Source organism: Zeus faber, assembly GCF_960531495.2.
Source record: "Zeus faber genome assembly, chromosome: 13".
NCBI classification, from domain to species: domain Eukaryota; kingdom Metazoa; phylum Chordata; class Actinopteri; order Zeiformes; family Zeidae; genus Zeus; species Zeus faber.
In genome coordinates, this window is record NC_137198.1 from 6,773,634 (window position 1) to 6,845,722 (window position 72,089).

General features: G+C 46.3%; 1 protein-coding gene across 1 annotated transcript; it reads right to left on the reverse strand.

Moving 5' to 3' along the window:
- Nucleotides 1–17,460: 17,460 nt before the first annotated feature.
- Nucleotides 17,461–57,149, reverse strand: plekhh1 (pleckstrin homology domain containing, family H (with MyTH4 domain) member 1). Its single transcript, XM_080012815.1, has 30 exons — nt 56,945–57,149; nt 48,369–48,583; nt 40,764–40,826; nt 39,710–39,859; nt 39,492–39,575; nt 39,252–39,333; nt 38,392–38,565; nt 37,469–38,223; nt 37,063–37,141; nt 35,979–36,070; nt 35,638–35,785; nt 34,835–34,971; nt 34,144–34,254; nt 33,845–33,931; nt 32,585–32,743; nt 31,321–31,401; nt 30,927–31,106; nt 30,122–30,233; nt 29,596–29,708; nt 26,433–26,609; nt 25,346–25,443; nt 24,534–24,711; nt 23,789–23,944; nt 23,589–23,686; nt 23,007–23,148; nt 22,611–22,753; nt 22,029–22,158; nt 21,098–21,181; nt 20,301–20,447; nt 17,461–19,641 (listed from the first exon to the last, which is right to left on the reverse strand). The coding sequence occupies exons 2-30, from the start codon at nt 48,519–48,521 to the stop codon at nt 19,471–19,473; spliced, it is 4,284 nt and encodes a 1,427-aa protein (XP_079868941.1). The 5' UTR covers nt 48,522–48,583; nt 56,945–57,149; the 3' UTR covers nt 17,461–19,470.
- Nucleotides 57,150–72,089: the final 14,940 nt, after the last annotated feature.

A 72,089-nucleotide genomic window follows, 5' to 3' on the forward strand; every position in this document is an offset into this window, starting at 1 on the left:
TAACAAATTAAAATCACTTTGTTTTCTTGACGTCTGCGCCACAGGGTCAGGGGTCAAAACAAACAAACAAAAAAAGTGAACTTCCTAAAGATATAAAGTTTCCTACAACGGGGGGAGTGCGGTCTTGTTGAAAATGTGAATATGAAACATACCCGCGTGTGCAACAAACACGTCGGTGGTCCAGTCCGGGCCAAGCCCATAATAATCTGCAGAGCCCTCACATGCGAAACACACAGGCTGCACATGTAAGACGCAGCATGCTCCCGTTGGCGCGGCCCCCGGCGGGAGCAAACCAGTGGACATGCCACAAAAGTGCGCATGTCGCCCGACACGTCGACGTCCAGCCGTTCTTCTAGTTTTGATGGCGGCCGAGGCGGAAAACCCGCCCCCCCCGCCGCGCGGACCCCCCGGGGCCTCCGGGGGCTCCGTGGTTTCGGTCGACGGTCGGGAAGGGAAGCAGCGGACGTGCCCCGCCGCCGCCGCCGACCTCGCGCCGCGATCCGCATCCCGAAAAACAAGCCTACATGTTGGTGCGGTTGGCGTGGGGGCCCGACGCTTTATTTTGGGACGCTTGGCGTTCGTGCCGCATTCATTCCGATTACACACTAGGCCCGGTCACAGTCAATTGAGAAGTCTTGTGACATTGTGATCTTTGCATTTCGGGAGAGCGGTAATTAGCCGAAGGGAGATAATAAATCTTTTGTTTATGTTTGGTCGGACTATTTTTTTTAAAACCCCCCCCACCCCCCTCCCCTCCTAATGAGGGGTTACGTTAATTACACACCCGGTAACATGCAATTTCTTCATAAGGCAACATCTGAAGAAATTCCCTTCAAATTAAATCCCTGACATCACCGCTATCAAAAATAGACCGTCGCTCGCCGAAGAAAGACAGACCGAGAGAGAGAGAGAGACGGGAAGAGAGAGGGAGGGAGGGAGAGAGAGAGAGAGAGAGAGGGAGGAATCTTCACAGCCTGCAACATGGTCGAGTCGGCCGAACGCTCCGTACCGTGCGGGCAATTAGTGCCGTTTTGCCGAGATGTTGGGGAGGCCGTCGGAGCGCTTGCCGCAAGCCCCTCTCTCCGCCCGGCGCGCCGCGGAGGGGGGAAGCGCCGGGGAACAAAAGACAGATGTGAGACAGATTAAGCGGCGATCCTTCAGCACTATCATGCTTCATTATAACCAAGCCATCCACAACCCCACGGACATCTGTCTGTCAAATACGAAACCCCAATGGAAACGCGCGCCTCCCGAGCCAAGGCTCACGAAGCGCGGGCCACGTGCGCTTGCGTGCGTGCGTGTGTGCGTGCATGCGTGCGTGCGTGCGTGCACACGGAGGGCACAGGGTAGGCTGATTTAGAAGGAACCGCCGGAGCGCCACTCCAAAATCAACATCGCTTCAAACATGAGGTCATCTAAACATCTGTCCTCAACATGTCCGCCGGGGGTTCAATCAAAGCCCCGCTCCGAGGACGATTGTTTCTGGAAATAAATATTAAAGGGCTAATTCGCCTCTGATTGTGGCAGCCAATCCGGGCTCCGGGAGGAAATGCTCATTTGCGACGGCCGTCTCCTCCAATGAGCAGGCCCTGTGAAGTCCCCCCCCACCCCCACCCCCGCTCGCTTCGACGCTATTTATTTGATTTTTCCCGGCCTTTTCTTCCTCTTTCATTTAGGGCTAAGTGGCTTTATTTGTTCTTTGCCGGATCGTTTTTTTTTTTTTTTTTTTGGGGGGGGGGGGCTCACTGTTTAAAACCAATTCAATCAAGGGGGTTAAGGTGTAATTAAAATACGGTTCTGACAGTTGGTGACATAGAGGCTGGAGAGTGTGTGTGTGTGTGTGTGTGTGTGTGTGTGTGTGTGTGTGTGTGTGTGTGTGTGTGTGTGTGCAAAGCATAATCATTCTTGGGACGTCTGTCTTACATTGTCACACTCCATTTACTCGGGGGGAGATCGATTTACATAAAGAATGACGAAAAAAAAACAATTACTCATGGACTGCTTGTTACACTGGACCTTCACTTGAGTGGTATCAATGCTGATTTAAACCTTAAATATTACAAGGTAAATATTTTGCCAACTGATATCTGATATAATTGATATATTGAATGACTAAAAACATGTGCTTCGTAAGCTATACAGAGGAGTTTTATTTCTTTCTTTTTTTTTTTTTTTTTTTTTTTTTTTAAACCAGAACAAATTACTCATACAGAGAGAAACAGAGAGAAACAGAGAGAGGGAATGCATCCAAATACCCTGCGTGCAGGAGAAGTTGCACTACACATAACCATCACATGAGCACGAGTCGCCCCCTTCTGGTTTGAAGCTGTAATGTATTATGACATTGAAGGACTACATTACCCAAGCAACTCAAATAAAAAATGTGCAAAAAAAACGAGACTTAAAAATGAAGCATAAGTGGAAATATATATATATATTTTTTATTATTATTAATTATTATTATTATCGTCATCAGATTGTCTTCAATTAATGTAAAGCACTTTGAGCCGGCATAAATGTATATTTATATTGAAAAAGAGGTATATTACATACTGTACATGATATGTTATAATACATATAAAATATATATTGTCTATATAACCCAAAATCCAAATGGCAGAAGGCCAGGTTACCAGGCCATTTCACACGCTAGCACTAATCAGGTTTCTGTTTCTGAAAAAACACGGTTTCCCGACGCTGTGAAAGTTATTTCCTCGCAGCCGAGCCCTAAAGAGCGCGGTGGGGTGCAGCCAGTGCGCTGACCTCTCCGTATTGGTAAAAATAACTGCAGAGTGTCCAGACAGCCAAGGGGCACTAAACCACGCTCAAATGACTTTACAGAGAGCCACGGCCAGCTTTCCCCCGCTCTAATTCGGAGACGACAGAGGCGGCTCTGACCGGGTCGCACATAAATTAACACCGCTCTCCCCCCATCCTCGTTAACGGGGCATCGGGACGCAAAACACCAAATGACCGCCCCCCCCCCCCGGAGGGGCCGGTCTCTGGGGAAGGCCAAGGTGGGGGACGGGGGACGGTGGGGAGAAACACTGAGGTCATTCTGCTCATAGTTCAGCTTCTGTCCCTGCGCCGCGCCCTCCCGTCCGCCCGCACCCCACACAGTGAGGGCCTCTGGGGGTGGGGAGGCCATGGGGGGCCTTTAAAGAGATGACAGAGTCAGCTGATATGAATCTGTCTATTCATATTTCAGGCCCGGCTGTCAAAATTGCCTGGAGAGCGAGCGTCTTAAACGGAGGTCGAAAGGAGCACGGCGCCACACCACAGGGCTGGAGAGCTCTGAAGGCTCCTCGTACCAACACGGAGTAGAACAGGACGGCTCTGTGCGCTTTAATATCGCAGCGGAATACCAAAAATACTTCAAGATTCAAGCCGGGAATTAATATCTAATGATATTTTAACTACTGATATTCTTTGACACTTTGTTATTGTTTTAAATTGTGTGTCTGGGTTGTGTGAACTGTGAATCGCTGACGTGGGACTCCACGTCAGCGATTACAATTCGATTACAATGTCCTTGAGCAAGACACCTAACCCCTAATTGCTCCTGATGGCTGCGTCCGTCGGTGTTTGAACAATTGTAAGTCGCTTTGGATAAAAGCGTCTGCTAAATGACTAAATGTAAATGTAAATGTTAAACACTTCCGATTCACAACTGCGTGCTTTTTGGCAAATCAACACAAACAAATAATAGGATATCAATACAACAGTTTAACCCTAAAGAAAGAACTATAATAATGTGGCAATACTTTCCATGATCCCTCTCAATTCATTCAAATAATTCTAAAAACCTTTTCTCTTTTATTTATTGTTATTATTTTAACTATTCATCTATTGATGTTACTCGAGTTTGACTAATACTAACCAAAAAAAGGTCTTGAAATAACAGATTTATGAGGCTTTTGTTTGACAGTTGTTCGCTTGGTCAAGCGCCCTTCACCTTGAAAAACAGTTTCAAAAGTTACGAAAAAACACGCAAGTCAACCGATCCCTGTTAACGGTCACATGACGTCTATAATAACGTTGATCTTCTACTCTGAATTTTTCTCAATTTCATGACAATTAGGGCCAATGTGTGGAAGGGCAGGGGCGCCGTGAATCACGTACGACCTGGAATAATTGTTGCACCAACTCCAACAGACCATTTTACTGCCTCGCAACCCAGACTGCACGGGAATGAAGCCACGCACTGGAGTAACTGCGTATTTGGCAAAACTCCAAAAGCCCCCAAAAAAAATGTTTTTCTAAAGATGAAAATAAAATGTGCTACAATATTCGGTAAGAGGAAAAGCACTCTCTGCGAGAAAAACACATTCCGAAATCATTCGAGGTGATCCGCGGCAAGAACCGAAGACTCTGTGGCTGCTCCTCAGGAGTAACCGTGAAAAGTCCATCGTAAGTTACCGGATAACTCGACGCGCATGAATATTTCCCGGTGTGCTGGTGGTCAGTGCCACTGTGCGGCAAAGGTTATCTGGCTGGAAAGGCGCAAAACAGGAACCGTGAAAGGAAGCCGTGGTTTGTTTATGTTTCTCTCATCCTGTGTTTCCTGGTTTACTTTTTCATCAAATTCAGACCAGACCAGGCCGAACCAGCAACTGAACCGAGGCCGGTGGGCGGGGGTGGCAAAAAATAACATGACATCACTTAATATGCAACTAAAAATACATAAATTGCGAACAGACTTCGCAATTAGCAATGATGATGAAAATAATTTATATTATGCTTTATTAATTCCTCCGGGGTAAATTGGGTTTTCTGCATTTGACAGCAGTGCTGTGCCCGGGGACTTTTGCCAGTGCCTCGGTCAAGGGCGCCGACAGGAGTACTAACGCTTATATACATGTTTTGATGGTGGGAGGAAACCGGAGCAGCAGGAGGAAACCCACACAAACACGGGGAGAACATGCAAACTCCACACGGAAAGGACCGGGAATGGCCCGGGACTCCAACCCAGGACCCTCATGCTGTGAGGCAACAGTGTGGACACTGAGCCACCACATCTGCATATACAAGCTTTTTATACGTTTATAGTTAGTGTGTATAGTTTATAAACACCATCTTTTTTTTTTATATTGTGTACACTTAACTGTTAGGTTTATAGTATATTTTCATATATATGGCTATATATATGCATATATTTAATATTTTTTTTCATATTTATATTATATTGATGTTTTTTTTTGCCTACTGTTTAGGCAAGGCAAGTTTATTTATATAGAACATTTCAACCACAAGGCAATTCAGCGTTACATAAAACACCAAAAGCTTTAAGCTTTAACAAGTGCAAAGAAACACATAATAATAATAATAATAATAATAATAATAATAATAATAATAATAATAATAATAATGACAAAGAATGCATTAAGTTTAAAAAATCGAACACATAGAATGCATTAAAGTTACAGTGCAAGAAATGAATATTTATCTATCTATCTATCTATATTTATTGCTAATTACAGTCATCAACTCTACATTAAATACAGATACACTTCAAGCTGCTTTGCATAACCGTGCCAAGTCCTGCCTTGGCCAAAGGTTACTCAACAGGATCAGAATCAGACTATCCTCTGAGTAAATTTACATGTAGAGGGGATTTAACTCACCATACCGGTCTCTTGTACACACAAACATGCCACAACTAAACATGAAATTAAATAATGATAATTAGTATACCATCTCTGAGCAGTACGGACTTTAAGCAGGAAGCAGATACGAGGTCACACACAGATCGTTACTCTATACTCACTGTCTATATGTTGTCTATGAAGACAAAGATGACATGAATACGAAAAGAATGGGGATTGCGCTTCAAAGAACTACGTAACAGAGGACGATGAAATATTACTCATCCATGATCCCCATTGATTCTTTGGGGTTTTTTTATCTGTATACAAGCCTGAAACCTGCTGATTACAAGAACAAAAACAATTTTTTGCAATATGATTCAGTCCAAGATCTCATTTAAGCAACTAAAACACAGCGAACACAACCTTTGTTCACATGTTGTGACACGTAAAGGGAACCAAAGAGCCTTGACTTGATTGTTTGCACTGCACATTCCTAGACATGATTATCTCCGCGTCTGAGACTGGATTCATGCGTGAGATCGATAAAGGTCTTTCACGCTTTTAAAGCATTGATGAAAACCCTGCATTTATTAGAATGTAATGGCCTTTGTAAATCACATAACCCATGAGCCACGCTTGTATGCAGGGTATCTCAGCACTGTTTATCTGTCTCAGCACAAAGAGCTGGGAAGTCACTCGGTTAACTTCTGGTAATTAATAACGACTGCATATGTCCAGTCAAGGCATATTTTCTAGGTAAAGAAATATCATCAATTAGGATACATTTATGATTATGTGACATGGCTATATATAGGGCTGGGCAACCTATGGTCATTATAACAATATGATACCAGAGATTTTTTGGGATTTAGGCTGCATTATCGTAAAGTGATGTAATTTTCTGAACTCCCCAGACTGTTCCAGGTGACCCATTATTCCGAAACCCCAATAATCCGAAAAATGTCCCATCAGACATTGATGCCACCCTAACCCACCACGGTAACCTAACCAAAAACCCTAACCAAACCTAAACTTCACCATCTCTTACATTATACCGACAACTAACCATCTCTACCATTATACCTAAACTTAACCATCTAACATTAAACCTAGATTTAGCCATCTAACGTCATACCTAAACTTAACCATCAAACATTATACCTAAACTTAACCACCTAGCATTATACCTAAACTTAACGAAATCTAACATTATACCAAAAATTAACCATTAAACATTATACCTAAACTTAACCATCTAGAACATTATACCTAAACTAAACCATCTAACATTATACCTAAACTTAACCATCTAGAACATTATACCTAAACTAAACCATCTAACATTATACCTTAACTTAACCATCTAATATTATACCTAGATTTAACCATCTAACATTATACCTAAACTTAACCATCTCTAACATTATACCTAAAATTAACCATCTCAACCATTATACCTAAAATTAACCATCTAACATTATACCTAAACTTAACCATCTAACATTATACCTAAACTTAACCACCTAGCATTATACCTAAACTTAACCAAATCTAACATTATACCTAAAATTAGCCATCTAACATTATACCTAAACTTAACCATTTAACATTATACCTAAACTTAACTATCTAACATTATACCTAAACTTAACCATCTATAACATTATACCTAAACTTAACCATCGAACATTATACCTAAACTTAACCATCTATAACATTATACCTAAACTTAACCATCTAACATGATACCTAAACTTAACCATCTCTAACATGATACCTAAACTTAACCATCTAACATTATACCTAAACTTAACCATCTAACATTATACCTAAACTTAACCATCTAAAACATTATACCTAAACTTAACCATCTAACATTATACCTAAACTAAACCACCTAACATTATACCTAAACTTAACCATCTAACATTATACCTAAACTTAACCATCTAACATTATACCTAAACTTAACCACCTAACATTATACCTAAACTTAACCATCTAACATTATACCTAAACTTAACCATCTAACATTATACCTAAACTTAACCATCTAACATTATACCTAAACTTAACCATCTAACATTATACCTAAACGTAACCATCTAACATTATACCTAAACGTAACCATCTAACATTATACCTAAACTTAACCATCAAACATTTTACCTAAACTTAACCACCTAACATTATACCTAAACTTAACCATCTAACATTATACCTAAACTTAACCATCTAATATTATACCTAAAATTAACCATCTAAAACATTATACCCAAACTTAACCATCTAACATTATACCTAAACTTAACCATCTAACATTATACCTAAACGTAACCATCTAACATTATACCTAAACTTAACCATCTCTAACATTATACCTAAAATTAACCATCGAACATTATACCGAAACTTAACCATCTAACAATATACCTAAACTTAACCATCTAACATTATACCTAAACTTAACCATTTAACATTATACCTAAACTTAACCATTTCTAACATTATACCTAAACTTAACCATCTAACATTATACCTAAACTTAACCATCTAACATTATACCTAAACTTAACCATCTAACATTATACCTAAACTTAACCATTTAACATTATACCTAAACTTAACCATTTCTAACATTATACCTACACTTAACCATCTAAAATTATACCTAAACTTAACCATCTAACATTATACCTAAACTTAACCATCTAACATTATACCTAAACTTAACCATCTCACATTATACCTAAATTTAACCATCTCCAACATTAAACCTAAACTTAACCATCTAACATTATACCAAAAACTTAACCAAGTGTAACCTTACTACTAACCTTAACCAACCACCATGAATCTGCTCAGATACAGGAATCACACAACCCATTCAGAAAATGTAATAAACTTAGCAGCTATTCCTTGTCAGCCACAGCTTGTCCCCAAAAAATTGGGCAGCAAAGGCCCCATCACCATGAGCAACAGAGCGACCAAGATCCTCCAGCTCAGGAAGGAGCTGAAGACCCTGAGGCGACAGTACAAGGAGGTGAGTGAGGAGGAGAGGTATGATGTTAACCATCTCTAACATTATACCCAAACTTAACCATCTAACATTATAACTAAACTTAACCATCTCTAACATTATACCTAAACTTAACCATCTAACATTATAACTAAACTTAACCATCTAACATTATAACTAAACTTAAGCATCTCTAACATTATACCTAAACTTAACCATCTCTAACATTATACCTAAACTTAACCATCTAACATTATACCTAAACTTAACCATCTCTAACATTATACCCAAACTTAACCATCTAACATTATAACTAAACTTAACCATCTAACAATATACCTAAACTTAACCATCTAACATTATACCTAAACTTAACCATCTCTAACATTATACCTAAACTTAACCATCTAACATTATACCTAAACTTAACCATCTCTAACATTATACCCAAACTTAACCATCTAACATTATAACTAAACTTAACCATCTAACAATATACCTAAACTTAACCATCTAACATTATACCTAAACTTAACCATCTAACATTATACCTAAACTTAACCATCTAACATTATACCTAAACTTAACCAAGTGTAACCTTACTACTAACCTTAACCAACCACCATGAATCTGCTCAGATACAGGAATCACACAACCCATTCAGCAAATTTAATAAACTTAGCAGCTATTCTTTGTCAGCCACAGCTTGTCCCAAAAAATTGGGCAGCAAAGGCCCCATCACCATGAGCAACAGAGCGACCAAGATCCTCCAGCTCAGGAAGGAGCTGAAGACCCTGAGGCGACAGTACAAGGAGGTGAGTGAGGAGGAGAGGTATGATGTTAACCATCTCTAACATTATACCCAAACTTAACCATCTAACATTATAACTAAACTTAACCATCTCTAACATTATACCTAAACTTAACCATCTAACATTATAACTAAACTTAACCATCTAACATTATAACTAAACTTAAGCATCTCTAACATTATACCTAAACTTAACCATCTCTAACATTATACCTAAACTTAACCATCTAACATTATACCTAAACTTAACCATCTCTAACATTATACCCAAACTTAACCATCTAACATTATAACTAAACTTAACCATCTAACAATATACCTAAACTTAACCATCTAACATTATACCTAAACTTAACCATCTCTAACATTATACCTAAACTTAACCATCTAACATTATACCTAAACTTAACCATCTCTAACATTATACCCAAACTTAACCATCTAACATTATAACTAAACTTAACCATCTAACAATATACCTAAACTTAACCATCTAACATTATACCTAAACTTAACCAAGTGTAACCTTACTACTAACCTTAACCAACCACCATGAATCTGCTCAGATACAGGAATCACACAACCCATTCAGCAAATTTAATAAACTTAGCAGCTATTCTTTGTCAGCCACAGCTTGTCCCAAAAAATTGGGCAGCAAAGGCCCCATCACCATGAGCAACAGAGCGACCAAGATCCTCCAGCTCAGGAAGGAGCTGAAGACCCTGAGGCGACAGTACAAGGAGGTGAGTGAGGAGGAGAGGTATGATGTTAACCATCTCTAACATTATACCCAAACTTAACCATCTAACATTATAACTAAACTTAACCATCTCTAACATTATACCTAAACTTAAACATCTCTAACATTATACCCAAACTTAACCATCTAACATTATACCCAAACTTAACCATCTAACAATATACCTAAACTTAACCATCTAACATTATAACTAAACTTAACCATCTCTAACATTATACCTAAACTTAACCATCTATAACATTACACCTAAACTTAACCATCTATAACATTACACCTAAACTTAACCATTTAACATTACACCTAAACTTAACCATCTAACATTATAACTAAACTTAACCATCTCTAACATTATACCTAAATTTAACCATCTCCAACATTATACCTAAAATTAACCATCTAACATTATACCTAAACTTAACCATCTCTAACATTAAACCTAAACTTAACCATCTAACATTATAACTAAACTTAACCATCTCTAACATTATACCTAAATTCAACCATCTCCAACATTATACCTAAAATTAACCATCTAACATTATACCTAAACTTAACCATCTCTAACATTATACCTAAACTTAACCATCTCTAACATTATACCTAAACTTAACCATCTAATATTATACCTAAACTTAACCATCTAATATTATACCTAAACTTAACCATCTAACATTATACCTAAACTTAACCAACTGTAACCTTACAACTAACCTTACCCAACCACCATGAATCTGCTAAGATACAGGAATCACACAACCCATTCAGCAAATTTAACAAACTTAGCATCTATTCCTTGTCAGCCACAGCTTGTCCCCAAAAAATTGGCAGTTAATGCTTCTAACACATGAAATCTAGCTGTATTAAATGTTCTGGCAGGAAAACCCTTTTTAATTTTATTATCAAGCACAACCTTGATTTCATGTTTTTAACTTAAAGTTGGTCAGACCAAAATAACAGTGCAGCTGTTCTTATCAATCGACCTCACCCAGCCTCAGTTTGACGAGTGAAGCTAGAGTGAATTCATTCTGTTTAATGATGCCCTCAAAGGAAAGATGATGTCTTATGGAAATTTGGCTTCTTTTGAATAAACGGATCTTCAGTTTAATCCCACCTTGCAGGGCTATGTTCCAAAATATTTACAGGCCACCTAAATACTGTGCAACCTTTGTTGATGACCTGGCTGAACTGATGTCTGTAATCTGTATTGACTTTGACTGTGTACTTATTGTTGTTGATTTTAGCATCCACGCTGACAGCCCCCAGGACAGAGGGACCAAAGAACTGTGTGTCTTGAAAACTATGCGCCGACACAGCATGTGACGGAGCCCGCACACAACGAGGGCCACGCTCTCGACTCAACCATCTCCAAGGGCCTGAACATTTCTCTGGTGCTGGTCTCTCTGATCATTCCTGCTTTTTTGTTGAGAGCACTGTCTCTGTGCACGCAAGTGTTCCAACAGAGGTCGTCACAAAACTGTACGTCACGGAAAACACCGGTGAAATATTTATTCAGGCTTTCTCTTCCACAGCCGCCCTCTCCTGGGTCTCGGTCAATGAGCTTGTATATAATTTCAATTCTAAAATGACAAATGTTATTGCTGCCATTGCACCCACTAAGGTGAAGGTGGTCTCTGGTAAGACATGATCTCCATGGAGAAATGCCACGCTGGTAAGAATAGAAAAAAGGGAGTGTCCAAAAGCTGAACGCAGGTGGCGAAAAACTAATTTCCACGTTCATTATCACATCTATAGAGAGAGAGACGTTGCATTTACCATTTCGAAGTGAGAAATGCAAGGCGCTCCTTCTTCTCTGACATCATTGTCAAAAACAATAAAAATGCACGTAGCTTGTTCGCTACTGTCGACAGGCCAACAAACCCTCCTGTGTCAGAAGCCTCTGAACTTCTATCCCCCAGGGCCTGCGATGAATTTGCCTCCTTCTTCGCCGACGGAACGCAGAAAATTAGACATGCAGTCAGTACCGCCATATTAGGTACAGGACATCTGCTGTCCCTGTGTGCACTAAAAATCAATTTAAATACCATGACGCTGCCCACTGCTCCTGGCTGTGCCCCCGGAGGAAGGACAAGCCAGGATGGGTCAAATGCAGAGGATCCATCTCACCGGCCACCATCAAGCATGTGCATGTGTGTGTGTGTGTGTGTGCAAGCATGTGTTGTAGTGTGGTGTGTTGCGTGACGAATAAACACTGTTTTCGGTTTCTTTTCTATACCTAAATGTAACCATCTATAACCTTATACCTAAACGTAACCATCTAACATTATACCTAAACGTAACCATCTAACATTATACCTAAACTTAACCATCTAACATTATACCTAAATTTAACCATCTAACATTATACCTAAACTTAACCATCTAACATTATACCTAAACTTAACCATCTAACATTATACCTAAACTTAACCATCTAACATTATACCTAAACGTAACCATCTAACATTATACCTAAACTTAACCATCTAACATTATACCTAAACTTAACCATCTAACATTATACCTAAACTTAACCATCTAACATTATACCTAAACTTAACCATCTAACATTATACCTAAACGTAACCATCTAACATTATACCTAAACTTAACCATCTAACATTATACCTAAACGTAACCATCTAACATTATACCTAAACTTAACCATCTAACATTATACCTAAACGTAACCATCTAACATTATACCTAAACGTAACCATCTAACATTATACCTAAACTTAACCATCTAACATTATACCTAAACTTAACCATCTAACATTATACCTAAACTTAACCATCTAACATTATACCTAAACTTAACCATCTAACATTATACCTAAACGTAACCATCTAACATTATACCTAAACGTAACCATCTAACATTATACCTAAACTTAACCATCTAACATTATACCTAAACGTAACCATCTAACATTATACCTAAACTTAACCATCTAACATTATACCTAAACTTAACCATCTAACATTATACCTAAACTTAACCATCTAACATTATACCTAAACTAAACCACCTAACATTATACCTAAACTTAACCATCTAACATTATACCTAAACTTAACCATCTAACATTATACCTAAACTTAACCATCTAACATTATACCTAAACTTAACCATCTAACATTATACCTAAACTTAACCATCTAACATTATACCTAAACTTAACCATCTAACATTATACCTAAACTTAACCCTCTCTAATGAGACATTTTTCAGACTATTTGGGCTTTTGGAATAATGGGCCGTCTCCTTCCAATCCAAGGTCATATTATCCACATTTCTGATGATTGTTTCTTAAATGTTTCTTGTGTGTAGATGTGTTATGGAGGCGCACGGTCGTCCCAAAACACCCCCAGAATATCAAAGTCGAGGTTTTCTCCCTCAAACGCACACTGTGACACCCGGTCCGGTCGATATCGCCGATGCCAAGCCCCCCGTGTTGGCTAGACTGTAACTCCAGGTCCTCGTCCCTCCAGGTCAGCTGGTCACATCCTCACCATCCACTTGTTTTCAGGGGTCACTGCTTTCGTTTTGTCTGCAGAAACCTTTCCGTCCATTTTCCTCCCTCCCTCCCTCCCCCCCTCTCTCTCTCCCTCCCCCCCCAGGCCGGATCCTTTCTTTTGCGGAACGACTCTGCGCTGGAGGCGGAACCAAAAATGGCGGAAATAAAATTGCAACCCGGGAGTGTTTCCCGTCGGACCGGCGTCACCGAGACCATCCGGCGGCGCCCACCTGCAACAAGCCCAATGGCGGTTCCGCCCGTGGCGCCGGACGCGATGTGTCCGGACAGGAAAGACACCTCGGATGTGTTCCGGCGTGAAGACGGAGGGAACTCTACCCACCCGGGACAACAACACCGGGAGGGGTAACTTTGCACCGCGGGCTAACAGCTAGCGGGCCAACAAGCTAGCTGTCAGGATACCGTGCTATTACGCAATCACTCGCTCCAACAGGAACATATGGGACATACATATACAACACAAATGAAAACGAGACTAGAACGAACAAATATCAGACTTTACCCGCGGATCCACCGGCGATGATCTGGTGGGACGCCTCCCGAGCTAAACTCTTTGGCTTGCCGGAGGTCATCTTTGAACTCTGGTCGCGTTACACCTCGGGTTCTCCTGCAAAACAAAGCATTCGCAATGCTTCGTGGGAACAGGCTGTATTCATGCAAAAAAGACAAAAACAAACAAACAAGACGTGCGACGGGTAAATGCTCCTGGAGCCGGTGAGGGAAGGGGTGCCGACCTGTTATGGGGGTTTAAAAAAAACCCAACAACTTTTAGGTCAGTCGGGCTTGGTGCTGAACGGCGTCTTGTCGAGCGGTGCAGCGGTCTCTCTGCTGCCGGAGCCACGCTGCTCACATGTGGCCTGAATTACCTCCGACTGCTGGTTCCCTTTAAAGTCACATTCCTGTCGATTAGGCAACGATGCTGCAGTGCCGGGAAGGAACGAGCTTTTTAAGTATTCAAGTACTTTTTTTATTTTCTTCTTTCATTACTTCAGTGTGTTCAGTGGCTGAGACTTTGAACTTTTACTCCACTACATTTCCAAAGCAAAATATCTCCGCCTTGATTCTTTAACTACATTTCCAAGCAAATCTTTATTCCAATAAACTTCAACTTCCGATATTTATACTTTTGTACTCTACTACTAAATATATATACTTTTATTTATTTACTTTTATTTACTATACCTTTTACTCACCTAATTTCAATATCTGTACTTTTTACTCTACTTCATTTCATTATCTACAACTTTTTTTAACTCCACTCTTAACTATCTATACATTTAACATATCTATACTTTTACTTATACTTTAAATATCTATACTTTTTACTCCACTTCATTTCAATATCTATACTTGTTACTCACCTAATTTCAATATCTATACTTTTTACTCTACATTTCAATAGCTATACATTTTACTCTTCTACATTTCAATATATATACTTTTTACTCTATTTAATTTCGATATCTGTACTTTTTACTCTACTACATTTCAATATCTAAATGTTTTACCCTACTTAATTTCAATATCTATACTTTTTACTCGTCTTAATTTCAATATATATACTTTTTACTCTGCGAAACCGCTTGAATCTTGAAGCTTCATTTCAATATCTATGCTTTTTGCCGTACTACATTTCAATATCTATACTTTTTACTCTACTACCTAAACATTCATGTTACTTCTGGACATATTTATACATATCAAAAGCAAAACAAACCGAGGACTGGCTCTATCAAACTGCTCATCGGTGATTAATCCCTGTAAATAATCGTGACACAATCTATATTCTCAATGTCATATAATTGTAATCAGGACGTACGTGCAGAAAACAAGCTACAGCGGTTACTTTGCGTGTTGTAGCCTCTGCCTTATCAGGACACTGGATTTGGGATACTTTTAATACTCGATGTACATTTAAAAGCAAGTACTTATATGTTTTATACTAAAGTCGAAATGTCAATGTAGTACTTTCTCTTTTGCTGAAGTCGCTTTGCGTAACAGTATTTTTAATTTGACTTCACTAGAAGCAATGAGCACTCCTTCCGGGACACAATGTACCAGAAAAGCCAATCGTGTGTCTTGTCCTCGTTTAAGCCGAGTCAGAAACCACAAGTGTTGATAAACACAATATGGAATAACCAGTCGAGGCACTCGTTATAACACAATATCCATTTTGTTCTTTTGAGTACTGCATTTAAATTAGCTATTGTCTGCAAACGTGATAAGAAGGGTTTCGTTTTTTCACAATGAAGTTGGTTGGCTTTGCAAAAAATAAAAATAAAACATGTACGAGCTGTGACTCCTCTGACTGAGGCCCCTTCTCCAGACCAGGCTGCTCCCTGACCTACAGTCTGTTTGTATTTTACATTTCTCACAGTGAGTTCATCAGCGTCGCCTGTAAATAATATGCCTCGATTGATAAAAGCCAATTGATTGTTTCTAGAAGTTTTATTGGTATCCAAGGGCGCGTCTAATTTAAATATTACTTTGGCTAAATGCCTTTTTCAAACGCTTATAAAATGACGTCACAAACGGTTACTTATCATGGGCAGATTTAAGCTTTGAAAGGCAATTCTTCATGGCACATGAAATAGTACCACAAATTCATACAAACAAGGATGGGGGGGCAAGACGCCTCAACTAACAAGTTATGAATGTTTTCTCACAAATAAAAAAAAACAAAAAAACATATCGGATCAGAGTTGTGATATGTATATATGGTTTACAGTATCCCCCACCTTTACAGTCCCTCTAAAATCACACTTTGAACCTGTCCAATTAATCCTTAAGCAAACATTTTGATCAGTCTGACAATAGTTTCATTATTCAAAAACAAAATCATTTTTCTTCTAATAAATCAACGTTTGTTCAGTTTCATAGTTCTGGGCCATAAACCTCCGTGGAAAAATGTTCCCTTTCCTTTCTTTTTTGGATGAGCAATTAAGGCACCAAGTAAGTCAGCATCCAGCCCTATAATGAGAAGTTCATTTAATAAAAGTGCAGCCTTGGAACAAGAAGCTTTAGACAAGCAATTAAAATTAGGGATTTACAGCTTGCTCTTGGCAGGAAAACACCATTACCACTTCGGCCCGTTTAGATTAAAAAAAAAAAGAAAATGTAACCCCAGAATTCCGCCCCCGACAAAAAACTCTCAGCTGATTGGCTACTGTACCATGCAAACTATTGAAATACCGTGTGGACGGAAGTGATCCACCTCGGCATCGCTCACCGCAGAGGATGTGACCTTGGGAAGGAAGTTGGTGTCATCCAAAGGTCAAGTCAGAAATGTCAATATGACAAAGGAGAGCTGGGAAAATAAGTTATAGATTTTACTGTCAAATAGTTGTTCTTCATATTTTTGGCACAAACTTTGCCCCTTTCCAGTTCACATGTCCAGCTGTTTTCTAAAGATTGACAACGCAGCAGTAAATATTTGACCGGTTTAGGCAATAAAGCAAAGATTCAACTGAAAAGTCTGTCCTCACATGTACTTTTCGGATGTTTTGGCAAACTTTTTACTGTTTTGACTGAAAGCCGTCGCGTCGGGACTGAGCCAAAAAACGAGTAATAAACGTCAACCTTGTGGTTTATGTTCGTAATTCCAAACAATCCACAAATGGAACAGAAAGTGTTATCTTGAGAAGTAGTTTTGAGCTGTAATGTCAACCAAAGTGCAACAATCAGTCACGGAAAGTTGGGATAAAATACAAAACAGTAACTTTAAAACAAAAAGGGAAATCCAGGAGATGATTGTACCATTTATTGTCACACACACATACATACAGTGAACATCCACAAAATAACATCATTCAAAACAAGGATCTAACACAAACTAACAACAATAACATAGTTTGCTCTTAAATTATTCTCCTACATAAGACAAGTTCATGTAAATATCAATCTGAAAATCATGGAAAACCTTTCTTTTGTAAGCAAAAGGCCACAAGAATGCTGCAAACAAAATAAATAACTAAGAGACAGTGGTTTGATCCAAAAACAGTTCAAGTCATTCAAACATTGTGACAGCTCGACCTTTAGTTAGAATTCTTAATATTTTATAAAACTGAGTTCTGTGACCTGATGAACAGAATCCTGCCCTGGTGTAAACTGTTATTTAAAGTACCACAGCAAATTAAAGGAGATTTAAAAAAAATACACCGAGATTTCAGGAGAAATGCTTTGCTAGGCCCTTGGCGTGTACCCCAAGGTATTATTCCGATAGATATTTGTCCACCCGGGATAAGTCAATTATTCATTTAAAAAAAAGTACTTATTCACCTGCAAGTGCATATTACTTACTTATTACCACTCTGGGAGTTCCCTTAGGTTTAAATGCTTTTAATTATTTCCCATTGGGTTGCATGTTGGAAGTTCCAAGATCACAATTGGGAATGACAAACTGTAATTCTCCAAAAGCATGGACACTCGTATATACTTTTGATGAAAAACAACAACAGGAGTTATCAGAAGTGGAAAGGAATGAGTTACAGCTCTATTTGTTACAGTACTTGAACATTTTTTTTTTTTTACCTGTAATAGTATTATTTCCTTGAGTAAAACTAGAATTCAGTATCTGGTTATTTCCACTTTTACTCTGGTTAATTTCTAAGTATTGTTCTCTGCTTTTTTAAATTCTGTTAACTACTACAGAGTAAACATAAGCACCACACCACTCTGTACAGTCAGTAAACTAATTATAAGTAAGTGTGGGGACAAATTGAAAAGATTAATGCATTTCATATTTATAATTCTACGCTTCTAATTTTGGATGATTTTTTGTGAAGTTTATCACTAAGCTTATTTTTTCCAAATACACCGGGTGTTAATTTTTATGTATTTTGCAGAAATACAATGACGTTATCAATTCATCTCCATTTATCCATGTAAGGTACAAATAGGTAATAGCCTACACGTTACCTCAAAAATTATTATTAGTACCTCAAAATGTGATTACTTGAGTAGCTTGTTAGTAAAATATACTAAAATATATTGTTACTCGAGTAATTTCCCTCATCCGTACTTTCATTTGTACTACCATCTCTGATATTTGTTGTGGACTGCATCTATTTGCAACACATTTCTACTTCAGTCCCTCTGCAACGTTGAAGTAACTTTGGAATCTGCCAAATTTAAACCTTGCACTTTTGCTCACTAGATAAAGGGGCAGGTGCCGGAGAGGAATGGGTAGCAAGGTACTGACCTGCGGCGCTGCTAAATCTAAGGATCTGTTTCCGGCAGCGGTAGCTCTGCTTTAGGTAAGGCACAGCATGGAGGCCACAGCTTCTCCTTCCGCTAACGAAAAGCGCCGAGGTTCTGGCGCCCAATTTGGACGAGATCCGCGGCGTGACGAAACCAGCAGCAGCTGCAGCCAGCTACTGCCGCGGTCTGCTGCCAAGTGGAAGTTCAGCGAGTGACAGCCAGTCTTCGGCCCTCTGAAAATAATAACCAAAAGAACGAGGTCCGCTATCTAAATAAGTCAAGAGTTGGAACACTCTTTTGTTGTGGAAATAAATACAGTCCAGCGAGACTTACCCTAACGTTTCCAATTCAAAATCTTCATATGGACAATAAAAAAAGGAAAATACATTTTGTAGAAGAGTTAAAAAAAAAAAAACAACAACCCTGCGCACAACACCTGAACGGGGCAAAACGAGTGGAATATGAACTCCAGCTCCCCTCCCGTCCTGACGTTGAAGCTTCAACAGTTTTCGGCCGCCTGCAACGCCCCCACCCCCCGCAGGGGTTCGGTGTGTGCTTCACAGTAGAGTCGGGCCCTTGGTGGTGTAGTTCATGGAGGGGAAGTGCCGGCTGTCCACATCCCAGTGGCCCTGCGGCTGGTGCGGGGCGGCGGAGGAGGAGGAGGAGGGGGGGAGGCTGGGCGTCCAGTGGTTGATGTAGCTCGCCATGAGCAGCGTCAGCTCCAGGATCTGCAGGACGGAGGCACAATGCACGGTCAGCGCCAGATTGGGGATAATGGCTTTAGCAGCGCCGATGCGATTGTGTTTTATTGGATAGCGGGGAGCTCCGTCCCCGAAGGCCCGCTGGAGCCGGACGACGGGGGAAGAAACGCTACTGATCTGGCTGCCGGGGGGAGAGGCGTCTCAGTCAGGACGTCCTGCAGCGTTTTGACGAGGTCCCTTCTGGGAAGCAGTTTGATACCCGGGGCTTCAAAAGACCTATTTAAGTTTTTTGATTCCAAAGGTTCCAAAAGTTATTAACTCACTTGCACTGCACTGGGTTGATGTCGTGTTTGGACCGTGTGGTTTGTGGCTTTAACGTTATTTGTGTTTTGACTTGTTTTACTACAACCTTGGTGAAGCCAAAGGACGATGAAGTGTCTCTCTAACAAACGGGGTTTTAGTGGGGTTTTCATTAGCAGCGGGTAATGGAGGGTAGACAGTGAAGTGATCAAGATCCTTCATCCTTCGCTCTCTCCCACCAGCGTTAACAAACGACCTCAGTCCCCCTCTCCTAACCCCTCACGACAACGAGCCAATGCCCGGACAGATGACCTCAAAACGGGGAGGGGAATGGAAAAGGAACGGGGCTTCAATCTGGTTAAACATCTGCCCAGTTCTACTCATACTTTGGGTTTGGCCATTGCAAAGAGCAGCTTCTCCACGCTCTTCTTGGCGACTCCCGGCTCCCTCTGCTGGCTCACCACCGCCATGAAGTCGTCACGGCAACCGCCAAAGGTAATCACAGACTGGTAGGGGTACGTGGCCAGCGTGTGCTAAAATTGAACGAAAACAACCAAAGGCTAATAACGAGACGTGCAATAAAAATACATTTCAAAAACAAACGTGCACAGGTTTTATTTCTTAAACTGAAATAGAACATTAAATCCACTTGGAAACATTGTTTTCGATTCTTGCCAATTTCTCGCTGGGGGCGGGGGTGTGGAAGTGTATATAACTAAATGATTTATTGTGAATTTCACTTTGATTTATCCGTCACGACCGCCGAGTGCACATGAGCGAGGCGGAGGCCAAACACTCCGGCCGGCAGAAATTACAGAGCTCGGGCGGACGCTGTTTATACTTTGGAGCGGCAGGATCTGGGATCCCGCAGGGTCCAGGATGTCAAGTCAGGGCCTGGACATTTTTACTTCGCTGTGCAGCTCTGGCATTTCAAACACCGCAGGAGAAAAATCATTCCAGACCAGTCATTCCACATACTTGCGCAGATGTGGCCTGGCGGGCGCCACAACTGTTAAGGACAAAATCCCCCAAAACCTGCACTTAGAACGGCTCAAACCAAAAGACAATAACATAAAAATACATCAGATTACCCCCCCGCCAGCCTCTTGGATCTCTAGAATTTCTGATAAATATCGACTTAATTGACTGTGTTTTTGGGATGTCCGGTGAGGGGTGGCCTCACCATGGCAGCGTCCAGGAGGAACAGCCCGTCCTCGCTGACGGCGAGCCACACGGGGCTCTGCTCCGCGGGGGACGGAGGCACCGGCTGCGGGGAGGACGAGAGAAGATCCGTTTAACTGTTTGAATTCCTTCCATCCGGTGCCGACGTGAGGCAACGTGAGCGTTAAAGGGGATGAAGTAACCTACATTAGCTTAAATTCGGGGTTTGTTTGCATCAAACCCCGAATTTAACAGAGCGCCGCGGTTCTTTTTTTTGAAGAGTAGAAACTGCTGCATGTCACCCTTCCCCGCCGCAGAAATCCTGTTTTTGTTAATCCTTGCTTTTAATTATGGCAAAACAGGCGACAAAGCAAGTTGTAGTGAACTAAATTAGAAAGAACGCGAAACGTCCATGTTTTCATTCAGCAGTTTGTCATACTTTGTTGAGCAATAAAGTAAATTATAAAAAGTTAAACTGCTCATTTTAACTTTTGGGAACTTTGGGAACCGCTGCCCAAAGGGAAGTCATACTCACAGTACATAGATTTAAATATAATACTGATACTGATACAATACTGATAATTAAAGGTGTTAATCTCAGATATAAATCAAACCTTTGGCTGCATTTGCTTCTGGACTGTGAAAGGACCTGCTGAGTCTGTTCACATTAAATGTTTGTTTCTTTTAATAATTTTTTATAATATTATATCACTTTGCTTATGACTTCTGTTTTTTTCCCCCATCTTCATGTTTTTGATTGTGTACATATTGCAAATTTTAATTATTTCATAATACTTTTATTATGAATGATAACAATTTTAGCCTTTCTCTATCTTATGTATTCAATTTTATTAAAATTTTTACTTTACCTCTGTGTGGCACTTTGTAAATTTCCTGTTGCACAGATACATTTCTTATTTTTTATGATTATATTATTCAATCTCATGTCGTACCTTGGCACTAAAGAGCTTGGCTCCAAACAGAGGCCACTTTCGAACCACAGTCAAGTAGATTCTCACACACTCGGACACGCTGCAGCCGCGGAGCATCGCCCACTTGGTGGCCAGGCGCTCTGGAAGATCCCTGGAAGCGGAGGAAGGAGGGGAAAATATTTAAAAATCAAGCGATCAGGTTTGAACCTGTCTGGCCTCACCTGCCCTAATCCTTTCAAATAAAAAAAATGATATGGTGAGTAAAAACATGATTTCCTGTATCAAATATTTTGTTTCAATCCACCAAGTCAATATAATCTTTTTTTTAATAATGAGTGGAGCATTTGCCGGTCAAAGGTTAATTTAAAATTATTGAATATTATTTAACACTTTATATTCAAGAGAAATTCCACACTGGTTTGAGCAGCACTCCACCAACTGCACAATTGCCCATCGGCGTCCGCGCTGCCCACTTTGTGCAGATTCCAACCACTACATGGCGCCGCCGAGCCACACCTACCATCCGCCACGCTGACTTGATCACATGTGTAACTAGAGGTTGACATTATGACCAGGAGTGACGGTGTCGGTGCTTGCCCTCACCGGAGCTGCTCCGCGGAGCAGTCCTGCTTGTAGCGTTTTGGGTAGAAGCGCTCCAGGGCCTGCAGCAGAGGGAGGTGGGATTTGGGCTGAGGCGAGCCGGAGGAGTAGGGGGCCGCCGGGCGCTCCAGGTCCCCGTGCTCCACCTGCAGGGGTTGATGACGGGAGGGGGAGAGAGAAAAAAGCATGCCGCTCATACATCGCCGGAGGATTTGGTCTCCACATCTCATTCTGATAAACGTGAGAAATTCCATTTCAGCCGCCACGCACTGGCGGCCCTTGTGGCAGCGAGAGAAAACCGATTAAAAACAAGGCTTGAGGCGGGTCATGTTTAAACAGAGCTTTCAGGCCCGAGTCCCAAATCTGTTTTGAAGCCGGATTTGAACCGGCGAGACCCACCTGAGCCATGAGCGCCGCCACCTCCAGGGCCAGCTCCTTGTTGACAGGGAAGTGTCCTTGGTGCACCTCGTCGTTCACCTGGTAGGCCAGCAGGAGGCGCTCTCGCTCCGTCTCGCCCTTGGCCTGCGCCCGGAAGCACAACCTGCACACCAGATCGGAGGGGGGGGGGGGGGGCGCGTCAGAGCTTGCGCCGGGCTCATCTCAGCCTCAACTTTATTGTCGCCTACCCTTCCGAGGCTCTCAAACCCAAATGTTTGAGGCAAAACTGCTCCCAGCGACACATATTCCTCCAGAACCTTTTGTTGTTTGAGCGGTCAAAGCTTTGGTTTGTGGGCCCTTTCTCAGGACAAACATCTGTTTTCGCCTCCCACTCAAATTAAAACCTGTCAGACCAAAGCGCTGACCGCACCGTAAAAGTTGCTGAGATGAGTGTTTGTGTGTCTGCGTGTGTGTACGTGTTTATATGTGTGTGTGTGTGTGTGTGTGTGTGTGTGTGTGCGTGTGTGTGCGTGCGTGCGTGCGCTCTAGCCGCTTTTGTTTTGGTAAAAAACCCGCAGGGCGTCGTATGAAGACCAGCTCGACCTGCTCTTGTAGGTGAGGCGCACGATGCGCGTGCCCTCGTATTTCCCAGGAAACAGCTCCTTCAGCGTCTGCTCCCACTTGGAGATGACGTCGCAGATCTAGCGGAAGGAAAGGAACGTGACAGGGTGGGCTGATATTATGGGATGCTGGGGGTCCGCCCGGTGGGCTCCGCTCTGAGGGCGCGGCTCCTTCCTGCTCACCTTGGCAGACGGCTGCAGACAGTGCTCCAGGTCCTTGCCGGAGGGATCGTCGGTGAAGAGGGCGAACCCCGAGATCTGCGGCCGCCGCATCCCCACCCGCTGGTTCAGCGTGCTGAGGAACTCCTCCACCGTGGTGGAGCCGTCGAAGCCCACCACCTGGGGGGGTGGAGGGCGGAGGGATGCAGGGGTTATATGTAGGTACTGTAGGTCCCATGAGAGGGGGAGAGGAAGCAGCTGGGAGTGAACTGCCGCTGTCGGGTTGAGTTTGCACGGTCCCAAAAAACAATTGATTTTGCGGAAGCGTCATCACTATTGATGGTGTTATATGTGTTATATGTGTCATTTGTTAACTTTTAAGTAATTTTTGCATTTTTTTAAGCCCTATTTTTTTTTGTAAGTCACCCCTGACTCACTTATTTATATTTGCATTTAAGTCAATTTAGAGTTTGGCCTTCTGACCCTGTGGCAAATTCTTGATATCACTTATTCCAGGTTTTATGTATTTTTTATTTCATTATAAAGTATTCGATCAAGTTTGTTTAGAATTATTTATTATTATTATTATTATTATTATGTAGGTTTGTTTGTGCCATTGTCCTTGTATATATGTGAGTTATCGGGTGTCAAAACCGTGCCAGAGAAACCAGCAATGTTTCGTTATTTTTCGAGAGAGAGTGTGAGAGAGGGAGAGAGAGGGAGGGAGAGAGAGAGAGAACGAAGGAACCAGAGAGAGAGAGGCCGCTACCTGGTAGGTGTTGTTCATGAAGTGCACTGGGATGCTGAAGGGCAGCGAGTGGTGGTACGGGTTCCTCAGCAGGATGGAGACGATCTCCATGCGAGAGGGTTTGGCTTCCCTCTCCCCGTTCTGCAGCGTGCGCTCCACAGACCTCTGGCAGTACACGGCGTACTTCCCCACCTCGCTCCTGCCACGCGGGGGGGACGGGGGAGACGAGGGAGAAGGGGTGAGACCACGTGCACGACGGCACGTCGCATGTTAAAGGTCACTCGGGCAAATCTCACGTCCTTCCGTGTCAATTTCACGGGAATTGTGAGACATGTTTTCACAACAAATAGAACATTTTCATGACTTGGCTGGAGGCAAATTCACTGTCAACCCCCAACTTGCTGATGAGGATGGTGGAGTGTGCCAGCCCCGACCACGTTGCACACGCAAAGACGGAGACGGAAGCGGACGACCGAGTTTAATTCCACAAGGAGGAACGTTCGTGCAGGCTTTTTGGGGAGGAGCGCGATGTGTTCCATGGAAAACGACCCAAATAACCCACATGAGCTCCAGCCCGAGCGGTCACGCACATATTTTTATAACTATCCATCAGAATTTAAAAGATCCCATCCTACGCAGAACAGGGTATTATTATAATCTACGCTGCTTAAAAATAACAAACAACAAAAAAAAAAAAAAACGTATCTGGGTCACATTGAGGAAAACAAAGGATAGGAGGCACTTTGATCGGCAGGCTGGATGCAGCCGCTGTGTTTTGGGTTTTTGGCAGACGATGCCTGGGAATTTGGGTATTTGGGTTTGCGGCAGCTCACCTGGGGTCGGCGTTGCGCTGCAGGTACTGCCTCAGGTACCAGAGGAAGTGCTGTTGTGGCAGGAACAGCGCCACACACAGGGACAGCAGCTGCCAGCACTGCAGGGGAACAACAGTGGGAACGTGTTGGAACGTCAACCAAAAAGGATCGGCGTTGGACTGACAGGTACGTTAAAGCCTCCCCGCTGCTGAGCCTCCGGCTGTTTACCCGCTGAGTAAACAACCTTAAATGGGGTAAATGAGGATAATAACCATGGAGGGTAAATAATCAATCTACCCTTCGGCGTATGAGGAAAAGCCCCGAATCAGAACGTGTTTACTGCTTGTCACACGGATTAACTTTGGTGACTCGGTCCTTATTTATTATTCATTATTCATTTGCATTATCCTTTCACTGTTTCCATCATTAATCCTTTTACCTCTGCATATGCAACATCAGCGCTTAGTTAGAAGGGAAGACAGACGGAGAAACGTATTGCAATTTTTAAGTATTTTATTTAGGTTCATCCACGAGAGCGTTTCCTTGAGCCCACGAGCTGCTGGATTTAAATTGATTGAAGGAGAGGTGGCTCATCTGATCACTTGTGACCATTCTTCTTGGAAGGTTTAAATTTTTATTCTTGTTCTGTATTGCTATTTGTGACCCACTGTGCAAAAATAAATAAATAAATAATATTATTTATATATATAAATAAGTAAATAAATAAACACACATACACACACACACACACACACACACACACACACACACTTTTAATAGAATTTATGATTTTCTTTATTTCACCTGGTTGTAGTCACTTAAACTTTTTCTGAGTTTCTGAGTTATCGAGTTACCTGCACTGTGGAACAGAGAGTAAGTATAATCCAGCGCTGTAACGTTATGCATCTGACAAATAAAACTTTTAAACTTAAATCCAATGCATGTCTCTCACTTTGCCGTCCCCCTTAATTGCGAAACGCCCGAGTTCCATCTCTCACAGTGTTGCTGCTGAAACACTTCACATTACACCCAGTGACATGCACGCACCCAAACGCCAACCTCCACAACGGGAGACGGTAGAAGGAGTCGTGAAAGGTGAATCCCTGACCTGAGTGAGGGAGTAGTTCTGCAGCGTTCTGCGGTTGGTCTGCTTGATCAGCTGACAGAACATCTCGTTCTGGAGCTCTGGGTGCGTCAGGCAAACCTGCAATGCATTCTGGGCCAGCGAGGTGTGGTAGTCGATGGATGGAGACTCCACCAGGACGTTGATGAACAGCTGACAGGACTGAGGAGGAAGAAGAAGCAGGAGATTAACGTCCAGGTGAAGAGTGAAGACCAGTGATCACTGATCTTACTAGAGAAATATACAGTATATATCATTATTATTATTATTATATTATAATATATATATTTAATCCAATAAGATAAGGAAAAAATCCCAAACAAATAAATAAATAGATTGCGGTTTTTTTTTCCATTTTCCCTTTTATTTTGCTTGAAATTATGATGAATTTGAATATTTTTGGGGGGGATTTTTACTTTCAAGCAGATGTAGTAGCTGCTTCGTGGCACGGTGGCGCAGTGCATTGCACTGCTGCCTCACAGCAAGAAGGTCCTGGGTTCGATTCCCGCCTGGGGCGCTGTTGGCACCATGCTCCGGCGGGTTATCTTCCAAAACAGGAGCCTTTCTGTGTGGAGTTTGCATGTTCTCCCCGTGTTCACATGGGGTTTCCTCCACCTCACGTCAGTAAGGACCCCCACCAAAAACATGCACCCATCATCGTCTGACCAGCGATGGACACTTATCACCTGGTCCCCGGGCGCGTCCACGTATGCTGCCCACTGCTCCTGGCTGTGCCCCCGGAGGAAGGACAAGCCAGGATGGGTCAAAAGCAGAGGAGCCATTTCACCGGCCACCATCAAGCATGTGCGTGTGTGTGTGTGTGCAAGCATGTGTTGTCGTGTGACGATTAAAGACTGTTTCTTCTTCTTCTTCTTCTTCTATCTACTAATGAAACCTTGAAGATGGGTTTTCTATTGTAAGGATCTAGGACATGCAGGGCCCGGCTCTCCAAAGATCAGAGTCCCCAGAACAAAAAAACAAAAAACAAAACAAACAAAAAAAAAAAAAACGCTACTAAACAAATACAAATATCCACATAAATAAAATAACAAATAAAAAGGAAACTAACACAACCACACTGAAAGCGAACTGAAGCGACGAAAGCTTGACTTGATTTCAGATCTAAATAAAAGAAAACAAATAATAAAAACAGCACTCACAGATATATACTGTATATCTACTATGTATACTGTATACTGTGTATATACTGCGTATATACTGTATATATACAATGGGTATATACTGTGTGTATATACTGTGTATAGCAGCAGAGTGGGAGAAGGGGAAATGAAAGGCTAATTATGTCTTGATGTCCGTCTAACAGGACCAAGACAAAGGATCCTTTTATCGCTGTGCTCCACATCCACGAGGAGTTCAAAGCTGGAAGGAAGCGGGCGTGGCCTCTTCAAAGCGCTGGACCAGCGGGCACGGCTGCGTGGACCGGAGTTTTTTATTTATTTTAAAAATTTTTTAGGGATGGCTGGTCAACGGGAGGGAAGCCATCCTTTCACTTTCCACTCCCACAGGACGAGCTGCCGAAAAGAGCGCAGGGCTGGCGGGCGATCCCTTAGATAGGGAACTGAAAAGAGAAAGAAACCGGATCTTCCGTCCTCCCGCTCCCACGAGGTCAACGCTCCCGTCTGATCGGCCTCCATCTCCGTCTGTCCTCCGTCTAAGCCCCTCGCCTTCCCTCCACCTCCTCCGCCCCCGAGACCCCCCCAGGTTTCCCCCTTTCACGGCGGATCCTTTCGCATTTGAAGCGGAGGAGCGGGTCGCCTGCATCCCAGCGGATCATGGAGGCCGTCGCCAACCCAGGGAGCAAGGTCTCACCTGCTGCGAGCTTTTCAACTAGAAGACGTTGCACAAAATGATAATAATATGCGTACCAGATAATTTGTATTTCATTCATTAAAAATATAAATGGTTTAGAACCGTTGCTTTGTCCAGTCCTTTTAGACTGGGTTATATATTGTGCAGCAGGTGTGGATATGGAGCTAGAATCTGTACGCATAAGGAACGTTGTTGAAAAAAAACAACCCAAAAAAATACTTTTGTGTTTTGCAAATAAAAACAAGGGCTGTCAAGGTGTTTCCCAGCTGCTGTAAGGATGTCATTGGTCGAGACCAGTCATGTGACTCTTGGCAGTCCGTTACAGCCGCTTGTTTCTATTTGCAAAAATGTCGCACTCCCTTCCAAGGTGTGACATATATTTGGGAAATATAATCGACATATTGCAACGTGTGCAAGATGTGGTTTCTAACCAGCGCATTGTGATTGGTACAGTATGAGTACACAGGAAAGTCCTTTTGCAGAAGAAGGGGAGGCTGGAAGGGGGGGGGGGGGACTCAGCTTTTCTTAGATATAAAAGAAAAGTGGGCGGGGTAAGGAGGGGGGACCACTGCACGAGAGGGAGGAGACGAAGAGAAGAAGAAGAAGAAGAAGAATTAGAAGAAGAAGAGAGAGGAGAAAGAGGAGGGATCCGAGCTCAATGCTGAGTGTAGTAAACAGAAAAGGGGAAGGATGGAGGGCACTCCCAACAGACGGGCTCGGGGATCGCACACTAACCGCCTGCTCAAAATGCCATAGTGTTGCATTGTGGGTAATATTCGTCTTTCGCCTTTTTGTTTTTTCTTCATTATTTTTTTCCATCTTCATCACCACTTGCTCCCAACTCTCTGCAGTCTAAAAAAACTCGGATAACCCAAGACATTCGGTTACATTTAGCAGACGCTTTTATCCAAAGCGACTTACAATTAATCAAACACCGACGGACGCAGCCATCAGGAGCAATTAGGGGTTAAGTGTCTTGCTCAAGGGCACTACAGCATGCTAGCAGGAGGAGCCTGGGATCCAACCAGCAACCCTTAGATCACTAGACGACCAGCTCGACCTCCTGAGCTACCATTCCCCAGTTGAAGGCTGATTTTCGCTGCGTAGACAGGACGTTTGCGCAGATTTTGGTCAAGCGGCGGACGGTGTTGAGAGCACGGACCCTGCACCGTCCCCCCCCCCCCCGCGCGCACGCATGGGCGGCAAGTTCGAGCGCGTTTTTTCCCGAGGGGCCAGAGCGCGCGCGCGGGGGCCGGGGAGGAGCGACAGGACTCGGCCCGAAAAAGGGAAGAGAGCAAAGCGGCGACAGGGGAGGGACCTTGAAGAGCTTGAGGGCCTCGGTCTGCAGAGCCTCCGATGGCAGTGTGGTCAGGGGAGAGCGCAGGCCCTCCTTGGAGAAGCACAGGGCCTCGCCGCTCCACAGCACAGAGTCTGGGGAAACAAGACACACGTGCACGCACACACACACACCCCCACACACACACACAGACACACACACACACACACACACACACACACACACACACACAGACACAGACACAGACACACACACACACACACACACAAAACCAGACAGAAAGATCGTGTTACGAAACCAGACTTGAGGGCCGTTCACACGCGGGGGTCATAAACGCCGTCTGCAGGGTGGATTAGCGTCCTGGATCAAAATAACACCGGACGCACGTCCCCCCGTGCGCCGGCAGCTCCAAGCCTCTCGCGGACGGCTTCAAGCGTTATTCCTGGTCGGGGGGGTTGACGCTGAGATAGCCCGCCCTTGCCAAGTCAGATGTCCCCCAAAATGCCGGAGACCCTGCGGGGCCTGATCACGCCGGGGGGCGGCTCACCTGCGTCCCCCTCGGCGTCCATCAGTTTGCCGATCAGCTGCTCGTACTCCGTGCCCACCTTGAAGCTGGCGCTGCTGCCCGCCGCCACCGTCAGGTGGTACAGCCAGGTGTCCTGTGTTTGAAAGGGTGCAACTCAGACCACGTTGGGAAACAAATGCAGCAGCTCTGTTCACTGACATGTTGAGACAGATTTAATGCAAGGGACGGTTTCGCAAACATTTTTTGGACTAGAAATGCAGAAATCAATGGTCCAGGACTGATTCTAGTGCCTGGGGAGGATCTATCTACCTATCCATCTATCTATCCATCTATCTATCCATCTATCTATCTATCCATCTATCTATCTATCTATCCATCTATCTATCAATCATGACCACCATTAGTGCTTCATGCAAAACAATGTTCACTTGTTTATTTGTACATTTGCTTGGCAACTTTCCGAGCTAGATTTCCTTATGTGCACGTGACATCATTTTCTATTCATTGAATCATGGATGAATAGGATTTTCTTGTTAATACACTTTTTATTCATCTTGGAATGAAAGTGGGCTCTTGATTAAAAAAAAAAGACACTTGGTGCAAAATCTAAGAAGAATTCAACCCTAAATCGGTGGGGTTTTTTTTGTGGTTATAGACTTCTATTAAAATAAATGTAATAATCATAATAATGAAGTGGGACACACCCACCGCCCCCATCCGCCGCCTCTGAGCGGAGTCAAACATGTTTCGTCAATCCCGAACACGGACGTATGAACCTGGACAGCAGCAGCAACTCTTTGACAGAAACCCCCACGGCCCCCGCTACCTTTTCCTGCTTGGTGCCGATGAGCAGGTAGGTGGGGCTCTGCTCCCGGGGCTGCACCACCAGGGTGCAGTGGGACGACAGGAAACCCCGGCCCCCCGCCTCGTAGTCCTCGTCCGAGTCGCAGGAGCGGTCGACCTCCTGCACGGACGCCTCGCGCATGCGCAGCTGACCCAAGGGGAGCTGGAGGGAGGGGGGACGCAGCCGGCATGGAGGTGGGGGAGAAGACCAGAAGACAATTTGTAGGTGGATGAAACCAACTGACACCATTATCTGGACAACAAATAGTTTTTCCCCCGTGAGGCAAGACAGACACATCGGCGCGGCGTGTTTAAGTCAGGTAATGGCTACAGCTGGTGGAGGCATTCTGGGGCGGGGAGAGGCTGCCGGTGCGAACCTTGTCGTCCTGGTTACGGTAGTAGTAGAAAGCTTTGCCGACCAGAGAACACCACACCAGCTTGGAGTGGCCGTGTTTGACCTGAAACACAGACACGGGGGTGGGAGGTTAGTGGAGAGAGAGAGAGAGAGCTGAGCGGCTGACTGAGCCTGCAACACATCGACACACTGCGACCTGTTGAAAATCATGACACCGCTTTGGGTTGTGTTTTGTTTATTTGTATATTTTTGTTTTGTATACAGCGCATTGTTTTTCTTAAATTAAAAAAAAAATAAAATAAAAAAGACAGTTGCATCCCATCAGCAGGGGTCACGGAGGTTAACCGTGCTGGGAGGCACACACACACACACACACACACACACACACACACACACACACACACACACTAAAGCTAATGGACTGCGGGGGGGTGGGGGGTATGTGAGGGGTGGGGAGGGGCTGTCAATCATCTGTCAGGGAGCCATCACAGCCCCCCCCCCCCCTCTGATGTGGGAGGGGGTTTCAACGCTCCCCGGTCTTAACCTCAGACAAGCGGGACAGACAGCGGGGTGAGCTGGGGACAGAGCTGGAGGGGTGGAGGGGGTCGCTGGTGGAGGGGGCTTGGTGAACGGTGTGGGTCGGGGTAGCGCTGCTGACATTCCAAGCGGCCGTGGCCCTATCGCCGTGTCCCAACCTGAAGGACTGCACCAAGAATCTGCCTGAGAGCTCCGACTCGAACCCGCCACGTCCCCGTGACAGACCCAGCTACAGCTCGCGGGTGGAGGTGTTCCTCCGTCATGTTTTTTAGAAAGATATCAGGACCGGTTCCTGTCCTTATCGCTGCCTCAGAGCTGAACACAACTAAAATAATATAGTTAAAGATCTCTCATTGTTCGGCTGCATCGGATCTCATAGATACCCGGCTGCCTTGGATATACACATACAAAGAGAGATATATATATATATATATATATATATATATATATATATATATATATATACACACACACACACAAATATATATACACACACACACACACACACACACACACACACACACACACACACACACACACACACACACACACACACATATATATATATATATATATATATATATATACACACACACAGACACACACACACACACACATATATCTATCTATATATATATATATATATATATACTGTGTATGTACTGTATATAAACACACTATATATACACACACACACACACAGTATATGTTTCTTATTCCAGTTGACAAAGTCCCTTTTTAAAACTAACCTTGGTCATCCAGCCCCTCACGGCAGGCTTGGCGGTGGTTTCCACGGTAACCGGGCCGCTGGCCTGGACCTTGAGTATGTTCTGCAGAACCCTGATCCACTCCTCCAGAATGTTGGGCGAGTCTGCGGTCAGGTAGAAGGTCTTCTTCTCTGTAATCAGCTGAGGGGGAAAAAAAAAAAAAGATAAAATATTGGAAAAATGCTAAGCCCAACCATCTGAGATAGCATCGTCATGTCTGGAGAGATCAGAATCAGCTGCCGGAAAAAAAACATTCCACGGCAACGCTACACCTGATGTCATCTTCAGCTCGCACGGCGGTATGCAGCGCTCCACTCAGACGTAACGCTACGACCGGAGCATCACACGCCCGCTCAGGCTACAGGTCGCTCGTCTACCCAAAAAAGGGTCGAACGGCCATTACGCCCGAGCCAAGTATGAGCACTAGACACCAGGCAGGGCAGGGGAGGGGGAGGCAGGGGAGGGGGGGGGGGGAGGGGAAGGGAGGGGAGGGTTGCCAAGCGCCTGTAAATTTATGGACCGTCCGTGAGAAATAATCCAATTCTGATCGTGTCCGTAAATCTGCGGACCCGCTTAACACGACTTGAAAATCTCCCACAAATCTGTCACTTTTACAAAATCCCTTGATTTTCCAGCCGCTGAGGAAGTGTTGAGGCACGAATTCAACTCTGGTCTTACCGGCATCGGACTTACTGTCGGCCACTTTCGTGCAAATCGGCGGCCGGGGTTTGTTAAACGACAGGGAAGAGGCCAAAGTGCACGTCATCAAGACCTTCAAAAATAAGACAACGCTCTTCCCAGTGGAACCAGACAGCAACCAAACAGCTTCAGAGCGCTGCCGGACCTCCATGTATGACGGTATTATGATGGGTCACGTCAGGAAAACTGAAAACCGAAGGTTGGCAGGGTACTTGTAAGACGCATTGAATTTCCTTCAATTTCCCAGAAGCACCATGCACCTTTGTGATATGTGAATTCTGTGCAGTGTTTCCAATGAGCTCCTCCGTTCCCTCTCGGTGCAAAGAGTTATTTTGGCTTGAGCTATTTCAGTGTGTGTGTGTGTGTGTGCGCGTGTGTTTGTTTTGAAGGAACAGCTGTTTAGAAGATGTATAGCAATGAGGTAACGCGTCAGGAATTTGGGCAAGGCCGGTGTAGGCTCTCCGGTCTGCGCGACGCAAATTCCCGGTCTCCCTCACGTCGCTGGTTATTTAGATGCACCGAAATTAAATGGACGCGACTCACCTGGAATGTCTGCGCACCTTCACCACGCGCGATGCGGCAGGAGGAGTTCAGCTCCATCTGTCCCTGGGGCTTCCTGATCACATCGCTCTGAGCACACACACACAGACACACACACACACACACACACACACACACACACACACACACACACACACACACACACACACACACACACACACACACACACATACACACACACAATTAGCCAGTACTGACTAATTGACTCAAACTATTTTCCTGCCCTTCATGGAAACGAAGCAGGTGGACTGTGGCAGCGCGGGAAGGTGGCGGTGACTCACAGGAGACTTGTAGTAGAGGATTTCTCCGTTCCTCAGGACGAACCAGCGGCGTTTCCAGGCCTTCACCTGACTGCCCATCTTCAGCAGGTAACCGGATTTCTCCAGCGTCTCCTACGGACGGACGCACAACAACAGTTACACACACTGTGCCTGGACGTATAACACATGGTGAACTGATAATGATGAATGATGTGGTGCAACAAAACCACGTGTTTTTTTAGTCAGAATGTCAGCCAGCCCTGTCCCATTGAAGGCAAGATGGCAGCCAACGCCTTTAATGGGAGAGCATGCCAAAGCATAACAATTCATACATGTACCGATCAGCCACAACATTAAAACCACCACTAATAACCACTCATATATGTGTATATATATATATATATATATATATATATATATAGATACATACACAGATATATATATATATATATATATATATTGTACACACACACACACATATATATATATATATACACACACACACACACACACACACACACACACACACACACACACATACATACATACACACCCACACACTAAATATATAGTATAAATAATAACGATAGTAATAATAACGACAACAACAACAATAATAATCTGAAGGAATAATCTGAATTATTATTGTGAAATAGACAAAAACAACACAAAAATAATAATAAAACCTCTCTAACTCCAGGTCTCTACTCACAGGCCCGTTGCTCTCGCAGGAGTAGGAGGACGTCCGCTGGACCTTGTGTTCCGGTTCAGAGTAGTCGCTGTCCAGGGAATAAGCGTCTGGAGGGATGGCGTAGTCGCTCTCTGAGCTGATGGAGGACATGGACACACCTGGTGGAACATGGACGCGGGACAGGATGGTCCAACCAGAAAGGGACATTTCATCATTTATACGCGCTCATTCATTAACAGTGTACTGTTAAACTGTAACCTAAGTATATATATATAATTATTTACTGTATAATCATAATGGATTTCCATACAATAACCATATCCCGTGCATAGGAAAGCATTGTATATTCTGTATATTTATATATTCGACCATTCTTGTTTTCTTTTCTCAGCTATTTGCATATATTTGGCAATTTTATTTTGCACTTACTTTTTATTCTATTTTATATATTAAAATTCTCAGACTGTTCTGCTTTGTTTGCTTTAATGCTAATCATCTGTAGACACTCCCCAATAATCGCCATGAAAAAATTCCTAGTACATGTACGGTAAATGCACATGGCAAAATAAAGTCACTGATTCTGGTTAATTTCTTTCTTTCTCTTAATAAATAAGGACTGCTGAATCCCAGGATAAGCTGGACAGTGTTCTAATTCAATTAAATGAAAATGAACCCAGTTCAATTCGGATTTCCCTCTCAATCATGTCTTCAAGTACAATGATCAAGTAGTATTCAATACCAACACTAAAATCACTGCATTGAATTGATTGAGTCCTTAAACCAACACTGTAAGGTTTCCCAAGCTCTGGTTCCGCGGCACCTACCTCTCTTGATGGCCCGCGGGCTCCCGGGGACGCTCCCCTTGCGGTCGGGGCTGAGGGCGGAGGTGCGTAGACTGGCCAGGGAGCCGCTGTCGTCCTCCGATCCGGAGTCGTCGTCGGGCAGAGGAACGCTGCTGATCTGCGTGGCTTTCTAATGCGCCACACAGGAGGAGGTGGAGGAGGAGGAGGAGGTGGAGGAGAAATGCCAGCTTTGAGGTACTTTCATAAAACATCTCCACAGTGCTCCAACAGATTACGCAGGCGACGCTTCATTTCTCAAAATCAGCTAAAATAACACAGTTGGTGAAGGCGTATTATTCCACACATCCATCAGATTCTCTCACCCCTTTCAGTGTGGTGTACACCGGCACACTGATGTTCCTGTAGATGAGGTGTGTGAACGGACCAGCTGCTGGATACTGGGGCAGGCTGGATGCTGAAATATGAGATAGTAAGTCAATTATATTTATACAGTATAGCCCTTAATCGCAGCACTGTCTCTTCACCAGCTTCACGTGGTCCATAGAAATCAACAGGATCCCCTCGTCGGGACCCCCACCCGGGGAGAGGAAACACCACCCATGGGAACCACGTGGGGGAGAGACATGGAAGAAACCTTGAGAAGGGGGTCTGAAAGGGAGGGACGGCCAGGCTGCAGTTGATGCAGAGGGGGTGACGCATTATATAACTAGTCCTAAATCATATAATGTGCCATGTTTGACCAGGCAAGAGAATAATACGTGAGAGGTCAAGACGCAGAAAACTTTCAGGCGGTCGACACAGCAGCGAAGTTGGATCGGGACGGTTCCTCCACCGCCGCATCCGGGCGGAGCTGGAAACACACCCACGGCAGATGCACCTGCGGCGGGAAACCGAGCCGACAGGTAGCCATGACATCATCACCGTCTGATGTTCCTCACTCCAGCGTTTCCAAAAGCTGTCAAATCCCACTCTGTCTGTAAACCCCCCCACCCGTCAGCCCTCCACCCAACATGTAGGGTGCTTTAGGGAGGAGACGTTGTGATAATTACACCCTGGCTTCCACCCTTTCATCAGCTGATTAAAAAGCAGCACCCCGCCTCCTCCCCTCCCCTCCCCTCCCCTCCCAGGATTCAGCCTGCAGCTGCTCAGGTGTTTGTAGCCTCAGGTGAGAGGAAGTGACATCAAAGCAGCCGTGACAGATCCGACCCCCCACCGCCGCTTCAGCAGCCGCTGAATGACAACGTCCCTCACAGCTGTGATCCTTTCGAGTTGCGCACGGCTCAAACCACGATGAAAGAATAACGCTTCCAAGCCTCCCTTCGGGGGGTTAGGCCTGGACACAATTCCAATTTTTTTTCCGAAGCAATTTTAACGGCACAGTTACAGCCGCCAGATAAAAGCGAGACAGAAAAATCTCCTTTGTGCTTTCCCCGGCACGGCACCAACCTCGTCCGGGGCCCCGGGCTGCAGGACTGGCCTCCGAAACCCTCATCCCCGACTTGGCCACAGCGTAGATGCGACTCTCCTGCAGACACACAGCCAAGAGAAATGTCAAATTTTCGGTGAAAAAAAACCCCAAAAAAAAAAAAAAAAAAACCTCAAAAAGTCAGCTAAGGTTGGCAGAACTTTACCATAATTTCACGTTGTGACTTTACGGTATGGAATTAGCGACGTTATGGTATGGACGTCTTGCCTTGTTGGAAATATTACGGTGTTTCATCATGAAAAAAATAAGATGATTCACTTTTCAATTTACTGCTTTTAACCATCGCCGCTACTTTTACCATTAAATTCACATTGTTAACGGTGTATGCCTATGAGAGGAGGCAGTAACAGCTGCTGCCGGACGCACCCAGGAAGGGAAGCGATGGAGGGGCGGGGTCGGCGGTTTCAGGATCTCCGGGTCCCCGCGCTCCAGCTCCTCTGCCAGCCCCACGAAGGAGACGCCGTCGCGGGGCGGCTCCTCGGGCTCCTGCCGCCCCTCGACGACCCCGTCCATCCCGTCTGGGAGGGTCTCGTCGATGTCCGTCTCCTCCACCAGCTGGGCGAAGGGCGAGGGGGCGGAGCCGGCGCTCTGCAGCGTGGAGGCGGTGGAGGCGGGGGACATGATGTCGATGCTGACGTTGAGGTGGTGCAGCTTGTCCAGGCCGGGCTGCGGCTGGCTGTAGTGCTTCTTCACCAGCTGGATGCTGTCCCTGGGCGTCAGCGGGGTCCGCACCTTGGGCAGGGTCATGCTGGTGCCCGACGGCTGGGCCAGGGTCCGGGCGGGGGTGGCAAAGGGGTGGTTGGTGGAGGGGGAGCGGGACAGGAGCGGGCTCTTTGGCGAGACGCCGGTGGGCGTTTCGGGGCTGCTGGGTCCGTGAGCCATCTCGTAGGCGGAGGACGAGGAGGACGAGGACGAGGAGGAGGAGTGGAGGCACTGGGAGCGGAACTTGCTGTTGAGCTCGTCAGAGGAGTTGTCTCTGTCCAGGGCCCCGGGCCGGGGCCCCCCCGAGAGCTCCGGACCGCCGGGGCCCTCCCTGCCCCGAACCTGAGAATGAGCGTCGTGGTTCGCCATGTCGCCCGGAAATATCCCTTTGGAGTGTTGTTCAGACGGCCATTTCAGATCTGGAAGGAGACACAGCAGAACATGAAGCTCCCGCAGCCAACGAGTTAAGAGAAAAGAAAGTAGAAGGTGAAAGGTCAGAATGACGACCGAGGCTTGGTTTTGGCGGCGGCGGCTGCATGCGGGTGAGGTAAGCTCCCGCTAACATTACAGACACAGTAGCACGGCACCTGTCGCTGACGTCGTGTTTAGCGAGGCCCCCCCTCGAGGGCCCGGCTGCCTCCAGCCCTCCTCCAGAGCCGGGGGAGTCCCGGGGCAGCTGGGGGGGTACAGAGGGCTGCTGGGCACCAGGTGGGCGTCGGCCCCGGGGGAGATGGTGGGAGACGCGGGGCTCTCCAGCAGCGCTGAGGGGGACCGAGTGAAGCGGATCAGGAAGCTGCTTCGACGAGTTTGTCAAAACATTCATACGGATTACAACGAATTACAAATATCTCCTTCTGAGTTCAGAAATTCATGTTAAACCGTTTAAGTTCACCATACTGTGTGGTTTTCTAAAAGATACTCAAATATTTCAAAACTCATATACTCTTATTACCAGTAGTTTATATATAAAAAAAAAAAACAAGGAACTGCCTGTATTTAAATTACTAGATATTTAATATTCACGTCGACAAAGAAACTTAAATATGAATAAATCAATAGTTATGGATATTGACGATCACAAGTAATGTGTTTTTTTAAACATGCAGTTGATGCTTTCACCCAGATTGATTTAAAACGCGTGCTTAGATTTAACAATAACTAGTATTTAAAGAATCCATTTGCAGCACAGAGCAAGGTCCAACGCAACTCGAACCAGGCAGCGGAGGTAACATGTGAACGAAGGAGTTTTTGGATAAATAAGACCGTAACGGCGGCAGACCCATTCACGGAGCAGACGCCAACGACAACAGAAGCCCCCCCGCCCACAGAGGCCATCGGAGCGAAGGCTTTCCGCAAAAAAAAGCATCGGGCATCATCTCCTCTGTGTCCTCCGCTCCACCCCTCGGCCTATGACGACAGGCCATCCTGGAGTTTACCCGGCGACTACCTTGCAGTTTGTCCTGAAGCAGCATGATCTGCTCCGCCTGCTTCAGGTTGGCCATTTTCAGCTGCTGGTTCTCCGCCTCCATCTGCAACACGGAAATAATCACAACACCGTTACAAAAACGTAATTTCGACACACACGCACTTGTCGGAGTAAAGTCGGAACCCCTGTTCCCCCCGCCAGATGAAGGCTTTCGGAGGCTTTTCCTTGAGCCCGGCTCCGAGGGTACAAGCCTGGGCTTACCTCTCGGAGCTTGACGGTGACCCAGTCTTTAATCTTGGCGGCTTTCTCCTCAATGATCTTCGCCTCCTGGGCTCTCACCGAGATCTGCAGCCGGGGGGTGGGGGGGGGTGATGGGGGGGACGACGGACAAAAAAAAAAACATGGCTACGGGATCACGGCCGACATTTTATGAACATAAATGGACACCGGTGCTCGTTTGTCTTCGTCTCCTCCCGTACCTGCTTTTCCAGCTGACTCTCTAATCTCTTTACCGCGGCGTCTTTTTCTCGAGCCTGATTGGTCAGGTCCTGGTACTTCCTGCACAACAGGCCCTCCGATTCGCTGGTCTGCACATTGGCGGACTTCAGCTTCTCTTCCATGACATGAATCTGTAAAATAAGTAGCTGCATCAATCCGGTGGGACACCGCGTGGGGTATTCGTGAGGACGGATTTTAATATTTTTTGAAAGGTCACCAGGAAATAAAAAATAAAAACCTGGGCGGGGGGGAATAACTGCAAAGCTCTGACAAGATAAAGCTTTCTAAGCCCCGGGGAGGCTAGACTTTGTGGTTTCAAAAGAAAAAAAAAAAAAAAAAAAGAAAGGTACCACTAAATTACCCTTTTCAGAAAACACCGGGAAAACCCGGTAATGACAGCAAATTAGTGATTTACCCCCGACGGGAAAAAGACAAGGCCGCTGCGGGTGGATATAAGGTTTCCTATCCTTCAAAGGGGGAAACAGAACCAAACATGCTGCTTTTGTCAGAGCCTATAAGGGCTTGGCTTTCCCTTTTTGTGTTCCAGGCCTGGCGTGCAGAATGCAGCTTTAATACTAGATACTCGGAGCCCAGACCTCGGCCTCGGTGTACTCCTTGGTTACACTTTATTTGGATAGGAAAATGTTAATTCTAGAGTATGAAGTGATTAGGAGCCGAGTTCGTACTGAGTCAATGTTTAAACTTTACTTCATATCAACTGTTTATATGAAACTGCATCAGCAGACAGTTTATATCAGTTTTCTAAGTTTCGGGATGGTTAAGTTTGAGTATGGCATTTGTGTGGTTACGGCCGGGGTTAGCGTATTGAAGGACAATTACCAGGTTTAATTTTAGTTTTAGTGAAATTCATCCAAATGACAAAGATTTAGGGAGTCCCCGGTCTTGACTTAGTCGATACCGAACCAAGTATCCACTGCAAGACTGAAGGCAAGTGTGGTGTTCCCTACTCTTCAAATATATATCATCTTATATTATATTATATTATATTATATTATATTATACGTATTTAAATACCTGCTTCTCAGCGTTCTCAGCCCGCTGGTCGGACTCGATCACCCGCTGCTCCAGTTCTTGCATCTGGAAGGAGGACAAAAGGCGTTGCCGTGGTTACCAACACGGGTCAACTACCACTGTGGGGAGCAGTCGGACGGTGGGTGGTGGCGAGGAGGAGGAGGAGGAGGAGGGCACGGGAAAACCCAGACCTCCAAATGACTCCTTCCACCCCCGTCACAATAGACAGTTCAACTTAATTAAAAATCTGCTGACGCTGCAGGTCCTGGCAAGATGCTTCTTGCAATCAGCTTGAATTTATATATTTATATATATAGAAAGACACATTACAGGTCTGACTTTCACACATCTCTTATGAAAAAAGGAATTGTCAGGCACGTATGAAGGAATGAGAACAGTGTTTAGACCGAAATGAGAACAGATCGACGGGTAATTTGACAACAAACAATAAACCTCTGTATCAACTGTTTACACCTGGAGCGTAGTGGAACTCCGTTTGATTGAGTTCCTACCGCTGAACTAAGGCAACATTTATTTGATGTATCGAAGGGAACATTGGAACATCTCATCCAGCACAAGGAGGTCGTGGTTGGAACTCCGGCCAAGCACGGAGAGGAAGAGGGATGGGAGGGATGGGAGGGATGGGAGGGATCATCGTAGATCTGAGGTTTCCCCCATTTCCCAGCGACCCGCGGCAAACACATTGCACCGCCGCAAAGTCAACAGGGGGTTACCTCGGAGAAACCCCCTCCTGTCGCCAGCCCTCCTGCGGGGAAGACAACCACCTGCGCAGTGTGAGGGCCCTGCCCGTGCGTGTGCCTGCGCGCTTCCGAAGACACACACAGCTACTTCTGCATGTATCGTATGCAGGACAACCACGCAGGCACGCAAACTCTGACGCATTCACACATAAAGGTACATACACAAATACATACACATGCACCGTCAAATACAACACACACACACACACACACACACACACACACACACACACACACACACACACCAAAACACACCAATGCAAATACACACACGGTCACACATAGTTGGGCTGAGGGTGGCCTTTCCCCTGAGTTCAGTGACCCAGTTGTAAGGAGGACAAACACACTAATGGATTCACTCCGTGCTTGAGAAAAGCGTTTAAATTCCTCTCGTGGTCTTTGTTCCACTTTGCCTTTGTTTCTGTGGCTCTGCCCTCTCAGGCGTGCTCTGCCCCAACCCCTCGCTTTACGACCAGGACCCTGGTTCCCAGAAGCCGCACTGAAGTGTCCAGCGGCCGTCAGCGAGGGCGATCAGATAGCCCGGCGAATCCGCTCACCCCTCCGGAGGAGAGGTGGAAGGTCGGGAGGTAGAGGTGGAGGCGGGGTCGGAACCCAGGTGACGACATTCAGAGATGGGATCAGACCGGAGCCTCTGGCCGGAGGCGGCGCGCACGCGGAAGGCCCTGCAATTTACCTGCCAAACTTTCTTCCAACCAAGGACCCCATTAAATGAGAGATAACAAACTGGAGACCCCCCTCACACATGTGCCCCAAAATAATTTGAAATTAGGCCTAATTTCTCACACTTCTATGTGTGGAAAAACAAACACAAATCAAGGGAAATTTATTAGAAATATATGTTTTTCACAATTTCAAAATATATACAAATATATTCAAAGTCTAAGAGGGGATAATTATATACGTAAATATTGCATAAAAATATCATATTTCTAACATTTTTAAATATGTACCTCTTCAAAGGACACAAAAAATAAAAATAAAAGTATTGAGTTTTTAGTTTTAAGGAGCTGCGGACCCCACTTTGAGAATCGTCTTTCTAGTCTAAAATGGTTAGCGGTGATTGGTGATTTTGAGGATGTATTATTTCTTATTCGAATTTTTCATGAATGAATTTTTTTTTTAAACCATGTTTAAATCCGGGAGCTCCCCCCACCCCTGTAATTGCTGGATTAAGCATTGATCCCAGCCGGTCCAAAGGTTTTGCACCAGTGACTTTCTGGGAACAACTTCCACTACTTAACTTAACTGTAGTTCACATACAACAATGGGCTGTCATTGAATCCTTCTGTCCCTCTGTCTGTCCCTCTGTCCGTCCCTCTGTCTGTCTCTCTATCCGTCCCTCTGTCTTTCTCTGTCTGCCGGTCTGTCTGTCTGTCCCTCTGTCTGTCCCGTGTCCAACAGGTGAGGACCTGACACTGAGCAGACCCGGGACAGTTGTCAGTTATCCAGCATGTGTTCAGACTGAGCCGCTGCCTGCTCATTCCAAGTGTTGTAATGGCCCAAAAGGGTATGTGGAGCCTACACAGACAATGTAAAAAATTTGAACTTTTTATTTTTTGGGTACAAAAAAACCCAACTTTTAATGGTTACTGTCTCTGTACGTCATAACTGTCATTCCATTTGTTGAATTATCTGTTTATTTATAGATTTTTTTTCATTTTAACTTATGGTGATTATTGTTCTTTTAAAAAGGCAATAATAAAACATTTTCATATAAATAAGACCATCCCAAAAATACACTAACTTTAAGGTAAATTCCAGTATTTAAACCTTTTTTAAAAATTGTATATATTTTTTTATATAAACCGTGGGATTTGAAACAATCACAAAGAATGTGGTCACGATTGCCCCATCGCACAAGATAATGCAACTCTGTACACGGTACTCAGCTGTCAATTTATTTTCCCGATACTGGATTAATTTAAAAGATTCCGATAACAAACAATCAAAAGTGAAGGTTTGTGCGAAAAAACAACAACCTGGAAAAAACACAATCCTCTGAGGTTTCACGTCAACATGGTGGAAAAGAAAGCATAGCAGGTTTCAAACAGATAGGAGGACGCCCTGGAGGCACAGAGCTGCGCCACGCGAGGCCGGGGTGCAGACACAGGCGCTCCGGCGTGGAATCCAGAGTGACTGATAGTTTCCAAGGAGGTGGAGAGATAAGGGGAGAGCAGAGACCAGCAGCAGCTGATCATCTCCTCCTCCGACAGCTGATAACACTGTCAAAGTTAGAAGCCTCTCGCTTGGTCTGTGTCCTGAACCGGAGCGGGCGGTAAATCGTTTTTTTTATTTATTGCCGACCATGTGGTTCCATTGCAGTTTGTTATTACTGCGAATTGTGTGCATTTGCATTTAGTATTTATTTAAAGTGGTAATCCGTGTTGGGTGGATTACACTACCCAGAAGTCCCAGAATTCCTTCAAAACTGCACCTTTTTTTTTTCTCCCAACACCCGGGTTTATCCTCGTCTCCGCTCTAGCACCGGTCACTGTCTTTTCTAGAATGGTTGTGTTCTTCTGATCGACTGATTCGTTTTTTTGTTTTTTTTTCTTCGGTCATTTGAGGAGGTGGGGACACTTTTTCAAGCAAATGCACATGGTTACCTTTAACTTCTTGTACCTGCCTGCTCAGCGCATTCTTTTTCGGGAAAAGGCGGACCCCGCCACCAACAATGGAAACATTTACTCGAGGAGCACATGCATTTTGCAAATACATGGAATGGTTGTTTCTTATAAAGTGCCAGTTAAATAAAGTATCAAACATGGGACTTTTTGACAAAATAACCTTACGGATTACCACTTTAAAACTCTGTCAACTTCTTCCTTGTGTTGCTCACTAGATCGCTGATGATTCCCATTGCTCGACTATGACTGAACTGGATACTTCAGACTAAGCTGTAATTCTGGGAGCAATGCAAACCGGCCAATATTCTGAATTGGATTTGGAGGATCCGGTGCCAGTGTGAACAAAAAAAATATATATCTTTTTTTGTTTTTTTTCCCATGCAGCAGGCTTTTCGTTTAAATCTATTTATTGCACATCGTGATTTGATGCTCAGGGCTGCACTAAACGACCGTGGCAGGAGTCATGCAGTCATGGAGTTGGTGCCAGCGGGACACGCTGGCGACACAGATCCCCTTTTCAACGGAGGCAGAATTTCGCTCGAACAAACAATGTTATAGCGCACGAGGCTCACTCAGCTAACTTAATTTATACACTAATCGAGCCGCTGCGGAGGGAGGGGAAAAAGGGGTCATCTGACGATTTTTTTTTGCTGCGGGTTTATCTGTTCTACATTCCATCACAAGACTTTTGAGTTCACTTGCATCATTAACCCTTAGGGAACAGAGCAAGACAAGTCGAGTCGCTCATTGTAAAGCAAAGTGGCTCAAAAGGCAAAAAGGGGGAGAATAAATAGACCAACGGGGGAGAGGAAATTAATTAAGACCACATGTGCTTTAATCACACTATGTAAATCACCCATTCCATTTTATTTAAATTAAACCATTAAGAGGGGGCCTTTTAATTCTTTGGATGGCTGAGTGACGGATCGCGTGGAAGCCGGTTATAACGTAGGAAAGGAGGGTGTTGCAAGAGCTTCCATTCCTCCGAAACCTCCCGCTTGACAACTCAGACTTCGCCCAAAGGCTAGAAAGACGGAGAGACAGACCGAAGAGAAAAGCAGCGTGAAGCCATGCAGTCTGAAGTTGGGTAAGGGGTTAACGCCAGGTCACACATCCGCACCACGCTGCACAGACGCTGACCCCGGGCTCCCCCGGCAGAACCTTTGCACCAGCAGCAGCAGCAGCGGCAGCGGCAGCAGCAGCAGAGCGAGGTGGCCCCACCATTAAAAACGGGGCCGATCCAAACATTGAAATGAAATGTTTAGACGCACAAACGTGAACCCAGAAACCATGTCGATGACGGGCACCGTCCTCGACCGTCCTCACCGTGCCTCCCGCAGCCGAGCACGGGAGGCACGTGGCCCCCGGAGGCTTATTAAGGAAAGCAATCACATACTTACAAAATATGTCGAGTCTTAAGTTCTCCCCGCGATGTAAGCGGAAACCACAGGATTTGAGAATTCCTATATGGTTTTTATTATGCTCCAGCCGGTCCAATTATTGTAAAAATGGAAAGCATCTTTCCAAAAGCCAGGAGACTTTAACTGTCATCATGAGTAAAAGGCTGGGGCTGTTTTCACTTCGGGGACCAAATGTGCAGACTGTGCGTTATAATGAGTTATTATTGTTACTTTATCTACGGCGGCCATTCCCCAAACATAAGAATGCCGCGGCCCAATTTGAAAATCTGAAAGCGTCCTGCGGCACCACCCACACCCTGAATGACGAGACATAAGGCACAACGCGGATCAAGAACAGGTCAGATACATGTATTTTATTTGTTATGATGTACTTTTTTTTCAATGCACATATTTACTCATAAATGTTTTATGGTCATTTAATTACAAAATCGAAAATTTAAAACCTCCTTGGGAAACACCGATCTACGGTGTAATTGCCGTATCTGTATCGCCAGAAGCGCCGCAGACACGTTGCTGGGAACGACAGCGGTTCAGACGCTGGTTTTAAAGTCTGACCAGAGCTTTCTCTCCTGCGTCTCCATTTCAGCCCCCCCCCAACTCAAAAACGCAACAAGCGACCCCCCCCCCACCCGCCGCTGAAAAAGCCGATATGAAGGCGATCGATGGATGAATGCCGATCGTGACCGACTCTCACTCTGTTTTTTTAACCTTATTTCCCTTTTTTTTCCCCCAAAAGGGGCTGCCCCCGTAGCTCCGCATAAGGCAAGTGGGGCATCTCGCTCTCGCTCAGTCGGCCGCCGCAGATAAATGCCATGTCACAGGCAAACCACCTTCACCCCCCCCCCCACCCACCCCCCGATGTTTTTCCATCCCAAAGTGGGTCAATGTGTAAAACACTCCTAACTTGGCAGTAGAGGAGGTGAAGAACGTGAAGCAGTCTCTCCAAACAGAGATAACACCGCACACCAACACAGGGAAAACACTCGTCCACTGGTGTGTCTGTGTGTGTGTGTGTGTGTGTGTGTATGTGTGTATATTTGTGTGTGTGTGCGTGTCTGAGAGAGGAGGGGGACAAAAAGAGAACAAATAAGAGAAAGAAAGAAAAAGTGAAAGAAAGAGAGCGATAAAGACAGAAAACCAATGGGAAGGGAGAGAGAGAGAGAGAGAGAGAGAGAGAGAGCGAGAGAGAGAGAGCGAGAGAGAGAGAAACCAGGAAGATAAAAAGAGAAAGTGTTTGAACACGCTTTACATTCACAGGATGTTTCTGATAAAGCGTTTGTGTCTGTGTGTGTGTGTGTGTGTTTTAGGCGTGCACATGTTTGCGTATTGGTGCACGTTGGTGAGATTGAGATAGAACGTGTGGGAAAGTTAAATCATATCTGTGAACGTGTTTGATGGTGTGATCGAAAACTAGATTATGAGAGGAAACAAGAGCAACAAAAAAGGACAAGAATCAGGATATAGATATGTGTGTGTGTGTGTGTGTGTGTGTGTGTGTGTGTGTGCGTGTGCGTGCATGTGCATGTGTGTGCGTGCGCATGTGTTCTGTTTACACAATGTTGACGAGGAGATGAGAGGAGAGGAGGAGTGGGCGAGAGGAACAGCGGGAACGAGGAGAAAAGGAGGGGAGATGAGAGGAGGAGAAGAGAGATGAGCTGATGGTGAGGAGAGGGGGGGAGGAGCGAAGAGGGGAGGAAAGGAGGAGAAGAGGAGAGTCGGGAGGCGAGAGGAGTGGAGAGGAGATGGGGGGGTGAGAAGGAGAGCGGGGAGGAGGGGAAGAGAGGAGTCGAGGAGGAGAGGGGAGGGGAGGGGAGAGAGGATGAAGAGGGCGAAGAGGAGGAGGAGGAGGAGAAGAAGGGGGAAGAGCAGGAAGGAGGAGAAGAGAGGAGTCGAGGAGGAGAGGGGAGGGGAGGAGGGGAGAGAGGAGAGATGAGAGAGGATGAAGAGGAGGAGGAGGAGGAGAAGGGAGAAGAGCGGGGAGGAGGAGAAGAGAGGAGTCGAGGAGGGGTGGAGGGGAGAGATGAGAGAGGATGAAGAGGGGGAGGAGGAGGAGAAGGAGAGAAGGGTTGATGAGTCAGTCAATACATGGAAGTCAAACCGTTCCCTTCCAACGGGTACAGCAACCACTTCACCTGCACACGCTCCCTCAGGCCCGGTGGAGCCAACTCTCCAACCAGAAGACAGCGACTGCACTTCACCAAAATCCGGCTTCCCGGCCCCGCTGGTTATTCCGTGGTTCCGTGAGTAAATTGGGAAACATTTATTTTGGATCGAAACCGTCCTGAGCCTCCGGTGACACACAATGAGTCGACCGAGAGCTCGCCGCAAGGGCTGAGCGAACACACACACACACACACACACACACACACACACACACACACACACACACACCTGTACTGTATATCCACTTCAGTAGACTAGTTAATTGTTTCCTTCTATGCGGTCAAGAATGACTGCTGCAACACAAATGTCAAACTGAGCCAGAATCTGTCGAGAGGAAAAAACAGAGCGAAGGGAGACGCACGGTTGAGACTCTGGCTCGGATCAAGCCGTTAACAACAAAGCACGAGATGAATTTCCTCCCACTCCCACTAAATTACACTGATTCCACAAGTCCTGTGGAGTTCACATGTGGAGCTCCAGACCCCATACTGTACATTAGCCACGCGTCTCGTAGGAAGAGTAGAAAGAATCTCTCTCTCTCTCTCTCTCTCTCTCTCTCTCTCTCTCTCTCTCTCTCTCTCTCTCTCTCTCTCTCTCTCTCTCCCCCCACCTCACCTTCTCCGCCAGCAGTTCTCGGATCTTCCCCGCTTGGAGGCGGAACCTCAGCAGCTGCATCTCCAGGGAGATGCAGCGCTTGTGCCAGTCCACGCCGGGCGCGCCGGGCGCGCTGGTCGCGCCGGTCGCTCCGTTTTCCAGAACCTCAGCCATGGCGAACGCGCGGTCCCACTGGAGCTCCCCCGAGCCCGGTCTCTGACCTGTGATGACCAGACCTGGAGAGAGACGCAGGGGAAAAAAAACCCCAACATAAACAGGAATCAGACAGTGTTCTAAAGCGGGGTACACACTAGCAAAGTCGCGTTTTTTTGATTGTTCTGAAGTTTATCCCGCCAGATTATCCCGTGGTGTGAGGGATGTTACCAGTGTTTTTTACTTCACCGATCTGAAGTGTGGGGAAGACCGAGAGCCGACTGGGAGCCAAGCCGACTGAAACGGAACATGAACACAACAGCAGCCACGGCGGCAAACGCCCCCATCCAATCCATGGATCACCCACTACGTTTGTTTACTCTCAAGTCACGTTTGGTCACGCGGGATCTCCGGTTTTGAGAGCCGGGACTCTGATAATGTGGCGTAGCCGCACCCCTCCCCCCCCTCCCCCGTGTCAAATCTTGTGCGGCTTCGTGAGATTAGGACTCTGGTTGTTGGTTAAATGGAATCTGTAAGTGTGTGGTCACTGTGGCGTGCTGTTTGGGCAAACCGTTGCTCTCCTCACACACGATAGGATCAAAACTGTTGAAGTTGTGAGATGTTGTTATGTCTGGGGTCTCTGACATTTTCAACATCTGTTAAGATCTGGAAAAATCTCGGGCTTTGGGCGGATTTTGTACGTTTGTTGGGATCGCGCTGACAGGGAATTACTTTATTTTGAGCTGTGTTTGTACTGCTTTGTGAAACGATGTGCCTTGATAGGAATACTAGTCTGTTTGCATGAAAGGTTACGTCCGGCCAAATATAGAGCATCCACACGCTGATAGAAGTGGAGCAAATGAAACGACAAACGCTATGCGCTTCATGCAGCGTGCTTTTTTTCTCGCGGGGACCAGCTGTTGGTTTCATTTATTGCAGCGTAGCAGCGTAGCAGTGACTTAATGTACAAAACACTCCTGACTGACCACGCTTCCCCTGACTCACTCACACACACACACACACACACTCACAAACCATGAGTTCACCGTGACCGACGGAAATTAAAAAAAGCCCCCACTCCGTGCGGCGCGCGCACACACACACACACACACACACACACACACACACACAGACACACACACACACACACACACACGCACGCCATGAGAGCACGTGTGTGTGTGCGTAGTAAACAACCCCACACTTCAAATATCTTCTCAACATGTGTTTTCTGTCCCTGTGTCCTTTTATTACACACACATCCTTTTTTACACACACATACAGTCACATCATTTTGTGTGTGTGTGGTGAACCGATCTGCTTTGAATAGAATTCAAGACCACACACACACACACACACACACACACACACACACACACACATATATACACACACACACACACACACACGGGACAGTTGCAATATTTTAGACCAAATTCTATTGATTTCAATGGTCAGTGATCAGAGGACTTGCTTCCGATAAAGTATCAATTCACCGCCGTGTCTTTGCACAAACTTCAACTTTACAAATGAACTCGCGTCCAACTTGCCCTGGACGTCTTGGCCGCTCGAGCCGGACGGTCTGGAAAGTCCAAAACGAGTCCAAAACGGAGGAAGTCCAAGCGGCTGCGTCACATCCACGCTCATTTACGCAACTCCGCTCTGACAGGAGACGTGGCAGGGTTTTCAGCCGCTCACGAGGCAGGGGAAGATGGTATAATTATGTTTCCGTAAGTTAATTTGGTTTAACTGTTCGGTTGGCGAGCCAATTATCCGGATTTGGAACAGATACCACTTACTTTGCAAGGACACGCAGAGCGGATCTCCCACTGCCAACTTCAGAGAGAGAGAGAGAGAGGGAGAGAGGGAGAGAGAGACAGATTCTTTCTTTCTACTCTTCCTACTTTTCGGTTCCGATTCCCACATACACAGTCACACACACACACACACACACACACACGAGAATGTCCCAGCAGGGAGGCTCGGCACCACCGGGGGACCTGGTTTCATGCGTGCCGGCTCACTGGCCTGGCTTTTTAACCAAATTACCTACTAACCCAATCCCTGGGTCTCCCCCCACCCAAAACTCCCCAGCCATGCAATCCCTTCTTAATTACAGGGCAGGAGTGAAACAGGATCCAGAGCGGCACAATAGTGTCTTTCTACATGACAGTCCCATCACAGCTAGAGGAGGAGGGGGCGGGCGGGGGGTCTCGGCAAAGAAAGGAAGAAAGAATGTGTGAGAATGAATGGGCCGGCTGCCAAATGTGGGAAACGGGGCCACTGAAGTTATTTTTACCTGGGAGGGATTGACTGGTGGCCATTTTTCTCTCTCCGTCCGAATACTCATTCACAAAGGCCCCGGGTCTTATAATGTGTGAACTCAGTTAAAAGCTCATTATTCTCGGATAACGAGGAAACATAACTGGCAGCTCGGCAGCCGCCACATACTGAAAAGCCATCGGTGTATGAAGAAGGCTTCTCCACACACAAGGGAGGATCCGAAGATATGCCGACAAAACTGTGAGGAAAACAGTGAAAATAAATACGAGTCGCACAAGGGCTGTGAAATAAAAAAGGGGAAAGCAGCTCAACGCTTCACAGACGGCCAGACAGACTCAGGCCATGGCCAGACACCGTCAGCAGAATAGCAGACGTTCAAAGTGCAGCAGCTAAAACGGCACCGCGGCTCTCCCTGCAATTAGCATTCTCATAAATACAGGCCTCGCAAACAAATTACAGAAGTCATCCGTGCAGAGGTTACCCGGGCCAACCGCTGCATTGGGACCGGACGAGTCGAGGTCCAGGTCCGCGACGTCACCCCCTCTCCCCGGCCTGGACCGGATGCTTTCAGGGGCCTAGTAATGGAAGACACAGGCTTTTGTGTGTGCGGGGGGAGGGGTCAGACGGCTGTAAACCTGGCCCTGTGGGGACACTGCAGGGCAGCCCGGGACAGACCGGACCAGGCCAGACCAAAAACAGCTGGGCTCAAAACAAGCCATTTGTTACTTGAGGCTCTCAGCACCGTAACGCTAATTCTCCTGTAACAGCTACTTTGGCGATTTGTTAAACATCGCAGGGGTAGAGGTGGAAGTGTCGTCTTCTTTTCGGGGTGACGTGACAAGAGTGACCTTTTGCTTCAGATGCAGCTCAGATTTAACCCTCCATTGTGGCATGGTACCTATACAATATAGAACAGTCAAAGAACCTATGCGTAAAAAGATACAAGAACCATTAAATACGGTTTTCGGGTGACATCCACCTCTTTCGCCGAGCCTGCAGTCAGTCTCTCCATCTCCCTCCCCTGTGTGGTGGGCATGGCTGAACACTCCTGATGATGTCATTCTCCTCACCTGCTCTGACTACTCACCTGCTGTCCATCAGTTCATCACCAGGCAGTATATCAACCCTGGCTTTCTATCCATCAATCATCGCCAGATTGTTGAGAACTACCATGTTAGTCTTGCTCCCGGCTGCTCTGCGTTAAATCACAGTCGGCGTGTTTTATTCCCGAGACTTATTTAAATATTTCCCTGCTTTCCCAGTTACCAACTCCAGTTCCCTGCCTGCCTGGTATACCTGCCTGCAGTGTCTGCCCGACCTTACCCGCCGACCCGCCTGATCTACCTGCATGCCGTGTCTGCCCAACCTACCCCGCCGATCTGCCTGGTCTGCCCGACCTTCCCCGCCGGCCTGCCTGATCTACCTGCCTGCCGTGTCTGCCTGACCTTCCCCACCGGCCTGCCTGATCTACCTGCCCGCCGTGTCTGCCCGACCTTCCCCGCCGACGTGCCTGATCTACCTGCCTGCCGTGTCTGCCTGATTTTCCCTGCCGGCCTGCCTGATCCACCTGCCTGCTGTGTCTGCCCAACCATCCCTGCCTGCCGTGCTTGCCATGCTCTTACCTCCCTTGTTCCCTTCAATAAATCCTAGTTCTTATTTACCACTATTCCTGTCTCTTACACTTGGGTTCACTAGCCTCAGCCGTAACATTTAGACTATTTGACACACCCTAAATACCCTGATACCAAGGACCCCCAATATGTGCTATCCGACCAAAACTGGCTATTGTAATGCATCGACTTCGGAGAGCCCAAATCTAATTTTCTTAAACATCTATGTACTGAGGAATCAGGAATATGGTACAGTTTCCAATTGCGAGTCTCAATATATTAGATCTGACCATTTCAGATAATTTGGAGCGATAACTTTAATGGATTGTTTAAAATACATTACATTTTTGTTCAATCCTTCCCCACGAGTCCTGGAAAATCCCTGCTGTAGATCAATTCAGGACAAACTAAAAGTAAACATCCAGACAGCAAATACAGTCTTTAAGGTCCTGAGTGTGGATCTGTGTTTAATTTGAGAGTCTGAGGCCACCCAAAGCGGTGAAGCCCAGGACAGGTTGGTGTGGGAGGCCGTCAGAGCCAGTAGGGTGCGTCCCCCTCCTGGCTGGAGACGGAGAGGGACGCCATGGGCTGCTTCTCCGCTTCCATCTGGCTGCGAGACCTTGGACCCAGCCAAGGCCAGAGCAAACACTCTGGAAGACAAGTCGATGCAAACCCCACCGCAAGGACGTAAAAAAGGATCCCACTCGGATCCTTTTTTACGACCTTGGTTCCCTTGAAGAAGGCTTTTCCAGGGAGGGGGGGGGGGCACATATCCTGAGGGGGGGCACATATCTGTTAGTCATACCACTCCTTCAGGTTCAGGTCAGCAAGTCGAGGCTCTGAAAAGCGTCTGTTTCGCGATTTTTAGGTCCACATTTCTTTGGGGGGGTGGACAATACCGTTATCTAAAAGGTACGTGGGTACGTATGTGTGTCCCCTACTCTCCTCTCCATTCGTAACATCTACGGCATGAACTGAGCTGTACTGCAGCATTCATCTAAATTAAGGCTTCAGGTTGAGGATTGAACTGGTTTTTTTTTTTAAATCCGTGCTGCGGAAGCGCTGCTAATATACTTTTTCCAAAGTGGTTTTCGGTGGTTGTTTATTATTCGTCCGCCTGATTATATATTTCCACAGGTTAGGTAAGTTCGGTGAGTGGGTGTGTGCGGCTCTCCACAGTGTACAACAAGCACATGTTGGAGTCTGGTTCTGCCGACCAGAGCCTCCTTAATCACCGCATATTCAAAACACACACTCCCTCGCCGGCTGTAACTCTTACTGTAGGTACGGGCGCACGCAGGCACACGAAAACAGTTGTAGACAGATGCCGGCGCAGATTGGAAACAGACACGCGCGGAGACGGTTACAGTATACACATACGCAACCGGCAGATATACACAGACGCACACACCGACACTGCTGAGCATGCAGCTGCGGTGATGTAAGTGATTAGGCGGTTCGATGATATCATCCCCACCAGACGCTTCAAATCCCCACTTGTGTCGTCTCTGCAGAAATCCGACTGGCTTCCTCGAGAATCTTGGCATTCGATTCCAAAGATGGAGCTCCGATCCGACGGCTCCAGATCTGGGTCGCCCTCGGCAAAACGTGCGCCGGAGAGCTTGGGATCCCTGTGTTTACGAGGGGAGACGGAGACAAATCCTCAGAGTGCAGGAGGAGTCAAGTGGGGATGTGTTAAATGCTCTCTAATCTTCTCGGCGGCCCCATCTGTTTGACTAAATGGATCTCTTACGACTCCCACCCATCCAGTGCGGGCCCCACACTTTTCCTTTAAATTGACACGGCCAGCTGTTTTGGTTGCGATTTGCCACACTAAAGTAGTGTTATCTCCTCTGCAAGATAAAGACCGAAGGACAAAGTCCCCCAATGCTTACTGAAATTTGGTTACTCTTGACCAGCGCTTCTCAGCCGGTCTCAACCGCTTCTCAACAATGTCCTTCGACATTAAATCACAACCCAAATATGACTTCAGATCTGAACCGCTATGATGACGTAAGCGACGTGAGATTATGACAGCCACGGGCTGCAGTTAGAAACGGTGTTTCAAAATAAAAGCACGGCGCTGGAAATTCAGTACACTTCAAAAAGCATTTGCGTCGATTTTTGTAGAACTGGGTGTTTTACGGCTGCCGCCCACAAGAAATGGACCGCAACCCAGTTTTGGATCGGGACCCACCAGTTGAGAACCGCTGCTCTTGACCCTTCTGGAAGGAGAACTAAATTTTATTTGACAAACAAAAATGGACAAGTTGATGAAAGTATTTTTCCCCAAAGCTGATTGTGTAGACTACTTTATAGTACTGGTTCCAAAGCTCAGATTAGGCACAAAAAAAAAACAACTTTCAACTACTGTATAGTGTAAGACAAATCAAAGGTTTAAGCAGGGCCCCCTGAAGGTCACACAAGGCAGGGCTGCTTTTCCAATACCTCCGCTCCATTCTCCTCCCATAATCCTGTCTCTCCGAGTCTTACTCCTCCTCACCCCCTCCCCTCCACATCCTTCCTCTTTCAACAGAGTTCGGTAAGCCCACTCTGGGGTAGCACAAATACCAGTAATAGCGTCTGATATCAGTCAGGATATCAGAGCTCACAATGGGCTATAAACGACACAAAGATCCAATAACAAGAGCCATACTATATGGGACATCAGCATCTACTCAAACAGCTGCTAGATAGATATCCACAACGGACAAAAAGAGAATGTACAGTGCTGCATGTCATCCATTCTGTTCCACTGACCCCAACCTGAGGCAATGGCTCCGATCAGATCAGTATCCCGATGCAGATCCGGATCCTTGTCCCAATGACACAAAGATCCTTTTCCCAGAGGGGTGAAGAAAGTGCTATTGTACGGCCCCTCCACCCCTCCTCCAACACCTCTTCTAGCCCCCCCTTCGGCACCACCTCCTCCCCCACCTACACCTCCAGCCCCGTGAGGGGAGCGAGGCGCTTGGTGCAGGTTAATGACAGGCCAGGGTAAACTGACCACTCTCATTATCAGTCTCCGCCGTAAATACAGGCCCTGACATTCCTCTGTGTTGAGGTGTAAACATCCATCTGCCGAGCTGCCCCGTCCTCTCCACCCCACAGACACCGTCGCGGAGCTTTGGCGATCGAGGCGATGAGATGCGGGGGCGTGGCTAAGTTGGAGGGGCAATTACACTGGTGTGCTGGTGTTCTTATTTACAAGCAGCTTAAAAAAAACAACTTTTCCATCACTTGACAAGAATAGGACAAAATACGTCGGCCATATGAACAGCGTCATGCCTAGTATGCACCAAAGGACTTCGCTAGGATTTGAGTCCCAGACACATATTGTAAGATCGATGGAGAATCACGAAGGAAAAGCCTTTGGGGTTGTTAAGAGCGACCCAGGCTGGTGTGACGTTCATCTCGTCTCTTGGCGCCTATAGTGTGGGGCTGAACCCCAAAGAGTGTCCTGTAGTCTGTGCACGATTATGTCTGATGTCTGTGTTTTTAAAAAGTCTCCTGAAGTCAGACGTGGGTATGGTGCTGTGTTATCAGCCAGACTGGGTGGCCGGGCTCCTTTTTGGGATTGGGTTTGGAAGTACGTGTCCATTTGCAGGTACACACACACGTACATCAGGAACAAATCTAGTGTAGAGATCCGCAATACATGAAGTCCATGAGACGTCCCGGAATTCCCTTGCAACCGGCATCTTTTTCAGAGGGTCACTGTCTTTTCCCCGAAGTTTTCCTTGTGCTGACCAATCGGTTTGTTTTCGGGTTTTGGTCACTTGAGACGGTGGGGTTGTTTTTTCCATCCCGGGGCGCGCCGTTCGTTTTTTGGGAACGTTCGTCCGTGTCAACAGCTCCCTCCATCGAATTCACCGCGGCTTGCCTTGCACGCGCCCAATCTATCCATTCTTGCCGGGCAGGCGGACCCCGCCACCAGCAACATGAACAGCACAGAGGGGAGCGTACGGATCAACAGACGCCAATTCATTAAAACGCCAGCTTCTCATGTGGGGTGCCAAATGAGATGTTTCAACAAAATAGTGACCAGATAATCTCGCGGATTCGCCCTTTGACCTGCGCACTTTGACCTGCACGCGCGCGCGCACACACACACACAAGCAATTCTGCACGCTGGTGGCGCACGCGCGCGCGTGCACGAGGCTTTTTGAGTCCAGCTGCTTTGCAGGTTTTCCTGCAGGCTCGTCGCGGCGAGAAAGAAAAAGTTTTGTCCAAAAAAAAAAAAAGCGACACAGACACAGACACACACACACACACACACACACACATACACACACACACACACACATACAACAGGTGTGCACACGCGCGCACGCACACACACACACACACACACACACACAGCCCCAGTCAGTGGGGCAGCAGCGATCAGAAACCCCGGTCAGCAGAAAGACCATGCACTCTGCAGACGGGGTGGTCGTCGCCCCCCGACAGGGGTCCGTGTGTCGCGCCAATCCCCTTCTTCGTTCAGAGAAGGTTGGAGAATAAAGAATCAAGGCACCGAGCTGGAGCCGAGCTCTCCCGACACTTTACCTTGCGACCGGACCTCCTCCTCAGTCTGCTCTCCGCGGCTCACAGCCTCTGCGGCCACGCACCGCCGGACTCATAGCCCTCCGCTCCCCTCGGGTCTCTCCCTCTCTCGGGGAAGAGTCGCTCGTTCGTCGCCGCGTCGCGTCCACCAGCCACCCCCCGCGCGGTGCGGCCGTGCGGCGGAGCGTTCCTGAGAGGAGTAGGGGCCGCGCGGAGCTCCATTGAGCAGCAGCCATCCCTCCCCTGTTCCTTTAAAGGGCCCGGCGCGGGATCGGGTTTCAGGAGCCGGGCCCCCTCGCGTCGGGAGCAGCTCGGGGATATTGCGTTCACTTCTGCCTCCCCCTGGGACGGAGACGCACCCGCAGGGGGTTCGGGGAGGAGGTTGCGTTTGAAATGGGCCCGTGTGGTGTTCCGCTGCGTTGCCCAGATCATATAGGTGTGTGTTTTAAAGCCAGGGGTGGAATATGAGTACATTTCCAGGCGTCTGCACAGTAGGGTTTGTTGAGACTGCAGTGATGGAAGAGGTTCTGCAGCACATTGACACTTCAACTTAAGTAAACAAGTACTCGCTCTTAAATGTACCTAAAGTATTAAAAGTATTATTGTTATATTCTAAGTGTTATAACACTTGCTGTCCCAATACAACAATAAATAAAGTAGAGGGTGCTACCTGTTTTTCTTGCAGATGATACCCATGCATATTATTATTACAAAAGTTAATAATTCATTAAGTAATTTAAAAAGTCATTTAAGTGGAGTCACAGTCGTTTAGGATACAGACCCAATGAATCCTGAGGCCTGGGTCCTTGGATCCAGTCCCTGATTTTGATATTTAGATGAATATGAATCCAGATTTTTTTATTTTATTTTTTTTTAACTCAAGTGAGTGTGAATGTGCTGGAAACGTAGGAGAGTAAAAAGTAAAAGGTGTAGATAGTGGCTGCAACGGTCCAAAGCGTGAGCAGAGACGCTCGAGAAAAACGCACCCTGTGACTTTCCGCCGCCGAACATCACGCAGAGTTTGTCCTGGATCCCTGTTTTTAGGTTGTGTTTGACGTCTGGTCTGGCGGTGCGCGGCGGCGCTGGTGCGAAGGGCTCTGACTGTTAATGCGTCGTTATCTGGGCTGTAAAACTTTTGCGAGGGGATGACGCGGGCGACGTTCGAGTCTTTGCGAACGGAATGAAAGCGCGGCCGGCACACCGGGAGGAAGGGTGGGGGGGGGGGGGGTCAGGCCCTGCAGAATCCCCCTCGGCCCCCGGCCGGCCCCTCGCCTTCGCGCACGCGCCCCGGATCCGCCCAGGCTTGGACGTCGGAAATAGTTGGCGGTCAAGCGGCTTTAGTCGGCGGCGCGGCCTCCAAACAAGTGGACCCGGCTTTAACGAAGCCGTCCCGTGGCCCCTGGGGAGGGGCAGGGGAGGGGCAGGGGAGGGAGGGAGGGGGGGGGGGTGTCTCGGTTTTTCGGGAGGGAGACGCGATGCATAGCCCCATCTGGAACATCTTACTCCCAGCGTTTCCATTGTTGCGTGATCCGCCCAAATAAATAATTCACGACTGCAATTGCCAGGGATTAAGTCAGACAACAGACATGGCTTCTTGCAGGACGCGTCCAAAGTGGCTCCGCTATAAAAGTCCGGGGTCCACGTCTAAATCCAAACGCAACAACGTACGTAACGTCAGGGACGCGTCCAACTCTTTATACGTGTGTGTTTTAATGCGACGAGCACGCACTCACTTGGCACGCCCCCGGTGCGCGGCGTGTTTTCACCGTGGTGTGTCATAACACACAAATACTGCAACCACACGTGCAGATGGAGAAGCATTTAGAGAGAGAGGGAGGGGGAGAGGGAGAGGGAGAGAGAGAAGAGAGAGAGAGCGAGGGGGGAGAGAGAGAGAGAGAGAGAGAGAGAGAGAGAATGCACACAAATAACCACAAGTATTCCTCCACCGCCGGTCAAAGCAGAAATAATGGAGGGGGACACGGCTTTACGTGGAAATTAAATCACACGCCGACATAAAAGCGCTCGAGAGACGCCGGGACTCCTCGGGGCCTGATCTGTGTATTTATACTGTGTATGTGTACACTATGTATGTACTGTGTACTGCGTCTGCCCCGCTAATGTACCTCTGATCTATTTTATTCCAAACACTCTTAAGTTTCTGTCCCGCGCTCCGAGCTTGTCTATTCTAGTCCTGTGTCTGTGTGTGTGTGTGTGTGTGCCTGGGTGTGGGTGTGTGTTTGTGTGTGTGTGTGTATGTGTGTGTGTGTGTGTGTGTGTGTGTGTGTGTGTGCATGCGTGGGTGTGGGTGTGTGTGTGTGTGTGTGTGTGCGTGGGTGTGGGTGTGGGTGTGTGTGTGGGTGTGTGTGTGTGTGTGTGTGTGTGTGTGTGTTTGTCTTTGGGTGTATGTGTGGGTGTGGGTGTGGGTGTGTGTGTGTGTGTCTGTCTGTGGGTGTATGTGTGTGTGTGTGTGTGTGTGTGTGTGTGTGTGTGTGTGCGTGGGTGTGTGTGTGTGTGTGTGTGTGTGTGTGTGTGTGTTTGTCTTTGGGTGTATGTGTGTGTGTGTGTGTGTGTGTGTGTGTGTGTGTGTGCGTGTGTTTGTCTGTGGGTATATGTGTGTGTGTGTCTGTGTGTATGTGCGTGGGTGTATGTGTGTGCATGTGTCTGTGTGTGTGCGCACGCGTGTGTGTGGTCTGCTGTAAGCGCGGCTCCCAAAGCAGGATCAACGAGTATTTATAAGTCATTTGTAGGAGTTGTTTTTGCACGCAGGCGACAGATGCGTGCGGTTTCCCCCCGCGACGATGCGACAGCTCCTCCAAAGCGTGAGCCTAATATACCTCCCTCACGTCAAATCATGTGACGCCATCCGACTCGTTCTGCTGGCGTCAGGTTTACCCTCCGCGAAAGGCCGATCCAAAATCTGGGATTTAAAAATACCCCGTTGGCCCGGGTCCGCGGGCACAGGAGACATGATTTCAGCGGGGGTTTTTTTTTTTGGGATCCGCCCGGCTGGGCCTGGGCTCTGCCAGCGCGTTGCACGATGAGCCGGTGCCTCAGTGCGCGCAGTCAAAACAGCCGGTGTCGGGGGCCGCCGTGGTGGACATGCCCGGAGGCGCGGCGGGGGCGGATCCGGCGGGAGACATCCGGCGGTGCGGAGGGGCCGAGCGCCAAGCTCCCTGAGAGTTTCACCCCGCCGCCAGGCTCCAACCCCTGCCACGGCCTTGCTGAGAGCTATTGGGCCAATAAACGGAGATGACGGAGCGCGGTGAACCAGCTTCCATCAGTGGAAGCTACGGAAGAAAAAAAAAAAATAACACAGCCCTTTTGAGTGGGGAACACAATTGTACAACAAAATGTCATGTTTACTTGTTTACTTTACACCCTAAAATGCATATGATGGGAAATTGCATGAATTCCTAATTTTAAGGTGTTTTCCACGATACAAACTCATTTTTTCTCAATTAGCTTAATCAGATATGAATTCATTTCATTAAAAACCAAAACAAATTCTAAGCCCGCTCTCGACCCACACGCTCCTGCAGGGGTCGGGGGTTGCCCGTGCATTCCAGGGGGTTTTGAGTCCCGACGGCAATTTCGACCAAAAGAGAATAAATCTGTGTGTTCCCCCGTGTGTTCCGGCGGTCGGCGCGTGGAGGTGGCGAGCTCCAACCGTGCGTGCGGCGGGGCTCCCTCCCTCCCGAGGAGCTCCCCCTCTCCCCCCCACTGGAGGGGAGGGAGGGGAGGGGGATCGAAGGACACGGGCTTGTCAGGGCCGCTTAGCTGAAAATGTTTCATTGGTCACAATAGAATTTGGAAAAATGTGCTTTCAGTTTTTCACGCCCCGGGTCCAAATGGCTCGCTGCATGAGAACATGTCAGCTCCCACTCGGCCATTCCAATTTAAGCGCATGCACGCGAGCCGAGAGGAGACGCTTTTTCGGTGATGACTTTGCATCCCCCCCCCCATCCGCCCCACCCACCAGAGGTTTGATTTTAACGACATTCCTCTTGTCATTCCGTCATCTCATCGCGTTGCTTCGTGCGTGTTTAAATACTTCAACACGCCTTTTTTTTTTCCCCCTGACCTTGCGCGCGGGCCACATCTGTCGCAGACCTCCGCTCCTTTTCCAAAGTGCTCTCGCCGGACGAGAAGCTCTGGATCCGACCGCCAGAGGTCAACTGGGCGTCGCTCGGCTCCGCCGACCCGCGGGCCGCGGACGCATTGTCACCGGCGGGATGGTCACCCTCACGTGTTGACTCGGTCATTTTACGACTGGGGATTTTGTTGGGGCAAACAAATAAGTCCCCCCCCCCCCCCCCCCCGATGTCCTTTGAGCATTTTACAGCCGCTTGGCCAGCCGCGCTGGAACCGCAGAGGGAGTGGAGCACGATGGAAACTCCATATAAAAAGAAAATAAACCAAACTCACTTTAACAACGACGACGTGTGAGAGAGAGAGAGAGAGAGAGAGAGAGAGAGAGAGAGAGAGAGAGAGAGAGAGAGAGAGAGAGGACAGCAGCGGGGATGAGAGACGCGAAGGATAACAGTTTGGATTTGACAGGGGGGTTGGGGGGGGGGGGGGCTGTTTGTAGGACGTTGGACGTTTGTTTTTTTTTAATGGCGGAAAAAACGACTCGCCGTTTCATTTTTCGCCCCTCTGTGATAACAAGACCGTTGACTCCTGTTATTCCCTCCGCCCTTCTCCTTTTCTCCTTTCTTCTCCACTTCGTTTTCTCTGTGTGTGGTCCGCAGTGGTTGGAGGGGCGTTGGCTGCCGTCTCAGGTAGGGGTCATCTGTGCTACGGTCACCGGTGCGAATGGAAACCCCAGGAGACCCCCCCCCCCCAGTGTGCGGCCCCCCACTGACGACATGATCGGCAGCGGAGCGGCTGCCGGAACACCAGGCCGCGCGGTGGAATACGAGGCAGGAGGCGGGAGGAAGATCCTTAAATCACCGGTCCAGTATCCGATTCGCAATAACACTCATTTGGCAAAGCTCGGCCCGTGCGTCCGCGCGCCCGAGCGCGCACTTCAACCGGTGCACTTCCACGCATACCCGTCCGCGTCGCGTCTCCTCCTCCCCCTTTTATTTTCGGTAGCTTTGACGACAGCGTGCAAAAAGGGTTTCAATTACAACGCGGAACCCCGTGGTCATGCTTTGCGGAGATTTACTCTAGGTGATCCGGCCAGAATGTTTACAGTTTCTGGTGCAAATCACAGCCAATCCACAGACCACCAGACCACAGTGGCAGAAAAACAATTTTCCACCCTTACCGGAGCTGCGAACGTGGCCGCGTTCACATCCTGTGGTCAGGAATTCACAGCTGAAACCCGAAAAAAACAAATAAAATAAATAAACCGACACTCCGTCTCTGAGAGGCTCCATCGGCGCGTTAACGGCGTCAGCGTGGAACCCGCTGGAAATGTCAAGGAGTCAGCCCGCGGCAGAAAACCCCCACAACAGCACCTGCGGCTCTCCCGGAGGAGGCCGCCCCGATAGCGCCTGGCCACTATCGAGGCACTTGCATCGACTTTGGTTTCAGCCTCGGGACACAAATCCTGACTTTGCATCCTCTGGGCAGGAAGGGAGAAGAGAGCGATTCGGGTGGACGGCGCGCAGCTGTTACCCTGCAGTTTACTCAAAGCCAGGAGAGAGAGGAAGTATTCCCAGTTTACCCAGTGACCCTTTGACTGGGAGCCCTCTGAAGCCCACAGGAAGGCTGCATGCGTGCGCCATGTGTTGTGCAGGAGGCACACATTGGGTTGTATGTGTACTGCTGTGCCCCCACACCCTCATGGTTTAATCTTTATTTTTCCTTTGTAATTATATTACTATATTATTATTTTTATTATCATTATCATTATTATTATTATTATCATCATCATCATCATTATTATTATTATTATCATTATTATTATTATCGTCATCATCATTATTATTATTATTATTATTATTATTATTATTATTATTATTATTATTATCATTATTATTATTATTATCATCATCATCATCATCATTATCATTATTATTATCATCATTATTATTATTATCATTATCATTATTATTATTATTATTATTGTTATTATTATATTTTGTATGATAGTATTCTACGATCATATATCATAGAATGAGTCATCGTTAAGATCGGGGGTTCCAAAACTAGGGTCCGCGGCCCCTTAAAGGTCATCAAACGAATTTCAGGAGTCGACAGCAAAGTTATATTTACATGTATTTTTGTTTCCACCTTTCGTTAAATTTTTATAAAATATACATACTCAACCTCACTTATGATGGTGTGTCACTTGTCAGCAAGATTGAAGTGGAATGTAAAACTACACGGTAGTTTATTATAGGCAGACTTTTATTTCTCTCGGGGGGGGGGGGGGTCCTCAGCCATAGTTTGCTGAGGGGGCCTTGCCATGAAAAGGTTTGGGAACCCTGGTTTAGATTATTAGTTTCCATGCCCTAAATTCTCATTAGAGCTGCTGACAATTCTAGGGTTTTCCAAGCTCCAAGTAAGGCAAGATAACCACAAGATAAACCCAGCAATACTCATTTCATGGACTTGTTGAGGCGGGGCCTCGGATCATTTGAGCCGTATGTTTCGGAAGAGTCAAATATTGGTTCAAACAGCCACATGAGATTTTGTTCAGATATAGATTATAACAAATCCCACGACTGTGTGCTGTAGTGTATTGCGCACCCTGAAAACCTTTCTCTCTACCATGAAAATAGAGCCAATTCAGACAAAAAACAACCTCTGGCGAAGAAACAAGTAGAAAATCACAAGCAGCTCCACCAAACCAACCACCGTCCTGCCGTGACGCGGGGGAGCTGAGTGAAAACGCCCCGTCACAGAAGCCACTGGCATCAGTTTTGGGAGTGAGTGTGTGTGTGTGTGTGTGTGTGTGTGTGTGTGCGTGCGTGTGTGTGTGTGTGCGCGCGCGCCGGGTGGGGGGCTCGATCCATCAGGGTGGCTCTCACAGACAAAACAGTCACCGCCGTGGACAGACAAGATCTGTCTGAGCAGCAAACCACTCTGTTTACACTGGTAAATACGGACGAGAAATCAAGTGGAAGAGAGAGAGTGAGAGAGACAGAGCGAGAGAGAGAGAGAGAGAGAGAGAGAGAGAGAGAGAGAGAGAGTCAGACAGACAGGAGAACTTCGGGGAGAGAGGCAGAAAAGCCAGATAAACACTGTGTTATGAATACATTTGCTGCAGGCGGAGGGGATGAGGCAATGTCACATGATCTATGAAATCCCCCGGAGCTATGTGTGTGTGTGTGTGTGTGTGTGTGTGTGTGTGTGTGTGTGTGTGTGTGTGTGTGTGTGTGTGTGTGTGTGCGTGTGTGTGTGTGCGTGTGTGTGTGTGTTCGCGCGCGTGCGTGGGTTTGTGCGTGTGTGCGTGTGTGTGAGTGTGTGTGTTTTGCTGACGGACAATAGAGAGCGTATGAGAGCATGTAATTGAGAAAAGCCAGCAGTACAAACTCCTGTGACTGCAGCTCGCAGGCCTCACTTCTCAGGGGTCGGAGCTGGGCTCGGGTTCGGGGTGTTGGCGGGTGAGAGAGTGGGAGAGTGAGAGAGTGAGAGAGTGGGAGAGTGAGAGAGTGGGAGAGAGAGAGTGAGAGAGTGGGAGAGTGAGAGAGTGGGAGAGAGAGAGTGGGAGAGTGACAGAGTGGGAGAGTGGGAGAGAGAGAGAGAGTAAGAAATTGGGGGAGTGAGAGCGTGGAAGAGTGAGCGATCTGGAAAGTGAGAGTGTGGGGGAGTGAGAGAGTGAGATAATGGGAGAGTGAAAGAGTGGGAAAGTGAGAGAGTGGGAGAGTGAGAGAGTGAGGGAGTGAAAGAGAGTAAGAAATTGGGGGAGTGAGGGTGTGGAAGAGTGAGTGATCGGGAGAGTGAGAGTGTGAGGGAGTGAGAGAGTGGAAGGGTGAGAGAGTGTGAGAGGGAGAGTGGGAGAGTGAGATGGTGGGAGAGAGAGAGTTAGAGAGTGGGAGAGAGAGTGTGAGAGAGTGGGAGAGAGAGAGAGAGTGAGAGAGTGATAGAATGGGAGAGTGAGAGAGTGGGAGAGTCAGGGTGATAGAGTGGGAGAGCCGGAGAGAGAGGAGGAAATTGTGAGAGTGCAGGAACGTGAGAAAGTGGGAGAGTGAGAGAGTGGGAAAGTAGGAGAGAGAGAGGAAGAAATTGGGAGAGTGAGAGAGTGGGAGAGTGGGAGGGTGAGAGAATGGGAGAGAGAGGGTGAGAGTGTGGGAGAGTGAGAGTGATTCAGGCAGCGGGTGGAGATCCACACTGTGATATACACTGAGATCGTGTGTTTAGAAAGATAAAAGCCAGCGAGCAGCAGAGAGGATGTGAGGGCTGTGAGATCGTATCAAAGACAGATTACTGTACGGTACACTCACACAGTTTGACGCTTGTGCAAAAAGTGCTATGTTGTATGTTGTATGTTATATGTTATATGTTATATTTTATATGTTATTGGTTATTGGTTTTATGTTGTCGGTTATATGTTATGGTATATGTTATTGGTTATTGATTATTGGTTATGTTATATGTCATGTTATATGTTAATTGTTACATGTTTAAGGTTACATATATATATATATATATATATATATATATATATATATATATATATATATATATATAACATATAATAGAGAACATATATCATATAACCAATAACCAATAACATATAACACATAACCAATAGCATATAACCATTAACATATAACATATAACATATAACATATATCATATAGTCAATAACCAATAACATATAACAAATAACCATTAACATATAACATATAACCAATAACATATAACATATAACACATAACCAGTAACATATAACATATAACATATAATCAATAACATATAACCAATAACATAACAAATAACACAACATATAACATATAACCAATAACATAACATATAACATATAACATATAACATATAACCAATAACATATAACATATAACATATAACCAGTAACATATAACATATAATCAGTAACATATAACATGTAACCAGTAACATATAACATATAACATATAACATATAACATATAATCAATAACATATAACCAATACCATAAATAACATATAACATATAAGCAATAACATATAAGCAATAACATATAACATATAACCAATAACATATAACATATAACATATAACCAATAACATATAACATATAACATATAACCAATAACATATAACATATAAAATATAACCAATAACATATAACATATAACATATAACCAATAACATATAACATATAAAATATAACCAATAACATATAACATATAACATATAACCAATAACATACAACATATAAAATATAACCAATAACATATAACATATAAAATATAACATATAACATATAACATATAACATATAACATATAACCAATAACCCCTGAACTGGAAACTAACAGTTTATATTCCAAAAAGAGACTGTTGTTCCTCCAGAAGAGAGGCACTAGGGTGTCTACTCTACCTCTACTCTACCTCTACTCTACCTTACCTCTCCTCTTCACCCCACTTCTCTCTTCTACCTCTGCTCTACCTCTGCTGTACTCTGTCTACCTCTGCTCCAATGTTCTCTCCCTCCCTCTACTCTATTTTACCTCCACTCGACTCTAACTCTACTTATCCATCTCCACTAGACCTACCTCTAATCTACCTCCTCTGCTCTACCTCTACCCTACTCGACTTCCCTCTACTCTGCCTCTCCTCTCCCTCCCACTACTCTACTTCCCTCTACTCTGCCTCTCCTCTCCCTCCCACTACTCTACCTCTACCCTACTCTACTTCCCTCTACTCTGCCTCTACTCTACCTCCCACTACTCTACTCCACTCCATTTTACCTCTACTCTAAATTGATTCTATCGACACTAACTCGCTCTACTCTACTCCACCTCTACTCTTCTCTAGCTCCCTCCACTGTACCTCTACTTGACCCTACTCCAGCTCCCTCTACTCTACCTCTTCTCTACTCTACCTCCACTCTACCTCCAATCTACTCTACCTCTACTTTACCTTCCTCTCCTCTACCTCTCATTACTCTACTCCAGTCTACTCTACAGTGCCTCTACTCTACCTCCACTCTACCTCCAATCTACTCTACCTCTACTTTACCTTCCTCTCCTCTACCTCTCATTACTCTACTCCAGTCTACTCTACAGTGCCTCTACTCTACCTCCCTCTACTGTATCTCAACGGTGCCTCCACTCGACTTAACTGTACTCTGCCTCTACTCCACCGCTACCGCCCTCTGTTCTACCTCTACTTCACGAGGAACTTGATGAAAACATATACTATTTGTTTGTGAAACGAGTTGATGTGAAGACATGACGCGATCTACAATTTCATCCATTATTTCACGTCTATCTGTCTCCTGGGTGTTAAAATGCAATGAAGATTTTGAGACTACGTAGGCTTCACACCCGGGGGACACGCATTCAGTGTTTGTTTCTGCCTCGGCTGCGTTCAGTCTTTGCAACTTCAATGATTTCGTGACATCCCATCGCTGGAGGAGCCGCGTGAGGCCGGCCAAACGGGAGGAGAAAAAAAAGGCATTTGACATGTTTTCTTTTTCCTATAACACTTCCTCCACCTCACCCTCCGGGGACGCGTGGGGATGTGTGAATGCATCTGTTGTTGGAGAGGAGGGCAAAACCAAGAAAGAGAGGACGCGAGGCCCCACCCGGCTCATTAGGAAGTCCCTTTGGTAAGCACCACCTGTTGAGGACGAAAGGTCTGTTTTCCTCTCAGAGGAATATGCAGAGCGGTGGTACCAAAATATTAATGCCGACACATTGTTGTTTTAGGGAGGTGGGATTAAACATTCCACGCACGCACGCACAGACAGACAGACAGACAGACACACACACACACACACACACACACATATGTGCTTACTTGACATGCACACACTGAAATTCCGCGATAACACTTTTTTCTCCATGATTCTAAATCAGAAATCTGCGTGTCCCCCATCCGGGCTTTATAAGTAATAATATTCTTCTTCTTCTTCTTCTTCTTCTTCTTCTTCTTCTTCTTCTTCTTCTTCTTCTTCTTATTATTATTATTATTATTATTATTATCATTATCATTATTATTATTATTATTATTATTATTATTATTAATAATAATAATAATAATAATAATAATAATAATAATAATAATTACCTTTATTTGAAGAGCACCTCTCATATGCAACATGCAACTCAAAGTGCTTTACATTAATAGAAGACAATAAAATCATTAATTTAGACGGTCATTCATCAGAAAATTATATATATATTTTTTTATTTAAATTACTTCCAATAAATGTATGGAATAATTGGTCTTGTAGTAATAATTCTATTCTGAACTGAAGTTAGAAGGAAGGAGAAGATGAGAGGAACACAGGGACAGAGGGATGAGGTAGGAGGGGAACCCAGACTGGGTCCATATGGAGACACTCAGCCCTGACAGCACTCCATTACAACAAGGGAGGATGAGACAAGGGGGAGGATTAAAGAGGAGGAGAGGAGAGGAGAGGAGAGGAGAGGAGAGGAGACGAGACGGGAGGAGAGGAGAGGAAAGGAGAGGAGAGGAGAGGAGAGGAGAGGAGAGGAGACAAGAGGAGAGGAGACGGAGGAGAGGAGGAGAGGAGAGGAGAGGAGAGGAGAGGAGAGGAGAGGAGAGGAGAGGAGAAAAGAGGAGAGGAAAGGAGAGGAAAGGATAGGAGAGGAGAGGAGAGGAGATGGGAGGAGAGGAGGGGAGAGGAGAAAAGAGGAGAGGAAAGGAGAAAAGATGAGAGGAGAGGGGGGAGGAGAAAAGAAGAGAGGAGAGGAGAGAAGAGGAGAGAAAGGGGGAAGAGAGGAGAAAATAGTCGGTGTGAGGAGTTGGGAGGGAAGAGGTGGAGGTACAAGTTGAGAAAAGGAGGAGAAGAGGAGAGGAAAGGAGAGAAGAAAACAGAGGAAAAAAATCAAGAGAAGAAGGTTGATGAGCAGAGGATAAAATAGATAGGGTGAGTAAAGGAGGAATGAAGAGTGGAGAGAAGAGGCGAGGGAAGATGAGAAGAGAGGGGGAGAGGAGAAGAGAGGATGAAAGAGAAGAGAGGAGAGGAGGAAATGAGAGGAGGAAAGGAGAGGAGGAAGGGTGTTGCAGGGAGGAGGGGAGGCAGAGTGATGGTTTTAACAGTCAAACTGAAAGAAACTGTGGAGAAGAGAAGAAAAACAGAAAGAGCTCTACCTGCTGCGTGTGTGTGTGTGTGTGTGTGTGTGTGTGTGTGTGTGTGCGTGTGTGTGTAGGAGAGAGAAATGTATTTATTGTTTTATTTTTCCTGTTACTTTATGCACATGTGCATGCTGCCCTCTGCTGGACACATAAGGTAGCTAGACAGAGAGACAGAGAGAGAGACAGACAGAGTGACAGACAGAGAGAGAGAGACAGACAGACAGACAGACAGACAGACAGGCACCCAGGCAGCCAGGCAGACAGATTTCTATGCTGATTTAACTGATTTAATGATACAACTGCTCTCTATAGAAGGACCGACTTCATAAAGGCTCCAACATTTTCTTAATCAAGGAACAAGAGGCTCCTCTTTTGAAGTGGGGTGAGATGGGAGATCTCATTTTGGATTGGAACCGTATATTATTCATCTTATACAAAAAAAAAAAATGTATTTGCGGCTGAGAGCGTTATTCACTGCATCATCTCGGGTGGAGTTCAGCCTCACCGACCCAATAAAATATCCACATATGAACACAAATTAGAAACATTACAAATAAGACATAACATGAGCAATTACAATGAAACCCAAATCGCCGCAGATTAAGTTATTAAATAGGAGATTTATATTAATTGGATTCCCCGAAATACAGTCACTCACTGATTTTTTTCCTTTGTAATTGTTCCATTACACAACTTATAATCACACAACGTGATTTCAATGAGTGGCGGTGATTCACTGCGGAAGGACACGCTGTGGCACAAAGAACACAGGCAATTCCCAGGAAGACAAATGCTGCACGGCGGTCAAACACAGCAGCTCATGTGAATGACCAACATGCCCCCGTCCTCCCCAAAATCGTCCCCCAACCCCCGCCACAACAAGCATTTCCCTGAAAAAGGGCCTGCTCTGAGCGAGGTCCTGCCGCCGACGCCGACGCCCGCGACAAAGACACAGCGTTCTGACTTCATGAAGCCCCATAGGATGAGGGGCGGGGTGGTGGGGGTGGGGTCAAAAAAAAAAAAAAAGAAAGGGACAAGACAACCGTGTGCACTCTCTCCGTGACTCCACGGGGTCTTCCCCCTCTCGCGGCGACGCCACGTCTCATTGACTAACGGACGCCGTGATCAAAGAGGGCGCGCGGCGCTCCGCCTCGCCCCGGCGCTGTCTCACCCAACGTGGTCAGATGGAGCAGGACGTGCTGCTTATTCAGCTCCTCCTATACTGATTGAGGGACAATGGAGCCCCCCGCTGTGTTCGGTTATGTGTGTGTGTGTGTGTGTGTCTATTAAAGCATCCTGTGGCCGCTTACATCCCGGTTCACACCCCTACGCACCCGCACAAAAAGGGCAGATTAATACACCGACGCGCCACACGCACGCAGAACGCGGCGACCCTCAGGCCGTGACCCCGGTGGCAGGTGGTTCCAGTGTCGCAGTCGCACTGTGCTGCCAGCTGCAGAGAGGCCAGCCAACGGCACCGCTCCGTGAGAAAGGACAACAGAGGAATTAGGTAGCGGACACTGACGGCTCGGGTTGTAACATAAACTGTGGGTGCGCGGGCCAAGGGGCGGCGGGGCCCAAACGGTGTCCATGCCGTAGAACGCCCGGCGGCGGATAAGATCTTGGGCATAAGCAACGGCGGTTTTGCTGGAAGAGATAGATGGAGTGTGCGGCACTCTGGCCTACCGTGCCACCCAAGTGGCACGTTCAGGGAATTCCGGCGCAGAGACACAGAAGACAGGGTAGTGGAAAACACACAAGTTTATTGTGGAGAAGGGGCTTGATAGAACAAGCCCCGGAGCGGATGAACGTAGGTCATGACCAGGGCTCCTCTCTCCTGGGTGAGTGTGGGGATGGGGCTTTTACCTGATGCCCGTTAAGACCAACCAACCAACCAGCAACAGGTATGCAGCCACTATGATCCTGGGTCCCCAATTACCTAGATCCAGGTCAGGTGTGGCTGCTCAAACCACACTGGTGGTTTGAGTGTTCCGTATGGTATTTGGTTTTGACGGACCTCATCGGAGTCGAGTCCTATTTATTTGCACAGCCTCTAACCGCTGGTGCAGGTTCACAGGGCTTTTTACAAGCACCCATTCAAGGAATGGTGTGACCGTACCGCCTGACCCGTAGCCCCCGGAAGGTCAGCGAAAGAAGGATCCCGCTTCCAGGACGGCTAAGTAATGTGCCATGGACCTTGTGATCTTGAAGGGGGATTAGTGGCTGAAGGCAAAAGATAAATGGATGGGTCGACGAAATTGACCCATTCACTCATCCATTCAGTTTCCGCAAATGACACGTAGTCGGATTCCAAGACACCGCCAAACGCCTGGAGAGCCATCTCCCCGGTCTTCCTCTCCCTCTGCATGCGCTTCACTGTTTTCTTCTCGGCGGTCGGTCAGGGCAGGGCCCGGCGCCAGGATGAAGTGACTGAGGGGGCGGTTGAAAATGGCGAGGGGGGGTCGGTCGTTCAATTAGGAAACGGAGTAAATTAAACACATCTACAATCATAACACACTGTTTCTATTTGCTTTGTTTGGAGAACAAACCCCCGCCCGGGCAGGACGGGTTATTAACACCGTTTCCACTCATTTAAGTGATGCCCAAATGATTCATTCTCAGGAGGGAGACGTCATTTCTTGGAAAGGGGGGGGGGGTGGGGGTTGGGGGGGCCCCAACAGTCAGTTTGTTTACATCAGGCGTCATTTCCTTGAATTTGGTCTAATGCAGCTCTAATTATAAACCAGCGGTTGGGGATTAGGGCGGGTGCTGTTGTTGTCACTGTTCCTGTACATACAGTAATGTGTAATTACAGTCATTACACGCGTGTGCTCGTGACTGGGGCCCCTGGCCGCGATCCACAAGGTCCACAGCAATAACCCCTGAGCCTCCCTGAGCCTTGACATGTCTCAAGCACAGCGCATG

Excerpts from the sequence above, each read along its gene's own strand:
- plekhh1 (XM_080012815.1), bottom strand. The coding sequence starts at position 48,521 with ATGGCTGAGGTTCTGGAAAACGGAGCGACCGGCGCGACCAGCGCGCCC. Across the intron at positions 37,142-37,468 it reads TCCATCGCTTCCCTTCCTGG|GAGAGTCGCATCTACGCTGT; the intron begins GTGCGTCCGGCA and ends GTGTGTCTGCAG. Across the intron at positions 19,642-20,300 it reads TTGCAATGGCCAAACCCAAA|ATCCTGGAGCTGACGCTGCT; the intron begins GTATGAGTAGAA and ends TCCGTCCTGCAG.